The sequence below is a fragment of the Macaca mulatta genome, chromosome 14 (assembly GCF_049350105.2).
Source record: "Macaca mulatta isolate MMU2019108-1 chromosome 14, T2T-MMU8v2.0, whole genome shotgun sequence".
Lineage (NCBI taxonomy): Eukaryota > Metazoa > Chordata > Mammalia > Primates > Cercopithecidae > Macaca > Macaca mulatta.
In genome coordinates this window covers 125146794-125211124 of record NC_133419.1, presented here as the reverse complement: position 1 = coordinate 125211124, position 64331 = coordinate 125146794, and the positions used below count along the sequence as shown (strand labels likewise).

At 45.9% G+C, this 64331-nt stretch overlaps 4 protein-coding genes and 1 long non-coding RNA gene across 15 annotated transcripts; 3 read left to right on the top strand and 2 right to left on the bottom strand.

Moving 5' to 3' along the window:
• Window positions 1-4310: 4310 nt before the first annotated feature.
• MSANTD2 (Myb/SANT DNA binding domain containing 2) lies at window positions 4311-37539 on the top strand. 10 transcript variants are annotated; one of them, XR_013404362.1, is made up of 5 exons: window positions 4311-4844; window positions 25169-25258; window positions 29461-29560; window positions 31189-31249; window positions 36221-37539. XR_013404362.1 is itself a non-coding variant. In XM_001110466.5 (4 exons), exons 1-4 carry the CDS (start codon window positions 4335-4337, stop codon window positions 37071-37073), a joined length of 1524 nt encoding a protein of 507 aa, XP_001110466.3. In that variant the 5' UTR covers window positions 4311-4334; the 3' UTR covers window positions 37074-37539. The 10 variants fall into 10 exon arrangements, 8 of the variants coding, with proteins under 8 accessions (XP_001110466.3, XP_001110423.3, XP_077820705.1 ...); XR_013404361.1 differs by having other exon boundaries at window positions 29305-29560; XM_001110466.5 differs by lacking the exon at window positions 25169-25258.
• A 1346-nt stretch (window positions 37540-38885) lies between these two features.
• On the bottom strand, window positions 38886-40983 carry LOC114672431 (uncharacterized). Its single transcript, XR_003722819.2, has 3 exons — window positions 40767-40983; window positions 39482-39522; window positions 38886-39137 (listed from the first exon to the last, which is right to left on the bottom strand). It is a non-coding gene; the product is annotated as an uncharacterized LOC114672431 (long non-coding RNA).
• Window positions 40984-41949: 966 nt separating this feature from the next.
• On the top strand, window positions 41950-50944 carry ESAM (endothelial cell adhesion molecule). Its single transcript, NM_001257484.1, is given in 7 exon segments — window positions 41950-42139; window positions 45710-45888; window positions 47488-47689; window positions 47870-48025; window positions 49318-49440; window positions 49740-49866; window positions 50119-50944. Coding segments are annotated over 7 exon segments (1173 nt in total). The 5' UTR covers window positions 41950-42069; the 3' UTR covers window positions 50435-50944.
• Window positions 50945-51833: 889 nt separating this feature from the next.
• Window positions 51834-56523, top strand: VSIG2 (V-set and immunoglobulin domain containing 2). Its single transcript, XM_001110168.5, has 7 exons — window positions 51834-52012; window positions 52511-52668; window positions 53195-53402; window positions 54225-54383; window positions 55256-55375; window positions 55481-55625; window positions 56328-56523. Exons 1-7 carry the CDS (start codon window positions 51940-51942, stop codon window positions 56458-56460), a joined length of 996 nt encoding a protein of 331 aa, XP_001110168.2. The 5' UTR covers window positions 51834-51939; the 3' UTR covers window positions 56461-56523.
• Window positions 56524-56775: 252 nt separating this feature from the next.
• Window positions 56776-64053, bottom strand: NRGN (neurogranin). 2 transcript variants are annotated; one of them, XM_015115926.3, is made up of 4 exons: window positions 63897-64053; window positions 58263-58489; window positions 58003-58023; window positions 56776-57591 (listed from the first exon to the last, which is right to left on the bottom strand). In XM_015115926.3, exons 1-2 carry the CDS (start codon window positions 63909-63911, stop codon window positions 58268-58270), a joined length of 237 nt encoding a protein of 78 aa, XP_014971412.1. In that variant the 5' UTR covers window positions 63912-64053; the 3' UTR covers window positions 56776-57591; window positions 58003-58023; window positions 58263-58267.
• Window positions 64054-64331: the final 278 nt, after the last annotated feature.

Below are 64331 nucleotides of genomic sequence, written 5' to 3'. Positions count from 1 at the left end.
TTCTCAAATGATTTTTATTTACTTATATCATTTAGATCCACAATTAAAGGCGTACCACACTACTTCAAACACAGTAGGCATTCCATAAATTGACTGGGCTATGAAGTCTTGAGCAGGCACCTCACACATCCCCCAAAATCCAGCATCAGCCATGGTAAGCCAATACGACAAATACATGATCGTGGCTATTTGGCAGTGCCTATATAGTATGCAATAAATACTAATAACTTTTACAGTATTCGCTTAGTTTTTACTTTAGGATGTCGCTGGGAATTTCATTTTTGTTACAACTTTTTATCATTACATAGACTGATAGGTATGGGAATGAGGTGGGGAAGGGATAATACAGAAATAATGATTAGAAACAGAAGTTTGTGGGAAGGGAGACTTCTCAACCAATCCATTCTATTTAGGAAGTCTTCCCATATGATTCAGGGTTGATTTGAGAATCATCCAAAACTAGGCAATAGTGATGACAGCAATGTCCTGTCTGGAGTGTCTGCTGCAAAGACACCAGCTGCAGCCAGGCTGTGTGCTCCAGAGAACCAGCTGGAGCAGAGAACAGGCGGGAGCCCTGCCCCCTTCCAAGATGGCAGGGCAGGAGCCCCGCCCCCCCAGCACAGCTGCAGCCACCCAGCCACAGCTGCAGACCTGGGCATCCCTGTACTCTCAGAGACCTAGGAAGCTCCTGCCCCTGCAGGCTCCGAAGTGCCTGATCCCACTGCCTGGCCTCTCCCCACTCCCCATGCCCACTCGGATTTTGGAGCAAAGTTGAGGCCGAGCCCAGGTGCTGTTGCGACCTGGCCAGGTGTGCTTGTGCTTAGGGCAGTGCTGACATGCCAGCCCCCTACTGCCTCAGCCCCCTTTGGACTTTGGACACTGACAAGCATGGGAGGGAGGCTGAGGGCAGCTCAGTGTGGGCCTGCAGACACCCCTTAACACAAACAGCCTGGGTGCCATGGGTGCTGCGGACAGCAGGTTGACAGTGGCAGGAGGTAGTCTCCTGGGTAGAAAGGGGTAGGTCTCGATGAAGCCCCCACCTTCAAACCAGGGACGACCTGAAGCCTGGGGGCTGGGCTGCCAGTTCTGTGGACCAGAGTGAGAAGTTACCACACTTTTTCTGGGCCCACCTATGGCCACCAATGGATCAATCAGCATGCACTTTCTCCCCTCTGAAGCCCATAAACACCAAGGACTCAGCCAGACTCAGGCAGACAACAGGATGACCTGCTTGCAGATAGGAGCTACCCACTCCAGTTCTCCTCTCCACTGAGAGCTGCACTCATTGGGACAACCTGCCTGCAGAAAGGAGTCATCCACTTTGGGTCTTCTGAGAGCTGTACTGTCACTCAATAAAGCACCTCTTTGCCTTGCTCATCCTCCAATTGTCTGCATACCTCATTCTTCCTGGATGAGGGACAACAATTTGGGACCTGCTGAATGGTGGAAGTGAAAGAGCTGTAACATAAATAGGGCTGAAACACACATCTCATTTGCCATGTTGTGGATGACAAGGAGAGAAGAGAGGAGAGAAGAGCCGTGGCTCTTTGGGAAGCCCAGACCTAGGAACTCCCCAAGCCAGCGCTGTGACACCCTCTTTGGGACTCTGCAGTTCCTGGTGTCTCCAAGCTTCTGGGAGCCACCACATTCCCTGGTACCAGCAGTGGAAGCTGCTTGCGGTATGCCTGGTCCAGCTGCGGCCTCACAGGGAGCCAGTGCCCATGCTGGCTCCTGGAGCTGCCCAACCTGTCCTAGCTGATGTGCTATGTGCAGTGGCCAGACCCCACACTCGCTCACTCATGCACCCCTTGCTGTCTGTGCCTGGCTTACCCTTGGCAGGCATGGGATCCGGGCTGGTAGCATGAGCTGAGTGCAGCCTGCCAGGCTGAGTGGGCAGAAGGAGCCCAGTGGGCCCAAGCAAAACTTGGGCAAAGGCACCACCAGCCACAGAGATTTCTGGCTGGCAAAACGACATCCCAAGGATCCCATGATAATAGGAGGAGGGTTTTTTTTGGTTTTTTCCCCAGACTTGTGGGACAATGAGATAAGGTTAAAGTGGTAATTTAAAAACTCTTTGGAGGGCTGGGTGCAGTGGCTCATGCCTGTAATCCCAGCACTTTGGGAGGCTAAGATGGGGTATCACTTGAGTCCAGGAGTTCGAGACCAGCCTGGGCAACATGGTGAAAGCCCGTCTCCACAAAAAATACATAAATTAGCCAGGAGTGGTGGCACATACCTGTGGTCCCAGCCACTTGGAAGGCTGAGGTGGGAGGATCGCTTGAGCCTGGGAGCAGAGGTTGCAGTGAGCTGAGATCACACTACTGCACTCCAGCCTGGGTGACAGAGTGAGACCCTGTCTCACATACACACATACAACTCTTTGGAATCTCTGATTTAGTATATGATTTAGGCACAACTCTCCCTTTCATACACAGCAAATACCTTATGACATTAAAAATTTTATCACTGGGCTGAATGAGAGTTAATTTTGATAGATGTTTCAGATTCTATTACAGTCCTCACACAATGTCTACTGTGAACCAGGCACCGTTCTAAGGACTTTACCTATATTAACTCAGTTCTCTCTACAATGCTGTGACGTAATCCTCATTTTATAGATGAAGAAAACAAGGTACTGAGAGCTTGGTTAAGTAACTTTGCTAAGGTCACAGAACTGGAATTTGAAGCCAGGCAATCTGACTTTAGAGTCCATATTAACTGAGGTGCTAGATTGCATATTTCTTTGGAAAAAAGGGAAGAGGATATCATACATTCAGGAACTTCCTTAGGCTTCTTCTGTTAGCTTATAAAACTATGGTCGCATTTTCACATGACTTACGAAGACAATTATCTCCTCCTCTACTTTATCCCTATTGCTTAATCCTTTGGCTTTTTAGTAACACCCAATGGTAGTCATTCTCTCCAGTGAGTCTCAGAGTTAAAAAATTTAGCTGGTCTCAATGATACATCGGACTTTGGGGACTCGGGGGCTCAGGGGTAAGGGGGGGTAGTGAGGGACAAAAGACTACACATTGGGTACAGTGTACATTGCTCAGGTGCACCAAAATCTCAGAAATCACCACCAAAAACCTTATTCATGTAACCAAACACCACTTGTTATCCCCAAAAATCGATTGAAATAAAACAATAATTTAAAAAAGCACATAACCCCCCCAAAACGTAGCTGACCTCAGCTTAAAAAAACCATACATTTGTTATTTTTAAAAATATTGCATAGTTTATTCGCATTCATTGGTCAGCATCCTCAGTTATGTCTGCTTTGAAAGAAAAATCTGCTGAAGTTTTTAAGTTAATGATCCAGGATATACAATTAAGATTTTCAGCTTTGAAAAATATGGAAATACGGTACAGCTGTGTACTGGATGTGCCGTGCTACTGTTAAGTTTCAGTACTTTAAGGAACGTTCAGGACTGACTAATACACTAATTCATTCCCAGAGGTCACTGAGCTGTCATAATTGACAGTGTTCCTTGAGTATGAAAAACCGGGAAAACGATGCAACTTCCAAACGAGGGAGGATGGAGAATGGTATTGGAAAGTAACTTTTCTGCTGGGCTCAGGAGTTTTTACATGCTCAAGCTATAGACAACTGTACCAACACAATAAAGACTAATGTAATCTAACTATTCTACAAACGGTCACACCTACCCAGACTAACTGGAAAACTGTAGTTTATAACTGGAATTAAACAGTTGCTGTTCTTTAATTAATGAGATTGGGGTTCTTGAAAAGCTACAGCGTACGAACTCTACCCTGGTCCACATCTGCTTTTTAAAGCCCTCCCCAGAACCGCTCTCCCTTCAGCCTTGGTGCCTTCCCGGATATACCCTCCAGAAGCTTCCGTGGTCCCCATCCTGGACGCCAGCCTCTGCACCTAGAGGCCGGCTTAGAGGGAAGACGGGCAGAGGCGGGGGAGACAGGAAAGAGAGAAGCGGTCAATTCCTCCTTAACTCCGGGCCCCCTCGCGGGCCTCACCCCTCCTCCCGGGGGCTGAGATTGGAGAGGAAGTGGGAAGGCTCCAATCTGTTCCTCACTCCAGCGCCCTCATGCCCCCACCCTTCTCTTCAGCTCGGGGCTTCGGCGCGCCTCGTCCCCGCCTTTCGCCCCGGGAGAGGAGCGGGCGGCGTGGGAGGGCTCGCGGAGAAAGGCCCAGGGGCGTAGACGACCTCACTCCGGCAGCCACATCCTCAGCAGCAGGGACCCGGAGCCATCCGCCCGCGGGCGAGCCAGGCCCGAGGGCAGCCCCGGAGACCGCGGTGGCCGGATGCGCGGGCGCGTCACTTCCGGGCGGTGCAGCGGCGGCCGCTTGGAAGATGGCTGCGCCCTGTGGCTCGGAGCTGCCCGCCAACTCGCCGCTAAAAATCCCGAAGATGGAGGTGCTCTCCCCGGCTTCTCCTGGTGGCCTGAGCGACGGAAATCCATCGCTGTCCGACCCTTCCACGCCTCGGGGTGCCTCCCCGCTCGGGCCGGGCAGTGCGGCGGGCTCGGGGGCAGCGGCGTCCGGGGGTCTCGGGCTGGGGCTGGGGGGCCGCAGCGCCGCCTCGTCCTCGGTCTCCTTCTCCCCTGGTGGCGGCGGTGGCGGGGCTGCGGCAGCCGCCGCCGCCGCTTGCCGGGGCATGTCGTGGACGCCGGCCGAGACGAACGCGCTCATCGCAGTGTGGGGCAACGAGCGGCTGGTGGAGGCGCGGTACCAGCAGCTGGAGGGAGCCGGCACGGTGTTCGGCAGCAAGGCCCCCGGGCCAGCCATGTACGAGCGCGTGTCCCGGGCCCTGGCCGAGCTGGGCTACGAGCGGACCCCGTCCCAGTGCCGGGAGCGCATCAAGGTAACCGGCCGCCCGGCCTGGGGCAGCGAACCAGAGGCAGAGAGAAGGCGGGGAAGCGGGCCTCGGGGGCAGGGGCCGGTCTGAGGGCAGGGCTCCCCTCCGGGGCCCGGTGGGCGATTCGCATCTCCTCCGCCTTTTTCTTCTCTCCCTGGGAAGGGGGCTTTTTCCAGATGGCCGCCAGCCCGTAGGTTTCCTGAGTTTGAAGTTGGGCGTGCCTGCCGCCGCCCCTCTTTCTTGCCAATTGAGGATGTTCCTGCGCTCTGAAGTTGGTAGTTTCTCATTGTGCGCCGTGCGGCAGTCCCCGTGCCGCGGGCGCCTCTTGCCCCCACCGCCGGGGCCCCTCGCTTTGTTTCAGACGGAGGGGCTCCCAGGCAGAGGCTTACCGGCCGGGGCGGGATTGAGGAAGGGCAGAAGTGGGGGCATTGAGCCCCCAGTGTAGGAATATTTAATAAGTGGCCGTAGCGGAGCCATAGAAAAAGCGCCTTGGGACGACTGGCCTTTGTGTCAGTCGCTTTGCTTCTATCTTGAGCTACGAAGGACGAGTAAGACTAGAGATGCTTTGGAGAATTGGAAAGGCTTGATTGTAGCCAGATTGTGTATTGTTACCGTGGAGTTAGTAGACACCATCAAAGTTAGCTTGGCCAAGAGTTGGTCTGGAATTTGGATTGTCGATGCCTCCAGAGTTAAGATTGGCTTGAGGCCCTGCGGTTTCTTAGGAAGCTCCTTCAGGAAAGCCAGTTTTTCCCTGCTTCAGTTACTGTGCCGGATGTGGTGACAAGTAGAACTCTCAGTGTGCATCTGGCCATCCTTGTGTACCTGCATGTTTAAATGCAGAGGCTTAATTTGGGCTAGAAATCTTAGCCAGGTTAAGATTTTGCTACTACTACTGACTAGGCGTTCATATTTGTATTATTGGCAGATAAGGAGTTGTATTTTAGTTAAGCTCATTTCCTCATTGTAGTGGCTGCTAAAAAGATTGTGGTAGGATTCTCCCAGGTTTTACTGAACTGCTTATACTACTTAGTCCTATTATCTGTGCACTTCTTTTCTGATACAGCTGGCACTTTTTCTGGGAACTTCTTGAGGGGGGATAAAAGCCACCAAGAACAATCATAAATAAGAATGATCACACTAAAGAACAAGAATAAAGTCTAATAGGCGCAATTATGAGTTAGAGTAAGCTAAAGGAGGGAAATTGCACCAAAGTTCTCCAGGTCTTGGCTCCAGTAGTATTCCTTTAGGGATGTTGTTGCTTAGAAAACTTGGTCCAGAAACTAAGATATTTAAAACCTTCTATTGTTCAAGCAATTTGCCACGCATTAATTACTCCATTACTAATTTAAATTAGTGTATTTGATAACATGTATCTTTGGGACTTAAGTTCTCTCTTTTTTTTGACAAGGACATTAAAGTAGTAGCTAACAGGACAAGGCTACTCTTCTCTGAATCTCATTTGTTCTATTCAAAGTCATTAAGGTTAAATCTTAACTTTTATTTATGTATATTTAGAGACAGGATCTCCCTCTCTTGACCAAGCTGAAGTCCTCCTGGGCTCAGACTCTCCCTTTCTTGCCTAACCTGAAGAACTCCTGGGCTCGAACAATCCTCCCCAGTAGCAAGGACTACAGGCATGCCCCACCACACCTGGCTCCTTAAAATTTTTTTTTTTTTTTTTTTTTTTTTTTTTTTTTTTTTAGAGGCAGGGTCTTCTACGTTGCTCAGGCTGGTTTTAGTTCCATGGTCTCAAGCTGTCCTGCCTCAGTCTCCCAAAGCACTAGGATTACAGGCGTGAGCCACTGTGCCCAGCCAAGGTTTAATTTTGGGGAGAGTTTTTGTACTGTCTTGGTTAGCGTGTATCCATGACCTTTTCTTGAGTTAGAAGTGCACTTTAGGCATTTTAAACTGTTTTAGCTCAATTAATTTCTGTCTGTAGAAACTTCCCAATCACACAGAAAAAGTGTGTTGTGAAAACGTCACTGAATATAAATCTCTCCATAAAATTGTTTCTCAACCAGGGAGTATCTAATTGGGTTGTTTCATTGTCCAGTTATGAGAAGGATAACTTAAAGCAAGAAAAAGAGATTTATCTTACTTGAATAATTTTGAATAATTTTTAAAAGAGGATCGACTTACCTGTGTCCAGACAGGTAAAACCAAGTTGACCTCAAGCTCTTAGGATATTTTGAGAATGTGCTGATGAGTATGGGTTCTCTGATCCATTGTAGCTCTTAACAAGGAGGGCAGATAACTGTTTTGTGTTTTAAAGTGCTCTACTCTTTATGTGATTTCAATCAACCCAGACTTTTTCATTAGTAAGTTTTCATTAGTTGAGTTTTCCTGCCAGATTGATAAGCTAAGGACAGGTTCTGGTCTCTCTGATTCACTGCTGTACTAGCATATAGTAGACACTACATTTTTTGAATTTGTTTTAAGTTTATTTTTAATGGAGACAGGGCTTTGCTGTGTTGCCTAAGCTGGAGTGCAGTAGTGTGATCATAGCTCACTGCAGCCTTGAACTCCTGGACCTAAGTGATCTTCCCGCCTCAGCTTCCTGAGTAGCTAGGACTATAGGCGTTTACTACCACGCCCAGCTAATTTTTGAATTGTGTATTTTTATTTTTTTAGAAACAGGATCTCACTGTGTTGCCTAGACTGGTCTCAAACTGCTAGGATCAAGTGATCCTCCTGCCTTGGCCTCCCAAAGTGCTGGGATTATAGGCGATAGCCACCACACCCGGCCTTATTTAATTAATTCACCAAATGAAGTCTAGAAAGAGAATTTTGGAAAATATAAAAATCTGCAGCAGTATTATTCAATAATACTGCTGTTTAACGCAAAAACAGACTCTGGAACCCAGTCTGAAGAATACTGCATTTGAGGAGATTTCGTGTGAATGTAATTTTCAGCGCAGAAGCAAATGTGGTCACTGAAATCATATTCCTACACAATTATGAAGTGGATGTTCAAGTAACTCAAGATTATGCTCGTGAAAATAATACTACCTTAAAATCTCAGAGAATCTCACACCTCTGAAAACAAGTCATTAGATCCCAGTTTCAGAAATGCAGATTTAAAACAAGTAGTTCAAAAATCTTTCACTTTGTTGTGTTGATGAGTACTACAAAAGGAAACTTAGTAATACTTTTTGCTTTAGATTTTACAAAATAGAAACAAAGTAGTAAGATAAGGAAAAGGAAAAGGAGGAACTTCTTATGCAGACTGAAGTACAGGTGAACTCAATGTCAGAGGCTCACAGAGAAGGAATATGTGTGAATCAATTACATTTGTGGTCTAATATATTTGAAATTCCTGTCAAAAATTCAGTTATGAGCTGGGTACAGTAGCGCTTCCCTGTTGTCCCAGCTACTTTAGAGGGTGAGGTGGGAGGATCGCTTGAGCTTATGAATTTGAGGCTGCAGTGTGCCAGATCGTAGTACCTGTAAATAACCACTGTTCTCCAGCTTGGGCAACATAGTGAGACCTGGTCTCTTAAAAAAAAAGAATTCAACTGTGAAACCCAGTAAATAATTTCTTCTAACTTTAAAAGGAAGAGATATATAGCAACTTTAATTTTTCCATGCAAACCTTCCTTTAGTCATAATTTCTGATTAGCAGCCTTCCTCACACTATATAAAGGATCAGGAAGCTGAGTCTTATTGCACCCTTTTCTGACCACCTTCCTGAATCACCTTAAAGCATGTCACTTACCTTCTCTGAACTGTGCCCTGGTCCTCTTATCTATACAGTAAAAGTACTAAAATTATAAATAGTGAAATTGAATTAGTAATTTAACTCTTGGATTTTGAGACTAACATCCTACTTTTTAATACTGTCTGAATGAACATATTTCTAAGCACACAAGATTTTAATTTACAGTCAGATATAAACATTTGTTTATTGCTGCAAAGTTTGATTTTGATGTCTGTCATCTTATTGGTATTTGCTCTGTCGTTTGGGTAAAACGGATGTATTTGACACTGCCTTACTACATAGATTGTTTATCTTGAAGTTTTATTGCATTTTTGTTTCTTTGCAGCGGAAAATTTGTCTGCTAACAATTCCAGCCCAATTTTGAAGTCAGATACACAAATCTAGGTAGTTTTTTGTCTAGTGATTGCATGATTTTTCTCTTTTACTATAGGCCTTTTCTTCATATCTCCAGTCACCAAATACTTAAGTACTTACTATGTGGAGGGCTGTCTGCTAGGTGTTAGGATGAATAAAAGAACTGTAGCTTTAAAAATAAAAATAAATAAAGAAAAGAAGTATAATACACAATTCCTGTAGCCCAAGAGCATAAAATCCAGTTGAAGCTTGTATACATACATCAATGAGTCAAAACGCTGGACAAGACAACGCAAGGGATGGAATGCAAGGCGGTACTTGATTTAGTGTTATTTGCCTAAAGCAGACTATAAGCGTAATGACTTCAAAGGAGGGGGCAATCTCATCGCTGGCCATACTGTAGTAGTTGAAAGACCTCTCTAGACTTGGAATTCATGAAAGCATTCACTCTGAGCCAGATGCTACATTCACACTTCAGTCGGTTAATCTGATGCACTGCAAAACTCATTCTCAAGTCCCATATTTTTGGGTGTTCTCCAAAAATTTGCCTCTTGAATGTTGGCTTTATGTCTTTGAAACAGATGTGTACTTCTAGCTGTGCCTCAAGATGAAATGCAGGGTGATTGTATGTGACCTAAAAAATATGCCTTTTCTGAATCAGTGCTGGTCGCTCATCAGACAAATTTTAAAATGGTAAAAGAGGTCGGGCATGGTGGTTCATGCCTGTAATCCCAGTACTTTGGGAGGCTGAGGTGGGCAGATCATGTGAGCTCAGGAGTTGGAGACCAGCGTGGACAACATGGTGAAACCTGTCTCTACCAAAAATACAAAAAATTAGCCGGGTGTGGTGGCACACACTTGTAGTTATAACTCCTGAGGAGGCTGAAGTGGGAAGATCACTTGAGCTTGGGAGGTGGAGGTTGCAGAGCCAAGATTGCGCCACTGAACTTCAGCCTGGGTGACAGAGTGAGACCCTGTCTCAAAATACATAAATAATAAATAAAAGATAAAAGAGCCTTCTGCTCAGAAAACAAAATGATTAATTTTCTAGGGACATTGCTTAGATTTATTCATCAGTAATTGTCATCATCTTTGGAGCAAATTTTGTACTTTAACAGGAAAATCACCATATAATGTATTTGGTCTTTCATTTTAGCTCTGAAGCCTTGCAATTATTTATTTGTAAGAACCAACAGGGCAAAGATAACTAACTTGGAGCAAAAAGCTACCATTGTCCCTGATAAGCATTTTAATGACTCTGCCCATCTCTGAGGACTTCTTTTTGGTGTTTGCAGACAAGACATTTCTTCTACCTTCTCATTGAAAGATTTCTAAGAAATATGATAAGCTACTCAAATAGTTCGTAAGAAAGATTTAGATTTATTTTCTGTTATTTTTGATATATTTAGTCTCTGTTGTTACCCTCCCAATGTTATCTGAACTCTCGTGCCTTCCAGTTTGCTTATCTGCTTATGAATTTGACAGAGGCTTGATGTGTATCCTCAAAGAATAGACCATCTTTGACTACCAGTCATATGCTTATACTTAAACTTTCAGTTTTAGAAGGAAAGGAGCTAACAAGCACATGTTAAAACTGTGAATGAGTAGGATTCTGGGTTTATTTTCTGGCATTTTTGGAAATACAGTGAAGGGTGGAGTTAAATATTCTGGTTACTTCATTAAGAGGATATGTTAAAGGAAAAAATAATTTAGAAAGCATGTAGTACGAACAGTACTGTTCCATAAAATTTTGTAGTGATGGAAATATTCTCTGTCTACCTCAGTTCAGTATGATAGCCACTGGTCACAGGTGGCTGTTCAGCCCTTAAAATGTGAGGCATTGTGCCTGAGAAACATAATCTTAAATTATATTTAATTAATTCAATTTTAAATTATAAATAGGCATAATGTGACTAGTGGCTACCATATTGAACAGTGTCAGGTAAAAAGTTGTTATTCACAGTATTAAATTCATCTTTGTAAAAGGAGTCTTGTGGCCACCTACTCAAACCTCTAGGGGGAGCTCAAGGTTCCTTCTTGACCTTTCTGTCACTTTACCCCTGTGTAGGAGGAACCTTGATAAAAGTCAAGAAAAATGGCCTGCCATTCCAGGAGGTGCCAGCAGTAAAAGTCTTATAACTTCAACTCACTGGGGCAAACAGTGCGTATTTTAGGTTCCCTAGGTGAGCCCTGTCCAGTAGAATTGACTGTGACGGTGGAAGTGTTCTGAATTTGCACTGTCCAGTACGGCATTACTAGCCACAGGTGGCTACTGAGGACTTGAAATGTGGCTAGCGTGTGACTGCAAAATTGAATTTTAATTTTATCTAATTTACATTTAAATAGCCACCTGTGGCTAGTGACTGTTTTTTTGGCCAGAACAGCTTTTGAATAATGAGTATTCAAACTTTTTGCTTGTGTACTCCCAAAAGACTTTGAAATCCGTGTATCCTCTGGAAGATTTTTAAGCTGACATTAAAATTTTTTCATCATGTGTTTGGAAATCTATAGGAAGTTAGCAGGACATAGAAAATGTTAAGTCTGGTGTGAGATGACTATGATGAGAATTGGCGATAAAATGTACTGAATAGCAAACTGAATCTGAAAAATACACATTAAATCATTATTTGTGAGTTTTATCAACTGTCTCTTGAAAATTTTGGTGTTAAGGAAATACTCAAGTTACATTTAAAAGAAACAATATCACTAGCCTATATTGTTTTGGTTATTCTAAATTCAGGGGCCAGGATTGATAAACAATATAAATAAGAGGGGGAATGACAGGAATCCCTAAGGTTTCAAATTGCCTCCATCAGTTATTAAAGGAGGCTACCCCAGTTAAATACAGCTGCTTTAGAACTCAGTATCTTTTTGATATCTTTCTTGGCTGATGCAGCGGTGCTGGGCTCCTGAATTCCCTTGCCATTAGAAAGCCAGAGGAAAACAGGAGAAGGTTACAGGGGAAAGTGTGGGGCTTAACTCTTGGCTAAAGTTCAGGTATCTGGCAGGGGGTGGGGGGGCGGGATTTAGATATTTTGCTCATTCCCTGTCATCAGATTCAACTGACGGATTCATCACAAGGTTTCTTTAAATGCTAAGGTCTGAAATAAGTTCTTTATTTTTTTCATTATTCATCAACAGATATTTGAGTGCCTACTGCAGTAGGTCCGAGAATTACGGTAGTATACCATCACCTTCAAGATGTCCGTCTTCTAATAAAGGAGTCAGATTACTAAAGAATAAATTACAATATTGTGAGCAAGGTCTTGTGTGTCATGTTAATGTTATGCTCATGGTGCTATAGGAGCACACACATCCTAGGCTTTCAAAAGGTGGATCCTGAAGATGAAGGTGGACTCAAAGGTAGATGAATAGTTGGTGTAAAAGCTCAGAGGCAGCATAACCTAGAATAGTGCAAACTGCAAATATAGTGAGATATACTTACCAAAGAATGTAAAACTGGAAGTCTCCAAACAGTCATATACTTTCAAAAATCTTTAAGTGTTCAGCTGTTTAAAAAGTCATGCTTTTCAATTGAAGAATAATTTACCAGTATTGCATGGCACGTGGTGAAAGAGTGATGTAGGAGTCATAAATGATGCCTTGATGGTGTCATAACCACGTAGAATGGTGGAGCCAGTAGTTTTGGGATGACATTGTAGTGAACATACCAATTCCAGGTCATTTATATGTTGTGATGAGTAACAACTTTTTCATGGCGTTGAATTGCAGTTGAGTAAATATCCATTATATATCTCATTTCTTAATTTGTATGCTAGAAAGTAAACCCAAAGCAGTGCATCTTTTTTTGACCACAATTCTCAGGAAGAAGAAATGTATTTTATCCTGGGACCTGGTAGTCGCATAACATGTATGTATAACTGAAACAAATTTCACAAAACAGTGATTATAACCAACACTTACATAGTATTTTCTGTGTGCCATGCACTATTCTAAGTGCTTTGTAAATGTTAACTTAATCCACATAATGGCACTATACTTAACTACATGTAATGTACTCTGATATGTTCTGTTCTAGTTGAAGGCAGACACTCCAGCTGTAGAGCCTGTTTCATAACAGTATACACATGTGAATGCACCTAACACAATACCTGCCCTGGCAGGGCATCTTTCTCTGCCCCCATCCTCCCCACATCCTCCTCCTCCTCCCCAGTGCTTGTCAGCATTGGCTCCGCTTTTCACCCCAGTCCCTGTGGTACCTCCCATCTTTCCCTTTCCCCAGCCACAGCCTTGGCTGTCTCCAAAAACGCCCTCACCAAATGCTGGTGCAAAGAAAGTCTGGAAGGATGGGAGCCGCCATCCTTTTGACCAAGGTGGTCACAACTTGCTAAAATTAATTGTGCAACCCACTAATGGGCCATAAGCTACAGTTAAAAGAGGACTAGAAGATAATACAGTGAGATCAATATTTATTTTTTCATTCGTTGTGTTCTTTTAGACTTAAGATATTGAAACTCCAGAAACATTGATTTGCAACGGCTCCTGTCCTAGATATTCTGGTGAAATTATATTATGTAGTTTTAGATAGATGTAGTTTGAGCCTAGGGTTTGAGATAAAGGGTGAAGCGGGGGAGTGGGAAGTAGTAAGAAATGAGACTGGAGACTTAAATAAGAGGTCAGGTGATGTGCTAAAGTGCTTGGACTTTATTGTAATCATCAAAGGATTTTAAGCCAGGCAATGACATGGTTAGTCTTAAATTTTAAAACAGTCACTGACTGTAATGTGGAGAATCAAAAGGGTAAGACTGGAAGCACAAAGGTCGTTTAGAGGCTTCTTGCAGCAAGCTAGATGGAAAGTGAAATAAAGCAGTGGTAATGACGATGGAGACACAAGAATAAATTTCATATACATCAAAACCAAGGACGTGTTCGAAGAATCTGGGAATTTTAATTTCCAGAATTTGTTAGATCCTAACCTGTGAGACAGCTCAGTGTCTACTCCACCAACTTACACAGAGGATTCTTGGCTGCGGTCATCAAAGACCATAACAGTATTTCATAGCTGAGGTTTTTAGGCTTGATTTCTAAGAACCCAGGGAAAACCAACTACAATACCGAATGAAGACAGTCCTGTCCGTATGGCCTGTAGCATGTAGTCTCTACAGACTTCAGTTCTGCTTCCCAGTCTTCAGAAGTGATTATCCTGCTTCCCCCCACTTTTTCACAATATTACCGGAGAGTAAGAAGTAAAATTCAGATCCAGTATTTCAAATGTTAAGTGTCATGTAGATAGATACCTGGATTTGTGCTCCTAGTGTTACGTTAATATAGAACCAGCAGTTTTTTTCTGTGGAAAATTGTATCTGTGTAATGTTAAAACAAATGAAATAAAATAGGAAGAAAAAGTTTTGAGTTTCAAAAACCACAGACCAGTACTCTAAAGAACTTTTTAAAACAATTAACTGTTAGGATTGCAGTTATGACCAGATATTATTTAATTCTGTTTCTGATGTGGGGTTCCTCCACTGTGTTCTGTGTGCTGTTAATATTTACCATTGCGGAAGCTTCATTCAGTGTTGAAAATGAATGCTTAGTGGATCTGTGCCTTCTATGCATATGTTACAAATTATCTGGAGTTCATAATCAATGCAGAGTTCCCCTCCCCTCCGATTGTTCTAAATAATTGAAAGATGTCTGCTGTGGAAAAAGGCATGTGTTTAAATCTGTATAATTCTCAACTATTTTTAGTTGGGGAAAGTCCTTGAAAGCCAATGGAAATACTTCTTTTTTTTTTTTTCTTGGCACTAATCAAGTGAGTGTTACCTTTTCACTTAGTAGGATGTGTTGTTACTCTAGTAAAATACAAACCTGTGTTTATTCTCAGGTATTTTAGAAATAACAGCCATCATTTTATTTTATGTGTGTGTTCTTGGCTGTATTCATAAATTATATATTTTGGGCTATCAAATATTACTTCATTCAATATAAATAACAATAGTAGAAGTTGTTTACTTAGATATGCTTTCTAGTTGCATTTTCTCAGCCTATGTAAGACTACTTTGTTGTAATAGCTTTTGAAATTTACACTACTGTCTCTCTACTATCTTCAGATTACTTGATTCAAATAAACCAATTATGTTTGTAATTGATATTAATAAAACCAGAATAAAAGTTCATATGTACCCAAAACTGCTTTTATTATTTTTTTAATTTGCAAATATTTTTCTCTAAAGGGAAATAGCTGGTTTATAATTTAGAGAGAATAGGATAGGTCAAAAAGCACTTCAACCTAATACTTGGTATCTCCACTACCTGTATACCATCTTAAGGAATTTTCCATTCATTCATTCAACAAAAATGTATTGCACCCCATTTACATGTTAGGCATTGATTTGGGCTCTGGGAATACCTTGGTGAACAAAACTGACACAAAAAACCCTGCCTTCAAAGAGCTTACATTTTGGTAGAAAATAATGTGATATTTAAAATATGTAATTAAGCAATTAACACAGTTAGGGAAAAAGACCCTCAAATATGATATTCCTTGATAAATCCTTGAAGTTGAGCTCTATACCTCTCATCATGCTTATGAAAGAAGTTCATTTGCTATTGTTTTATTAAGAATGATTTACATGATTTGATATCATTCCTTTGTCTTGTGTATATCCAGTTGTCATTGAGGTTTGTACCACCAAGCAGCAAAGTGCTACATTGTTACTCATTCAACCATCAGTTCATGAGCATCTGCTATTGTGCCAGGCATTATGTGGAGCCCTAAAGAGTCAGTCTTAAGCAAAACCAGGAGAGATCCCTTCTCTGTTGTACAGTTTAGAAAACATGGCTAATAGTTGGGCCTTGAGCAATCAGAGTTGTGCCAATTTTAGAACAGTACAAATAATTACTTTTTTCCGTATATAAGTAATATAAGCACACTATAAAATTAAAAGGAAAAATCAGGAAAAAAATGCTAACTTCTTCACTGCAGTGTAACCATATATCCATGAAACCTTTTGTTATTTTCCAAGAAACAGTAGTGGTAAGTCTGATTTTAATTCCAGTAAATTTCTATGCACCAAAAAAGGAATGAAAGATCTACATGCTTTTTATTTTGTTTAACTCCAAGAGCATTTGTGGGTTATGCATATTTCTATTCATGCTGAATTTTGCCTGCCTTCTGCTTCTTGTAAACAGGTTGCCCAGTGAGTGAGGCCTCATCCTCACTCTGTATGGGTAATTAGGATTCCTTTTTCCCCATTGGTTTATATGTCAATGTGTTAGTCACCATATTCTTGCCAAGATTATAAATCTTTCAAAATGATTAATTAATTGGCTTTGTTTTTTCTCTTTTTTTTTTTTTTTTTTTGAGACAGGGTCTTGTTCTGTTGCCCAGGCTAGAGTGCAGCGGCACCATCATGGTTTACTGCAGCCTCAACCTCCCCAGGCTCACGTGATCCTTGCACCTCAGCCTCCTGGTAGCTGGGCCTACAGGCATGCAGCACCAAGCCCAGATAATTGTATTTTTTTGTAGAGATGGGTTTTTACCCTGTTGCCCGGGCTAGTCTCTTAACTCCTGGGCTCAGGCAGTCTGCCCACCTTGGCCTCTGAAAGTGCTGAGAGCCACTGCCCCCAGCACTAATTGGCTTTTATCTATAAAAGAAGAACTGAGAAAAAAGTCAAAGAAACTATGGCAGTATAGCCAGATGTTTGTGAAACTCAAATAATGTATGGGCAAAAAGATGTTTATTTACATAGGTACTCCTAGATATAAACTGCTTTTACCTATAGAGTTCACATGTTAATACAAACAGTTGTGTGAAATACTTTGAATAAAATGAAAAATCAAAAAAGTATTTGAGACCAGCCTGGTCAGTATGGTGAAACCCCGTATCTACTAAAAATACAAAAATTAGCAGGGCTTGGTGGTGTACGCCTATAGTCCCAGCTACTTGGGAGGCTGAGGTAGAACAATAGCTTGAACCCAGGAAGGGGAGGTTGCAGTTAGCCGAGATTGCGCCACTGCACTCCATCCAGCCTGGGCGACAGCAAGACTCCGTCTCCGAAACAAAAAAAACCTCAAGCTGGCATTCGTTTAATGATGCTTTAGATGATGTGGTGTAGCTGAAGCTTGCTTTTCTCGACATGGCTCTGACACTGATTGTTAGGGTAAGGGTTCTTTTGAGTATGTTACTCCTACGTGTTACTCCTACCCATGTTGCGCCTCGTGATACCACACTTTGCTGCACTACTTTACTTGAACTAACCTCAATTCATAAGGCCCCTTGGTCTCCATATGGTGTGACTGTATCATTTTTGTAATAATTATAATAATAATGCAAATATTTACTGAGTGCAAACAATTAAGCAGACACTCTTAAATGCTGTGTTTTCTCATTTAATACAGCAAATCTATGATGGAGGTAGTGTTACCAGCCCCACCATATAGATGAAGAAATTAAGGCACAGAGAGATTAATTTGTCACAAAGCTTGCAGGCAGTGACACTAGACTAAGCAGTGTTTCTCTGGAACCCATGCTCTTCTTAACCACTTGCTTATATCACCTCCTTCTGAATCAGCCCATGTTTATTAAATTTTGACAATTGAAGTCATGTTTTTGGCAACAATGTGATTATCAACAGTCATAAATACAGTACCAAAATCATATAGTAACACCTAGATGGACAGCATTATGCTGATATTTCTTGTCATTGAAATGAAAAGAATTTTTTAAATTCTTGGAGATAATTTATGGTTTCCTAAGATCAGAAACACAATGAGATTTGGAAGTCCTAAGGAAGAATTTAAAATAAGTATTGAAACCTAGTAAGTAAGACTTAATTGTAGAAGATTCATTCAGTCATTCGTTCAAGATCTCAGATAAATGATGGCATTTATTGGATGACCAACTCCTCCAAAAAGAAGTAAGTTTGAATTATACGAGCAGAAACACAATGTAGAATTACTTTTTGACAGTAAAAGCAGGTAAGGATGTGGCTTATCAAAGGAGGCTATGGAATGTCCACTACCTTATGCCTGCCATTGTTTACCTAATGTGTAAATGGTTTGTGTACTTCCTAGAGATAGATGATGGGGATGAGATGGACTGCTTTTTCATATATGATATACCAAACAAAACGTATCAGCATATTGAGAAAGCTAAAAGTAGAATGAAGAAATAAGAAAACAGAGAATGCCAGTTTGGTGTGGTGGTACATGCCTATAGTCCCACCTACTCAGGAGACTGAGGCAGGAGGATCACTTGAGCCCAGGAGCTTGAGGCTGTTGTGCATAATGATTGCCCCTGCAAATAGTCACTGCACTCCAGCCTGGGCAACACAGACCCCATATTAAAAAAAAGAAGAAAGAAAAGAAGAAAAGAAATCAGGATGCAGGGCAAATAGCAGTAACCTAGGTAAATATGTTTGCTTAAACTAAATATTAAAATGATCTATGAGCTTCCTGGCAACTGTGGCAAAAAGTAAATACAGTGCCTTGCCATAATTTTCAGTGTCTTCTGAAGAGAAGTATACCAGGTCTTAGTTTTGAAACCAAAGATGAACTTGCATTAAGGACACTGAAAGTGACTTCGGATAAGCTCTTAACCTTTCTCTGTCTTATTTTCTTGTCTGTAAAATAGGGGTGCACTATATATCTCTTAATATATATGTAATGTGATACCCAGATCCCTCTTCCAGGAATGAGATGCTAGTCGCCCCCTAGCTGTCTGGAATGCTGGTTGCTAGTGGCTTCTGGTTGATTTCTTCAGAATTTCACTCTGCCCAAGGGAACTGTCTCACACAATGAGGCCCCCACTCTCCGGTGGCAGCCTGAATCCAATAACTGGTCAGTGCTGAAATACAAAGGTCCAGCCTCCTTGCCTCAGTTCGGTATAACTCTGAAGGATAAGCTGAGTTCCATACCTCATTTTAGGATTAGCAGAGGCTGCTGTTGCAGCTCTGTCTACTTTAACTTCTTTCTGTGCCCAGCCCTGCTTCTCAGTCTCTCACATGCGTGGTTCCCAAGAGCCTTCCCCAGCAAACCTGCACAGTCTCCTCAGACTCTGTTTCCTGGGACACTCTCTGTTAACATTATTGTTAAGTGGGAATGATGATGTAAATTGCTTAGCCCAAATCTCAGCACACAGTTGGCACTCAGGAAATGGCAGCTATGATTTACCTTCATTACATGGCACGTTGAGCCACGTAAGGAAAATGTTTGGTTTTTGTAGAAGGTACAGAGATATTTTTTCATGTGGCTGTTTCTCTTAGCAATCTTCATAAAGCTAAGAATAGAATATAAAAATTCTACCAAATGAGCTATAAAAATAGTTATGATTGCCTGAATTTATTTCTAACAACTTCCTAAATAAGTTCAGGTCACCCAGGATAGTTGCTTATAATAAAACATGCTTATTTTCAGATTTTTCTTAGAAAGGATATGTGTCAGGATATGAAGATGTGTTCTTTTCGTACATTGATGACCTGTAGTTTACACTGTGTAAATGCAAAAATACATATATTTTTTGAATGTTTACATTTTCACAAGTAAATGAATCTGGATTTAATGTTTGTACCCAGAGGTCTTGAGGGAAGATTTCAGATAACCTTAGTTTTTGTATAATTTTATCTGCCTGTCAGGATTCTTTTTCTCATAACCAAATGTGTAAAATTTACTAACGGAAACATCTCTATTATAGGTTATCTTTACACTATAGATGGTAGTTTTTAGTAAGAAAATAACAACAGAACTGAGAGAATCACATGGTCAACAGATGAAAGGAATAAAGTGGCCAATGCTTCAGGGGAAGCCTGCTCTGCACAGTCTCCCTTTTAAACATTGGTCTCATGAATGGAAACACCTTCGTATTTGGGAAGCAATACGATGTTGTAATGGTAAAGCTGTGTGCGGATTTTTGAGGTGGCGGGGGGGTTTAATTTTTAGACATGGTTGTCCATGGAATAATTAGTTCGTAGTGGAGGTTGTTTGGGAGTACTTTAACAAAGGCTGGTTCTCCCCGGCTATGCCAGAAATATTTTAGATAATTTTCTTGAATGTGTTTTAGATATCACATGCTAATAAAAGTATCATTTTTAGTGTATCTGAATACCTCTTTGATGTAGTCCCCCAAGGTGTGAACTTAGAAAAAGATTCAAAGAGGTACTGACATAGCAACTTCAGAGGTGATGTAGGAGGTCAAATGAAAATAACCTCTAATCCCAGTCAGTTCTTTGCCAACAATTGATTTTTTTTTCCCCCTTTCAGGTGAGGAGGAAGTTCTAGACAAATAGTGTTATCTGCTATCTTTGGTGACTGTAGCTACCTGTTGCTGCTTATATACTGAAATAGTTCAGTATACCCTACTTTTTTGACCTGTATTGTTCTAAATAGAAAAGCACTTGAGAATTCCGTGTCTTGAAGGATTCTTGTACCCTAAAGAAGCCCTTATACATGAACATGCATGCTAGGTGTGACTTTCATCGAGATCATTGTATGAGTGTCCGTGAGAAGCACACATAGCACAGGGTCAGAAGCTTTATGGTTACATGAATTGAGTTCCTTGAGTCATGGAAGATGTTTGTTTTTAACAATTAGTATTGTCCTTCTTTAGGGTTTTTTTCTTAGTAATCTGAATGGGCATGACCCTCAGCTGCTAGCATGAAGGAATCTAGAAAACTTAGAACTTGATATTCATTGACAATCAAAATTTCCTGAATTTTATATTTTTTTAAAATGTTGTTTTTACTTTCTTTTATTTTTTATTTTTATTTTTATTTTTTGAGACAGAGTCTCACTCTGTCACTCAGGCTGGAGTGCAGTGGCACAGTCTTAGCTCACTGCAACCTCTCCCTCATGGGTTCAAGCAATTCTCATGCCTCAGCCTCCCGAGTAGCTGGGACTACAGGTTTGCATCACCACACTCAGCTAATTTTTGTATTTTTAGTAGAGACAGGGTTTCTCCTGTTGACCAGGCTGGTCTGGAACTCCTGGCCTCAAGTGATCTGCCTGCCTTGACCTCCCAAAGTGCTGGGATTATAGGCTTGAGCCACTGCACCTGGCCCTGAGTTATTAATATATATTCCAGGCAAGAATCTCTTCTCATGGAGGCAGTACTGACCAGTTATAAACACAAAGTGAGTGAGTCGTTGATAGCCAGATTCAGAATGAAGTGCAAGCCGATAGGATTCAATCCTGGACAGTTCCCCACAAAGACTGAGGCTCCAGAGAGGTAAGATCTGTTTGTGGCGGTCATTCTGTTTGACCCTATTAAAATCAGGAAACAATCGAGTCTTTCCCCCTTCCTGTCTTTGACAGAACTATCTTATATTCTTGAATATTTCACTTGCTTGTTTACTTTGTAAGGCATAAGAAAAAATTTAGACAGGGCTGCAGAGCTCCCTTTGGCATGTGGCCTGCCGGCCCAAAGAAAGCTGTAACAACAAGAATGATAGATATTTTTTAAAAAACCTTGCCCAGCTATTTTCAAAAGGTTTCAGGAGCCCTGCGCATCAAGATTCATTGATTTTATAATTTGTTTTAGTTAAGCAATGAATTTTCTGAAGTTCTTTGCTAAGAAAATGTTTATCCTCTTGCTAGTGATTTACTACTTTAAAATTAGGTTAATTTATGTATTGAATAAATACATACTTTGAATAAGCCTCATGTAATAGGCACTCTTCCAGGCTTGGGGAATAGAGACAACCAAGGTGGACAACATCCTTACCTCATGGAGCTTACAATCTAGTGAAATAACTTCTTAGGAAACATTAAAGTTTCTTAAGTGGCGTTTGATAATTTTCATATGCCAAACTCCTCTTAAAGGAATACTTATTTATCTTTGGGCCTTGGCTCCTCATTTGTTAAGTGAGGAAGATAAACTAGAAGATCTCTAAGGTTCTTTTCCATTCAGAACTTGTATTTTTTTTTATTTTTTATTTTTTTTAGAGAGAGGGGTCTCACTCTGTTGCCCAAGCTGGAGTGCAATGGCGTGATCATGGCTCAGTGCAGTCTCTACATGCTAAGCCCAAGGGATCTTCCTGCCTCAGCCTCCTCAGTAGCTGAGACTGCAGGTGCACACCACCACACCCAGACTAATTTTTTTTTTTTAAGTAGAGACAAAGTCTTGCTATATTGACCAGGCTGGTCTTGACTCCTGGCCTTGAAGCATCCTCCAGCCTTGGCCTCCCAGAGTGCTGGAATTATAGGCATGAGCCACTGAGTCCGGCTCTGTAATGTTTAGAAGATGGAGCGTGGTTTGTAATTAGAACCTTAGGCAATTCCACCCACCTTCAGTGGATCAGTGTATTAAAAGAAGTGTTATAAAGAGACATTTGCCAAAGACAGTGATATCAATAGGTGATGGAGAGTATCAAATGCTGCAGGGAAGTCAAATGAGTTAAGGACAAAGTTTGAGGACCATTCAGTTATTAAGAATACATTGGTCGGGTGCAATGGCTCACGCCTGTAATCCCAGCACTTTGGGAGGCCAAGACAGGTGGATCACTTGAGGTCAGGAGTTTGAGACCAACCTGGCCAATATAGTGAAACCTCATCTCTACTAAAAATATAAAAATTAGCCAAGCGTGGTGGTGGGTGCCTGTAATCCCAGCTACTCGGGAGGCTGAGGCAGGAGAATCATTTGAACCCAGGAGACAGAGGTTGCTGTGAGCCCAGATTGTACCACTGCACTCCAGCCTAGGTGACAGAGCGAGACTCTGTCTCAAAAAAAAAAAAAAAAATAGACATTGATGATCACAATAGGAACAGTTTTAATAGTCATACATTAGACTGTGATCCCCTTGGTTGACGACTGAATTATTGTAGACATTGCCTATTCCTGTGAGACCCTTTAGACATTAGGCGTGTTAAAGCAGGAAAACGTGAGAGCTTCACCGTAGAGACTACTGAGGAACATAGTCAAGACTTACTTTACTGTACTTGTTTCTGGATGTGTGTTTTTCTGTTTTAAGTTGTTACTTGAGGTAGTTTATCTGGCATCTATATTGATAATCAGATAATGAATGATCAAGTACTGTGTGATGCAGTTGGAACAGATAATCAGCATAACTAATGAATCATTTAATATTGCTTAATTATCACTTCAGAAAAAAAGATTTCTTGCCCAGCAGGTAGAAAGAAGTGCTGTATTTTTTTTTAGAAGAGTAAAGTAATATCCTTGTATGCTTTTACTTTTTTTTTTCTTTTTTCTTTTTTTTTTTTTTTTTTGAGACAGAGTCTCTCTCTTGGCACCCAGGCTGGAGTGCGGTGGTGCGACCTTGGCTCACTGCAACCTCCACCTCCCAGGTTCAAGTGATTCTCCTGCCTCAGCTTCCCAAGTAGCTGGGACTACAGGTGCCCAACACCAAGCCCGGCTGATTTTTGTCTTTTTAGTAGAGACGGGGGTTATACCATATTGGCCAGGCTGGTCTCAAACTCCTGACCTCAGGCGATCCGCCCGCCTTGGCCTCCCAAAGTGCTGGGATTACAGGCATGAGCCACCGTACCCAGCCTTTGTATGCTTTTACTGATAGAAATTATTTCTTTCAAGAAATGGGAATTTGGCTAATTTACCTCTTAAAGGAAATATTAGTGCTGCTTCATCTAAATGAACAGGAGAGTGAGTGAACTGACAATTGTACTTAAAATAGTTGTTCCAATCTTTAGAATCTCCTATAAAACCTTAAGATACAAGTTTACCTTATTTTAGGGTTTCAAACTAATATGTGTTCTATTTTATGGAGGAAAGAACTACGTAATGTGGAGCAGAGTTTTTTAACAAGAGGTTCTTGTATGGCTCTTTAGTGAGTCCACGTACCCCCTTGAAATTGTATGTGGCAGGTTGTGTATGTGTGCATGTTTCTGAGGAGCGGATCCATGACTCAAAAAGGTTAAGAACTTCTGCCCTGGAAAGGAAAAGCAAAAGATAGAATAAAGACATTTTGAAAAATAAAAACATTTTGTATTTGCCAAAACTTGCTCTGCAGCAGTAAGTCTGAAACAAGTTTGCTACGTTTTTCTTTTTGGTTTTACTTTGTTTAGGCTTTTTTGTTTGGTTGGTTTTAAAGGATTTAGGGGATTGGCAAGTCAGTTTGTCAGATATCAATGAACAGAAAACCTAAGAAAAAAGGTAGCAAAAGTTCTGCTGGCCCCAGATGGATTTTGCCTTAGGTAATTTCCTAATCATTAGTTACAGCTCTGTGTTAAAAGATGTATATAGAAATTTATGCTAGATTCTTAACATCTTTCTTACTGTGTGCAGAAATGTTTTTTTATTTATGTATGCTACGTAAGAAATTTTCTTTCCTACTTTTATGCTCACAGTAACAAAATATAGCTGAAGAAATTAATGTTTTTCTTAAAGATATTAAATGGTGTTGTTTTGTTTTGTTGCCTCAATTAACTAAGAGCAACTAGTTTTAACAGTTACAATAGCAGTAATGTTAAAGGAATAAGATCTTTTTCTCAAAGACCTTTGTTGCTTCAAAATACAAATCTGCTTTAGTCTGAGGTATCATTTTTAACAATTTTATAAGAATATCAGTCACTGGAAATTCACTCCCAGCGTAAATGTCCTCATCTCTTGTGGAGCATGATATGTGATTTTTAAGGCCTTGTTTGTGAATAAGCGTGCTCTTTAATCATTTGGGTAAAAGGAATCTGAAATTTATCATGTGTACTTGGCAGTGGATTAAGATAACTATGTAATCCATTTCTAGTGTGGCCAGCTTGACAACTACATTTGAAAATCTGTTTCACTGCTTGTTTTTTCTTGTAACATTGTTTCCTGCTATTATAACTAAGCTGTCCTCCCTGCAGATTGACTTTATTTTTCATCTGACATCTTAGACTGATCAAGCCAATGTTTTCTAAACAATACATTTATATAGCTGTTATGCCTTATTTCTGTTCCTCCACATTATATTGCTCCATTCCATGTATGGTCAGTTAGCTAGAACAGTGGTTTTGTCCTGGTGAATATTTTATGATTGTATGAAATGGGGCAAACTTTGAGAAAATTATTAAGCCAATACTGGAATTGGTTGGCATATGCCTTTATGATTTATTTAGTTTGTTTTCTACTTTGCCCTACCAGGGAAGAATTTAATTCTTCCCATTTCCTGAAAGTCAAAGGATTGGAGGACACTGAAGCAAAATAAACCTTAATCTCACCTCAAAAGGAGCTTAGATAATGTCAGGAAGGGCTTTGATGAAACCACTGTCCCTGCTTATAGATCTTATTTTCCAAGCCTTTCAATATTTTATTTGCCCTTTTCTGAACTCTACAATTTCCCTCTCTTGTAGCTGGTTCGATGCCCAGAACTGAACGCTGTGCTCCAGCTGTGGCCTCACCGGTGCTGAATAGAGAGGAAGAGCCACCTTCATAGCTTACATGTGATTCCTCTGCTTATCCAACCCAATACTGGATTTACTTACTTTGGCAAGATAGCTGCATTGTGCACTGTATTTAATGTTACGTGTACTGTAACCCTGGGTCTTTCTCTGCATTGCTGCCGTTAAACCCCCAATCCTGCCAATCTAAAACTCCTGCCTTTGTTTACCTTCCCCCTCCCCCATAGACTCCCCATACATTCATCCACAATGAATGTCATCTTTTTACTCTCTCATTTCCTTTTACTCTAATCTTAAACTTTGGCAAAACTTTCACTCTGTCCTATAAATTGTCAGTTGTCAGCCATCTTATTTTTCTCCCTGCTTTGGTAATGGGACATCTTTCAAGTCTTTTCTCTGGTTCTTTTCGCTTTGTAGTCATGAAGCACTTGGCACGGTGAATTCAGTAAGCATTCTCTTGCCATTGCTCCCAAATCAAATACCATGAACTCCTGGGTTGACCACCTATCAAGTTGTTACCTATGCTTTGGTTCTTCAGTCCAGGTTTTCCTGACTCCTCCTGACCTCTATCCCTACAGCTTCATTCAGGATACAGTATTCTCTCACAACTCTTCCTCCAGGGGGAGACAACAGCATCATGTCAGTTTACCGGGGAGATTTCCGACAGTAAGGAAAATTACAATCTCTAATTGTGAATAGAATCGTTTTTAATAATTTTAAGCACATTTCTGCCCCCACCCCAGACCTTAATTTTTAGAAACGATTAAGCTTAAGTTACTACAAATTTCTAGGATGAGTAAAATAAAGGAAGAAGGAAGGGAAGCAAGGTTTTTGTGTTGAATAGGACATGGTTCTCCCAAGAAAGACAAACTGAGGTTCTTGTTGGATTTGAGAGCTGTCTGAAATGGGAATTGAGGCTTCGTTTTTCTGAGCATTATTGTAATCTCAGCTCTAGAATAGGTTTTTAAGTTGGCTTATGTAGGACTGTTGACACACACAGTCTTAATTACATGCTTTAGCTAATTTAGAGTATGGAAAGTGTAACCTTTTTTGCTTTATTAGGGTGATAATTGGAAGGTCTCCACAGTTCCTTTTTATCCATCTCTAAACTCCCTTAAGTTTAACTAAATCCTGGTGCTTCTTATAGTACCAGTCAAGCCGAAGTTTAAGTTCTTACTCTTTTTTTTCTTAGTTGATTTAAATAGCCTCTCCTTGGATCTGTGGTCTTTACTGAACCCAGAAGTTACCTCCTAAGTGCATTTATATCTTGAGAGTGTTAAAATCAGCTGGGAAATCTTTTTTAACATGATTTCAATACATCAAATTCCTATCATGGTTTTAAAAGTTACCAAACATCTTTCCTTCAGGCCCCTGATAGATATTTTACATACCAGCATATTGCACTATTTAAGTGTATTATAAAAGTACACTACAAAGTAAGAGGTAGCAAGGTCTGTTAGTGTCTTTTGATAAATTGTAAAATGTATCACCTGACTTTTCTTCCATATCTGTAACCATTAGATACTGCTAGTTTCCTTATTCACAATTACATAAGCCAAGCTCAATTTGGTGGTTCCAAAGAGAGTAAGTCTTTTCTGTGGTTTCCTCCCATGTCTGTTGCCAGAGATTGGTGGCTTTGCTTATGCTCGTGTCACTTCCTGATAAGTGTGGCACCTTTCTTCAAAGGAATGTTAGTTTTATTCCCTGACTTCTGAAATAACCCTCAGCAACAGAGCCAACTGGGCTGTTGTGTGTGCTGAATGCTTTTCTCCAGGCAGTCAGTAAGTAGTGAGCAGTGGCATGGTTTCCTTCTCCATTTATGGCCTTGGAAGGGTGAAAGGGACATGGTTGGGACTCTCCATTTACGGTCCTTGGAGGAGTTGAAAAGAGTGGTTGGGGTGTTCTTGGAGGCAGAAACTAGACATTGTGAGATAAAAATAAATTGGCAAGGGATGTTTGGAATTCAAATTCCAATCCCTGCAAGGAGGGCAGAGGGCGCTGGGAAAGGGGGAGTGTGTAGAAAGTCAAATGAGCTCTGCTGCAGGCATTTGTCTCCTTCCATTGGAAGGTTTGCCCATGACACGTATTTGCCTATATTGTTCTAGAAAGTTTTGTCTTATGTGATTGTGACTGTCTTTTACAAAGAGGAAGAAGAAACACTTTAATAAAGAGTGTATTGTTGGAAACCTCAGTTCTCTAAGGCATCATTTGAGGCTCTGGAAGAGATCTCAAGAAAGGGAGAATGAGGCAGGTGCTTGTGCAGAGGGTAGGCCGGCTGGCTTTAGGGTGGGAGACTCTCAATTGTTGCTCTGTTTTTGTGTGACGAAGATCATCACACATGTTGTGCTTTTATTATTCCTTTTACCCATCTAGATTTCTGGCTTCAAGGGACAAATTTTTAAAGTATCTGACAGAGTATCTTATAGATTGTCAACTGTGAATTAAAGATACTGAACTTCCTGGCCAGGTGTGGTGGCTCATGCCTGTAATCCCAGCACTTTGGGAGGCCAAGGCGGGTGGATCACCTGAGGTCAGGAGTTCGAGACCAGCCTGACCAATATGGAGAAACCCCGTCTCTACTAAAAATACAAAATTAGCTGGGCATTGTGGCTCATGCCTGTAATCCCAGCTACTCGGGAGGCTGAGGCAGGAGAATCGCTTGAACCCAGAAGGTGGAGGTTGCGGTGAGCCGAGATGGCGCCATTGCACTCCAGCCTGGGCAACAAGAGCGAGATGCCGTCTCAAAAAATAAATAAATAAAGAGACTGAACTTCCTTGGAGGCTCTATAGAGATTACTAAGAGTTGTTTTAGTTTGGTGAAAATAATTAACATATTGGCTTATCGATTGCAATCTCACGTTTAGGAGAAATTTAGTCTGGCAGTGCCTATAAATTAAGTCTGAGGTGAACTACTTTTGAACAGTTGAGTTAGAAAGTATTTGGTAGCCACCAGGGAAAAGAGATCTTATTTCAAGAAAATTCTTAGTGAAACTCAGTAAATGAGAAGGGAGATTAGAAGGAACAAAGGGAGGCAGAGATGGGATAGAGACTGGTTGCAACTTAACTAAATTTGGAAGCTGGGATTAAGCCCTTGGTTTATCTTTTGAAATGCCATATAAGATAGCATTAGATGTACCATTAAACTCAAGAAACTGGGCTAATAATCAGAAATATGTGTTAGAAATAAAGACCATGGTAAAAATGGAAGGGTTATACAAGAGAATAAAATTATTCAGGTTTTATCTGTGGACTTGCATAATGATATTTATTTGCTGTGTGTCACATGGCAGAAAAGGAAGTGAAATTACACCCCTCTGCCCTGTCCTTCCCCCCAAAAAGAAATCACTGGCTTCATTTGTTGGTTTGTTTATCTGGCAGCTTGAGTTGGTAGAATGGACTAGTAGATTGTCTAGTTTTAGACGTAGGTCTTAGTGTACTGTTTCTTGATCATTGATGTTTGAGACCTGGAATTTGTAGCATTATTGATTTGACCTCTGTTTCAAATTTTAGCGGCTTCCACAAAGACTGAGTTAGTAAGGAATACAACTATGTAAGTAATACGTTTTACTAGCTAATTTGTTTAGGCAATTATTTTTACCCCGTATTCATTCCTTCTTAATCAAGAGTAAGTCAGGTATTCTTTGCTTTGGGAAATTCTTCTTTCTGTCCTCCCTTCCCTCACTTTTTCCAAATTCTGGGCACAATAGCAACTCTCTCTCTTCTGTGGCAGGTGTGCATCCTATTGGCTGGCTGGTATTTCTTGTTTTTTTTCCCCCCCCTTATTCTTTTTAAATGGGGGTGGGGGTATAAAAATATGTGTATGGGGTACATGCAATAATGTTGTAATGTTTCTTGTTGTTTAATGGATAATTAATTGCAAAATAATTGTTTTAATTATAACATGTTTGAGTAAATGCTAAATTAGTATTTTTTTTCTAATATAATAATGAATTTGAAATCTAGCATTCCTGTAACAATGTGTCTATGTTTGTCTGTCTGTGTCTGTCTAATAGTAATTAATATCTGTGGTCCGTACCTGGAAGAGGAAGTACAGCTTTAAAGGAATAACAAAAGACTTTGTGTCTTAGACCCTTCGCAGGTGTTACAGTCGGGTGAAAGAACATGGTGTTGGGAAAAGAAAGAGCAGTTACACATTTGAACAGTTGGAACAGGTGTTTGGTCAGGGAGGATGGGATGCTCAGCCCTGCCAGCCTGTACTTATTAACAGTAGTGGCTTGTACCAGGAGCTGGAGTCAGATGGCAGCACTATGGAGGACTATTCACAGGAGGACTGGGGAAACCACAGTCAGGATCTCCATGGCTATCCAACAGATCAGGAATTGGGTAAGAAAGCCAACATACATGATACTTACATTTGTGTGTATTTCTATACCTTTATGTATGTGCACCCGTACTTCTTATCTGTAAATATCTTCGGTACTGTTCCTTATAGTGGCCAGCACGAGGCATAAAGGGCATCTCTGCCTTATATGTCTTTTATGAATTTGCACGTCCCAGTCTATTTGGGGCAATATAGGCATCCTTGGTTTAGCCTTAAACTGCCAACTGGTGCTTGATGTTGTTCATTTGGCAAGTTATTTACCAGCAAGATTCCCAAAGACACAGAAGAATTTCTAATTCTCAGCTATACAAGTACCCTCCGTGACAGGTAACATCCTATGCAATTCTAAGTATCCTGTACCTTCTAGTTCTAAGATGACTGCTAAGATAATGACTCTTGGCCCAACTGCTGTAGATGTAGTTCTTAGGAATTCCTTCCTTTATCCCAAATATATTTTTCTTTTCTGTTTATGATTTGGAAAAGATCTTCTCCCAGACTTGAGCCTGAACAAAAATTGAGGGGAAGCCTCCATTTATCTTCAGTAGAGCTGATATTTGAACTGTGTGATCATATTCCTTCACACTTCTTAAGGGATCCCATTCCAGCAGTAGCTGGAATGATTTATACAGTCATAGGCATTAAAAATGGAAAATAAAATTCCTGGTCATGAAATGTAAATTTGTAAGGCCTAAGAGTGTATATGTAGTTGTGGGGTTTTTCTGTTTCTTTGCTCATTACATGCTCCAATTTTTATTTTCATAATTTGATTGCATAATTTGGAAGTACTGATCAATCAGCCATTATACATTAAGAGCAGGTTGTGTAATGAGTGCTCACTTAGAAGGGTATGTTCTTGCTCCCAGCCCTTGGTGCTCAGGCAACCCCCAAGGAAGTATAGGTCGGATTGGCAGTATAAACATGCTCCCTGAGCTTTAGATAAAAGTCCGTGGGCTCTGTTTTTTTACCAAATTCTTGATGATAGAAAAATGTTAATTCCAAAGAAAAAGGACTAAATGCTAATATGTTTCTTAGCAATGTTGTTTTAAAAATATTATAAAACTATAAGACTAACAGCGTATAAGAGATGGACTTAACGATTAGAAGAATAAAAGGGGTAGATGGTAAGCGATCACTACCGATTAATTTCAAAGGAGTAATAAGGTCTAAATTACTTTGGCATTCCATAACACTGGTTTTGCCGTAGAGAGTTAAGTCACTCAAACCTTTGGGAAAAAAGCAATATGCAGAATGTGTTGATCCTGATATTGGGGGAATAATTGCTTTATAAAACCTACATAGAAAATCTAAATAGAACAGAATTATTTTTATTCTTATCCTTTTAAAATCATGTCTGCAGTGAAATTAAGCTTTAAGCTCCTAGCTGGAAATCCACTGGTGACCTTGAAGAATTTTATACTTGTCGAGCTGGTTTCTGATCTTGCATATGAATGTATGCATCTCATTATATAAGAGCTATATTTATAAATCTGATATTGGACAGTGTTTGACACTAGAATAAAAGCCTGGTTTTGGAAAGTATGGGATGATCAGTAAACATAGCTACTTATCTACATACATGCATGCCACCACTTAGGAAAACATAACTTGTTTCAAAATATTTGCTTTTCAGATGAAATACCTGTCACAAAGAGAACATTAAAAATAAAACAAGAGTCTTCTGAAGAAGCACAGTAAGTAGATGCTTCACCTTTCCAGAAAGTGTGTCTGCCTAAGTTTAATGACCATTGGGAAGATCAGAAAATATTTAGACATGTTACGAAAGTTCCGGCCATTCACCAAGGAGGCATGTCTATTCATTCTTTAGATTTAATCAGGGACTCACTTAAAGCTATTAGAAAGCATCGCAAACATAGCATCACTGGTAATTCCAAGAACTGTGATGTCTATACATTCTTCTTTTTTTTTTTTTTTTTTTTTTTTTGTCTCGCTCGGTTACCCAGGCTGGAGCGCAGTGGTGCAATCTCTGCTCACTGCAAGCTCCACCTCCAGGGTTCACGCCATTCTCCTGCCTCAGCCTCCAGCGTAGCTGGGACTACGCAGCTATGTAGTTGGTGGATGCCCGCCAACACGCCCAGCTAATTTTTTGTATATTTAGTAGAGACGGGGTTTCAACGTGTTAGCCAGGATGGTTTCAATCTCCTGACCTGGTGATCCACCCGCCTCAGCCTCCCAAAGTGCTGGGATTACATGCGTGAGCCACCCACCGCACCCAGCCAGATGTCTATACATTCTTTCACGTCTTAGCTTAACTCTTCCAGTGATTAGCTAAAATGTTGATAATTTTGTATAGAAGAAGAAATAAATGTGTTACAGGAAAGCAGGCGTGTTTATGGTGTTTGACTGTGTGTGGATGTGGACATCTGGATGTTTAATTAAGGCACAAAGATGAGTCACAGGAACCTGAGTTTATCTGAGGTTAGGTGAAATGAGAGGCAGACCAGAGGGACACCTGAAGTATTTTGGGAATCAAAAAGAAAGCTCTTAGATGGCCTATTATACATTTGGAGAAGAAAGCAGTTGCTAGAGGAAAGTCTAAGAAAGTCCAGGGACAGGGGCCTCCCTGGTCCACACAACTTGATCTTCCCCGAGTTTAGCATTATCTTTTGTGCAAGGACATCGTAGTTCTTGGAATTACCAGTGACATTATATTTGTGGTTCTTTTTAATAGCTTTAAGTGAGTCCCTGATTAAATACAATTACTGAGGGGAATATACTGACAGAAAATTTATAGGGAAAGTAAGGAACACCTTTCATTTTCTTCACCTGTTAACCTTGGAGTATTGTTAGCACCCACTCATTCTTGGGTGCTTCATCCCACACATGTGATCTTGATGTCAGAGAGATGGCAGAGAAGAGGCAAAAAGGGCTGTGATAGGTGACAGGCAGCACAACAAGAAAGCACTAGTTGTTTTTTGTTTGTTTGTTTGTTTGTTTGAGACAGTCTTACTCCATCATCCAGGCTGGAGCGCAGTGGTGCAAATCTCAGCTCACTGCGAGCACCTGTAATTCCAGCCTGAGTAGCTGGGACTACAGGCGCGTCACCATGCCCGACTAATTTTCGTATTTTTAGTAGAGATGGGGTTTTGCCATGTTGGCCAGGTTGATCTCGAGCTCCTGACCTCAAGTAATCCACCTGCCTCGGCCTCCCAAAGTGTTGGGATTACAGGCGTGAGCCAGTTTCCGGCCACATTAGTTGTTTTTATTCAGCAAGCCACCACTATCACCTCCCCTTTGTAAATGCTCGTTTCTTTTTCAGAGTCTCTCTTTGGAATCAAAGAATTCCCGTTGTCATCTGATTCCATGTCTGAGAAGAGGGTGAGAGTTCAGGGATGAGGAGTATTTCCCCCAAATGGTAGCCATTATTTCATTTCTCAAAAAAGAAACTAATCGCCCACATCAGTAAGTTTAAGGCCATTTCTTATTGGGAAGTAGTTGTCTCTTAGGAGTGTGACATCAAAGTGTACCAAAGGAAGGGAAACTGATTGTTGTTGTAAAAAAAATAAGTTAGGCATGATGGCTCACGCGCCCGCCTTTAATCGCCGCACTTTGGGAGGCTGAGGTGGGTGGATCACTTGAGGTCAGGAGTTTGAGACCAGCTAGCCAACATGGTGAAACCCTGTCTCTAGTAAAAATACAAAAATTAGGCCTGGTGCGGTGGCTCATGCCGGTAATTGCAGCACTTTGGGAGGCTGGTGCAGGCGGATCATGAGGTCAGGAGTTCAAGACCAGCCTGGCCAACATAGTGAAACCCTGTCTCTAAAATACAAAAAATTAGCCAGGCGTGGTAGCAGTTGCCTGTAATCCCAGCTACTTGGGAGGCTGAGTCAAGAGAATTGCTTGAACCTGGGACATGGAGGTGCCAGATTCTGTCTCAAAAAAAAATTAGCTGAGCGTGGTGGCACACACCTATAATCCCAGCTACTGGTGAGGGTGAGGCACAAGAATCGCTTGAACCCAAGAGGCAAAGTTTGCAGTGAGCCGAGATGGTGCCACTGCACTCCAGCCTGGATAACAGAGTGAGACTCTGTCTCGAAAAAAAAGTGAGTTATTACAAGGCAAAGAGTGGTGGCTCATGCCTGTAATCCCAGCATCCTGGGCAGCCAAGACAGGAGGATTGCTTGAGCCCAGGAATTCAAAACCAGCCTGGGCAACATAGATAGACCCCCATCTCTACAAAAAATTTTAAAATTAGCTGGGTATAGTGGCATATGCCTGTAGTCCCAGCTACTCAGAAGGCTGAGGCGGGAGAATTACTTGAGTCTGGGAGGTCCGGGCTCCGGTGAGTCATGCATTCCAGCCTGGGTGACAGAGCAAGATCCTATCTCCAAAAAACAAAAAAAAGTTATAACAAAATCTATACTTTCAAACCCTTACTCTCCAAAAAAAGTCACTGGTTTTTCACTACAATGTCCTATCTCTTCCTTATAATCATTCAGGACCTTCACGGGAGGCCCAGTTGATATAACTAGGAATGAACTCAAATTTTATGGATTTCACTTCACCAGCCTCAAACCTCTTAAACTTTTCTGGTGATTGGAATGTGAAAAACCAGGAAATCTAACAGACAGTTCTCAGGAATTGTTTAAATAACAATGAGTAATTTAAAAGTTTAAATAACAATTATAAATGTTTAAATAACAGTTAATGAGTCTAGTTCTCATTGTGCTCCAGAGCTTTGAAATGCTGGTGTGAATCTTGAGTCCAAATCAGCTTCAGGCTCAGATCAGCAGGGCAGGAAACTGACAGGCTTTGCAGAAGTATCGAGCCTGGCTGCCTCTCCTCCAGGTTTTAGCTCTCGGGGTGAGAGATTCTGAACAAGGTCTGGGTAGGCCAAGAGTTTCTTTAAAACGGTTCTTTGCAGGGTCTGACTATAGCATTAGTGCCATGAGAATGCTGAATAAAATAACATGATTTGGGCATGGGATTGCTTTTTCTCCTTAGGTATAGGTGGGATTAGCTGAACCTAGCTAATCTCCTAGTCTGCTCATTTATTCAACACGTTTCTCAAGTGCCTATTATATGTCAGGCATTGGGATACTTCACTGAGCATAATAGACAAAAATCTCTGCTCTCCATCCCAACTCCTTAGCATAGTCCTCTGTAAGATCAATAAAACATTTCAAAGGAGGGCAGGGAAAGATGGTAGCTATGAAAGAGAATTTTCCTTTAAAGCATCGACTTATGCAGAAATATGATCTATGTCTTAGCCTCATAAGCACCACAACCAGACATCATAAAAGTGACCAAGTGCTTTTGTCTCCTCTGAGAAGGGGAATAATTCCCTGAGAATGTAGTGATTTCATCTAGATAGCCACTCCCATACTTGAAAGCTTTCAAGACAAACTAAAGGATAGACGGTAAATTCAGGGCAGTCTTAGCTCCAAGAAGCAGCTGATAACAAAATATTAATTCTTTGCCATCTTGCAAAGGAAGTCAAGGAGAGCGAGAGGACAGACTGAGAATGGCCATGTGAAGCCTCCCCAGAATGTTCCTAAAGCTCCTCCCCTAGAAGGTATGAGAATGTAACAGGAAAAGTCTCAAGGATCGAGCTCCTTCCAGAGCCTTTTTTCAAGAACCTGTTAGCACACACACACCCCTCTCTTGCCTGTGTGTGATTGTATGTAAGTGTGGTGGTTGAGTGTTTTTGTAGGTTAAACCTGTAATTGATGTGGAGGGTAATAGTTCCTTTCCAAGTTAATATTTAACAAACCAATCTTCGAGTATCAAAGTTTTGCTGTACTTGAGAAACAAACTTTATATAGCTTCATATATATACAAGTTACATGATTTAAGCAGCCTGTGAAATTTAAAAAAAAAAAAATCCAGCATTTTTGTCTTATTCTGTTAAGTATACTAGTCAAAATTGAAATAATTCTTTTGCTTCTCTTTATAAAGGGTTTTCTAGCACAGTCTCAATTTATTATCTTGAATGTTACTCTCTTGAAATCTAAGCCTAATGTGAGCCTTTTCCGTCTGAATTCCCAGATCTTAATTCTGTGCTAACCTGACTTCTTTTAATTTTGGGATTAGTAATGAATTTCAGACAAATAGAAAATGTCATTTTCAAAAGGTCATTAGTCATAATCAGTTGTATATTTTCCCACAGCACACACAAAGTCCATTATTGGACTTTCTGAATTTCCAGGTTAGAAATTAAGCTGTTAATTATTTTAAGTGATGCCAGATACTTTTCTTTTCTAAATACAGCATTTTTCACCTTATTTTGGTAAGTAGTTAGGTCCAAAGGCCATAATAGCCACTTTAAAATGTTATGATCCATAGATTTCTGAAATCCTAGAGTCTAAGGTATGGATTCTGATTATACAGTGAGGCTATAGAAGTCACGGAAAGCAGTTTATCATTAATTCTTAGAAACTTGCTAGGGGTGTGTTTCTTTCATTTTAATAGGTTGATTATCTAGACTTATACTGCCCAGTACAGTAGCTACTAGTCACATGTGGCTATTTAAATGTAATTTTAAACTAAATATGATTAAAAATGTAATACCTCAGCCACATTTTATGTTCTAGTGGCCACCACATTGAAGAGCAGATACAGAACATTTCCATCATCACAGACAGTTCTATCTGACACTGCTGTTCTAGATACTTAGGGAATTTGACTTTTATTTCTCTTTCCAGGAAGAGAGACATCATGCAGAATATTGTGCAGATTTTGGAATCGGTACAGTTGAAATGGGAACTTTTTCAGAGCTGGACAGACTTTTCAAGGCTCCATCTTTCTAATAAACTGGCCATTTTTGGAATTGGTTATAACACCCGTTGGAAAGAGGATATCCGTTACCATTATGCTGAGATCAGCTCCCAGGTGCCCCTTGGCAAGCGACTTCGGGAGTACTTCAACTCTGAGAAGCCTGAAGGACGGATCATTATGACCCGAGTGCAGAAAATGAACTGGAAAAATGTTTACTACAAATTTTTAGAGATCACTATTAGCGAAGCTAGGTGCTTGGAGCTGCACATGGAAATTGACTGGATACCCATTGCCCACTCCAAACCAACTGGTGGGAATGTTGTTCAATATTTATTGCCTGGGGGTATTCCTAAAAGCCCAGGCCTTTATGCCATTGGCTATGAAGAATGTATTGAGAGGCCCCTCTCACCACACATGGAGCAGCGTTCCCTGGACCCAGGAAAAGAGGGCCGGGTTGACCTGGAAACCCTTTCAGCACAAACCTCATTACAGGTGGAAATAGAACCCACCCGAATTACCTATTGCTACCTCGGAATTGCTGAGGTCAGGACTCTGCAGCAGTGCTTATTTTTACATTTCCAAGCAAATACCAAAACCTTCAGCAAAGATTGGGTTGGTATTAATGGGTTTTTGTCTCAGAACTGTATTGTGGATCCCGGAGTTTCTCCCAAATCCATCTACATCAAATTTGTAGAAGTAGAGAGGGATTTTCTTTCTGCAGGCTCTTTAGTTGAGTGCCTGGAAAAAGCCATTGGATACCCCTTAAAATTTAACAACTGAATGTCATCCTTCATAAGGATTTGGGCTCTTAGCTCCTTCTTCTCTACTCTCTTCCCATTACCTGGACCACCCCTCATCCAGATGCCACCATCAGACTCTTCATGGAAACCCTTTCTTCAGTTGGGCCAGTACGACTTCTAAGGAATCATAGTAGACTTGGGCCAGAAAAATAAGACCTCACCTGAAAATGCTCATTTTGAGCAAGCAAGATATATAGCGAACTTGCATGGTGGGTCAGCTATTTCTTTTTTAAAAACAGAAAAACAATTTTTAAATGGATTTTAGAGCCCTAATATAAACAAATGTAGGTACATTCCATATTGGACAAAACTTATACTTTGAGTTTCATATGAAATTGAAAAATTGTATTTTTTTCACAATGTTTCATTTTTACACATCTCTGTGTCTCTATATAAGTAATATTTACAACCCTGAATAAATAAGCAATAGATAATGGCAAGTTAAATCTTGATTCACAGTTAAAAAGACTGTTTTTCAATATCACCCTTAGCTACTATTGTATATAATTTAGTTTCATTTTTTTCACCAACCAAGTGTTTTGCTATTTCCAATCAGTGTTGCCTGCAAAGACCTTTGTTTCTGTGATGTACCAACTTTACAGTTGTGTTGCCATTTAAACCTTTTTAAAAAAAAAAAATTAAAGTAATTCCTGGCCCCTTGGCGTAGTAGTTGAGCTTTTTGTAGCAGAGTGTGGCCGCACTGGCAGTGGGGGCTGTGCTCTGACTTTACTGCTAAGAATGAAGAGAACAAACAGGGCAGGGTATCTTCACATCCTTTCATTCTCTATACCTCACTGACCAATGTCATTATTGTCAGAGTACCAAAGGTCACTGGACATCTCATTTTGTAATTCTTTTAAAAATGACTGGGATAATCCTTTTGACCCTAAGTACACGAATTTGTAAAAGACTCATTCATCATCTTTTACACTCCGTACTCAGGGGCAGCTCTCAAGGAGTACAACTGGAAAATTGATATAATCTTGCTGTCTCTCAAAAGGAAGGAAGATCTAGTAGAAATATCTTTTTTTTTTTTTTTAGATAGGGTCTTGCTCTGTCACCCAAGGTCTTGCTGTCACCTAGGGTGGAGTGCAGGAGTGCAATCATAGCTCACTGCAGCCTCAAACTCCGGGGCTCAGGTAATCCTCCTGCCTCAAAGCTTCCTGAGCAGCTGAGACTACATTCTCGAGTGCCACCACACCTGCAATGTTTTCACTTTTTTTTTCCTTTTTTTGGTAGAGACAGGGATTGTGCTATGTTTCCACCGAGCTAGTCTCAAACTTTTGTCCTCAAGCAATCCTCCCACCTTGGCTTCCCAAAGTGCTGGGATTACAGGTATGAGCCAGTGGGGCCAGCCCAAAAGTATTTTTTTAGGAGAGGGAATTGACAGGTATAAGTCCATTAGGAAGGTAGCTGTCACATTTAGATCTTTCAGATATTTCTAATGGGCCAATCACCACTCCACTTACAGGTTAGTACTCTGGGCTGAGAATCGCTTACTAACAGAGTAGTCAAGGATCACTTTGGTCTCATGGCAGGAACTTGTTGGATTGGTTATTTATCTTTATGATTTCCCAGCATCTCTCAGGTACTCTGCTTAAAGTGGGCTGCAAATCCAGGTAAGAACTCTCATTCTTCTCGTTTTTCTATACTACTGAAGATACAGTTGCATATTAACAAAAAGTGTTCTTTTCCTGCAGCCGGAATGTTCTCAGATCAGTGATTTTCTCATTCTGATGCCTGTTGGTTGATTGATGCTTATCTTTGTAATAACTAGAGAGCTTATAATCAATGAGATGGCTTTTGTTTCTGTTAAATATTTGAGTCTGGGGTTATGGAGTTGGGTACTAGTTCAGGGAGAATATAAATATCTTGAGAATGTTTTGAGTGTGGCACCTGTTCTCCCCAGGCAGCATCTATAGGCAGAGGCCTGAGGAAATCCTCCTGAGTTTGCTCTTCTTTGGAACTTAGAATTCTGATCCTAAAGGCTGAGGCAGTCTTGACCATCTTTTAGCCATAATCTCATAGTATTCAGTGCTAAATGCTGTAGGAACAAGCATTATTACCAGGAATACTTCATGGCATCTTTAAAATGTTGCCACTGACCAGCCCCAAAACTAACATTATGCTCTATGCATTTTTTTTTCTGCGTCTTCCCATTGTTGTTAGTTGCTTAGCTGGGGCAGAACACTTGGGGAACATTTCGCAAGGATGTTTTAGACCTACTGAACATTACCGAGAATGGGACATTGCTAGACCCACTACGAGCGGCATGGAGAAGATAGCAAAGGCTGGATCCAATAGATGTTTTCACCATTTGCTTTGGGATGGGTGGGGGGTAGAGGACAAAGATGAGCATTGGGAAATGGAGGTTTACCAAGAAAGTACCTTGCTGATACTGGATCTCCAGTCTCTTTGGCCAGAACAGTCTAGAAAAGAAGATAGCAGGATGTCAGATAACTATGAGCATTGCCAAAAATAAAAAATGTACTATTTAGACCTTAATGAAGCTTTATAACTGATTCAAGGGGGACAGAGAAAGTATATTCAAATGTAAAGGTAAATACTAGGAATTACTTTTGAAATCTAAGATGAGATGTGATTGGAAGAAACACTAATGACCTGCAAGTCTCTAACAGATGAAACTGTGAACTTAGCTCTTGCACACATGTTTATGTAAGCAGTTCCCAGGTCACACATAGATCATCTGTGTCATTTACACCAGGGTGGAGAGCAGTCCACCCTAAAATGAATCTTGGCCAAAACTTTCACAAAGTAATGGAGCTACTCTGCTAACTTCTACTACTTGACTGCGTCAGGGTCAGAGGAAAGAAATTGCTGAAATAGGAGACAGGAGATAGTGAGGACAATTCTCTAGGGTCAAAGAATCTTGAAAAGACTGCCCCTGTGTCGCATGGAGACATTCACTGACTACAAATCATTGGTTGCAGCTTTACTTCCCATGTCAGATGTAATTTGGGATTGGATTCTGAAGGAAAAGTTAGCTACAGGGAATGAATGTTGAGGCTACACCTTATGTAGCACTTGATCAGGATAAGCACAGCCTGTGTGATTAGATACTTGGTGTTTCTAGGTTAGAACCAAAAGACTTTGTACTTCCTCTCTTGGAAGGAGTTACTTATTTGGGGTGACTTGTCTGGAAACAAAGGAGGGGTGTTTACAAGAGATGGTTTGCAATGCAGACTAAAGCCAAGAAAAATTTGAGTGTGATGGAATAGGAAAACCAAACAACAGCCCCCAACCCCACCACACAATCTGCTTGGCCAAGTCCAAGTTTGTAGCTCCCTACACAAGAGTGTGAGACTGGCAGGTATCTCTTCCTGTTGTCTTTGCCTCCACTGAGCTGCCAAGTACTAGATTCCAGGGTTTGCATGAGCAATTTTGTGTTTGCATAGGCATTTCTCAAAGTCACTGCATGGCAGGTATTTGAAGAGGAGCCAGGCAGATCACACTAGGAAGAAGCAGCTGAGAGGGCGAATGGGGCACTGTATAGAAAAAGACCTTGTGTGAGGTGTGGGCCCAGGGACTACACTCTGTTAAAACAACAGAACTATGTACAGTAAATGGAATCCCGCAGGCCTGGCTGCTTTTCTTCCCAGACAGCCGCGGGCAGCGCCAGGAAATCGTTGTTATGCTTTCTGCCCTCACTGACCTTTGCTGGGTGGTTGAGCTGTGCTGGGATGTTTGAAGCATCTTTTTCTTTTTCTTTTTTTTTTTTTTGGCTGTTGGACAGAAAAGGAAGAACAGGTGCGTGCCTTTCTGTAAGGGAGCAGCGGCCGCCAGAGGGCGCAGAGGTGCCTTTTGACCGAATGGCGCGGGGAGGGGGGCGTTAAATTCAATTCACAACGAACAAGATCTAGTCTCGGGAATTAAAGGATCAGCGCGCGCCTGAGCCTTTCACTGCGGGAATGGGAGGCACTGAAGATTCGGGGTATAAAGAAGAAACGGAGGGACTGTCCTGTCTTCCTTCTCGCAGCCGCCCCTCCTCCCCAGTCAACATCAGGCCTGTACGCCGCTCATTTCAGGGGCTAAGCTGGGAGCAGCATGCACATTGCCTCAGTTTCCCGCTCAGCTCCTGGGACTACTTTGTGCCAACCTTCCCTGTTCGGAATATGAGGCACAGGCCGGGGTAATCCTCCAGCCTGGGTTGGGGTCTGCGGAACTCGCGGAGCGCTTTTTCCTGCCCGCAGGTGAAGATTCCCCGCGCGCCCTGGGCTCCCGCGCGGCCTCCGCCGTCGCCCTCGCTGCAGCGCTCCGGTGGCCGCTCAGCCCCCGCCTCCAGGAAAGCCACAGATTCCCGCGGTACAAAGGAGTCCGCGCGGCTGGCGCTCCGGCCTCTGCCTGCAACTGGAAAATGCTGCTCCCCTCTTCCTCCTTCAGGAAGGCCGCCCTGATTGGGCCGGGGATGCGGCACCCCCAAGCTTGGAGCGGGTTGTTGGAGCCAGAGCCCAGGAGCGTTTACATGTCAGGGGTTACGGGTGGTTCCGACTTCGGATAGTCCCCAAATTTCCCACCCTTCCTGGTCACCCTTCCTATCCCACCCCGGCGGAAGGGGAGGTTATGGCTCAGGATAGTTCTGGAGCCTCCTCTTCCCCCTCCACTCCCTGGCTGGCTCGTGGGGCATCACAGCTTACCTCACCCCTCCCTGCGTTCAGACCTGGAAGAGGCTGCAGGATCCCGCCGTCCGCGCGCTGGGGGCGCCCCCGGGCGGCGGACCCCGCGCGCCCCGCCCGGGAGGACAGCGACCTCTCCGCCCCCTCGAATGCCCCGCCCCGCTGTCGCCGTCGGTCCCCACCCCGCCACCAGCACACAGGCGCGCAGACTTGGGCTGGAGCCGCCCTGGGTGTCGGCGACCCGGCTCCCGCGCACGCTCCGGCCGCTGCGCAGCCTCGGCACCTGCGGGTCCGTGCGTCCCGCAGCTGGCGCCTCTGACTCGGTCCGGGCCAGGGAGGACCATGATTTCCCTCCCGGGGCCCCTGGTGACCAACTTGCTGCGGTTTCTGTTCCTGGGGCTGAGTGCCCTCGGTGAGTGAAACCCGGACCTGGAGGGGACTTGGGATGCGGGATGGGGTGAGTTCGACCCTGAGGGAGAACTTTGGCCACTGCTGCGGAACTGGGTCCCACGACTCGCCCTCCTCCCCTGACCTCCTAATCCCACTCCAGGGCATCGCTGGCTGGCGCTGACTTCTCACTTTGGCGGGTACAGCTCCCAGTTTGGGTGTGGGGGCGGATGGCTGGGGGAGGTAACGGCATCTCTCGAAAGACCTGGATACCTCTGGGGTGAATTATCGGAACCGTTGCTCACCCTGTCCACTCCCCACCCCCCACCCAGCAGAGCCGGATGAGCTGAGCCGCTAGATGAGACACTGGCTAAAGAGCTTAAGGACTTAACTCTAGCCCCCTCTCATCCCCGACCCCACATACAAGCTGATGAGGAAGATCCCCCGGGGAAATACCTCTGGTCCCCAGGCTTGACACACGCACTTTGTGTCAATTCCCCAGCGCAGATCCTCTCTCTTGCTCCCTCCTGCTTCCTGCCCTGGGAATCAAGGGAGGTGCCCCAAAAGGACGACCGTGAGGTCATTTGGGACACAGGAAATGGGGGAGGGGTTCAAACGCACAGAGAAACAGAATTGTGACCCCCCCCCCTCCTCCAGGCCCACCACCCCTATTGGTTCCCAGAGCCAAAGGGATGAGGGGAAATTGAGAGGAGGGTGGCCAAAGGTCAGGAAGGGAACCTCCTTGGAGCAAGGGTTTGGGAAGCGTTGGAGGCCTCCAGGGGCGCTGGCTTCAGCTGAAGCTGGGGTGGCTCAGAACTCCACCTGGGAGAGAAGGACCCGGCGGGACTAGGCCCTTTGAAGCTGTTTCACTTGCTATCCCTCAGCTTTCTTGCCATCCCCCTTCAAGGATCTCGAATGGGAGTGAAGGGTGGGTTCAGCTATATTGACTTTAACTCATTTCTCAGGTTGCAGGATGTCAGGACAAGTAAGGCCTGGAAAGCTGTAGAGTGAAATTCAGCCACAATGATGAGGACTGAGATGAGGATCACCAGTGTCCCCTTTAGCCTGTTCTGTGCTCCACAGTTGTTGGGGCATGCAATATTACAGTCCTTGGATAAAGTGGGTCTCAAGTACAGCCCCCCAGGCCACACCAAAGCCCGCAGTAGTCTTCTGTCCCTCCGGGCTTGGTGGGCCTGCTCCAGGATCCCTCAAACATCTCATCCCGGCCTTCCCAACTTCAACTTCAGCTCTGTTCCTTCTGCATTCCACCCCAACTCTATCCCCCTTCCTTGCGGGGGGTGGGGGCTGGAGGAATCTCTGAAGCGAGAGAGGACAGTTCAAGTTGGCTGCCTGAGTGTCCCAGGCTTCACCTGCTGCTCATCTGCAACCCTCTGTCCTACCCCAGCTTTGGGCCTCCGTTCGTCATACTGAAGACCTGGACTCAAAAGTTCCTATCGGCTCCCCTGGGGGTTGCCCAGTTCCCGCCAGCCACTCGAGGGTTAAATGGCACTGGTGACCGCGGGGCAACGGGCAGGCGCCCGGCTCCGCTCCTCTGGGCTCCCGAGGAGGCTCTCCGCCTCAGCACGCTCCTCCGCGGCTCAGCGCCGCTGCCCCTGGGGCGTGAGAAGCCCGCGGGGGGAGTTTCTCAGAGAAAGACGGAGACTAAAAATAGTTGCCCTGGGGAGCGGGCCCATTTCGCTCTCCTTAGGCCCCTGCCGGCTCCCTCACGCTGGCCTCGGAGAGGGCTGTGGGCCGAAAGGGTCCCCTTTTTGGGCTGTCCCAGTGTCCTCTCAGACCCAACCAGCCTCCTTTTCTCTCCCAGTGGCTCCGTGGACCCTGGGACCGAAGAAAAGGGACCAGTTGGGTGACTTCCGAGCCAGCAGACACCCAGGACAGAGCAGAAAAGCCTCAGGCCCTCTTCTGTTCCTAGTTTCTGACAGGGCGCAGGGCAAGAAGCACGTGCCCAGACCCCAGTGTGTCCGTTTACTATCTCTCTTCACTCTCCTCTACCTTCTGGCAAGTGGAATTATAAATGTGGGACCTGGGGAGGTCGCTGGTGGTCCACAAGGTGAAGGAAGCGCGCGCCCCTTTTGGGCCTCAGGCAGTTTCCTGGCGGAAACCGCTTCCGGCCGCTCGGTGCGCGTTGTAGGAAGGCTGGGGAAGAGCCGGCGGCACCTGCAGGCTCCAGGCGTGCCCGGCCTCGGCGGAATGGCAGCGGGCTGGGTCCCCAGGGGGCGTCCAGCTCCTTGAGGCGGGGACTGTTTCCTCCCGTAGAGCCTCCGGTCTAGTGGCCCCCCCTTCATTGTCTTCTGCCTTATCACTGGGTACAAATTTCCTGCCCAGACCACAGAGATCCTCCAGGAAATGAGAAGGGGGATGCTGCGAAGGCCAAGTAACAGAGGTGGGGGTTCTGTACGGCGCAGCCGGGAAGCGGTGGGGGTGGCTTGCATCCTGGCCGGATCGGCTCCCAGGCCTTAGAGGCCTTCAGCCTGGCTCTCCGAGGGTGAGGGTGGAGAGCGGGGCCTGGCTGCGGCCTCTTCCCGCGGCCTCTTCCCGCGGCCTTGGCCGCCTGCTCGCCACGCAGAGGTGGCGTCTTCTGCTCCGAGGCAGAGGGCCGAGGCCTGGAGGGAGTAGGGCCCGGGACTAGAGCAGCCAGCATCCTCAGGCCTGGCCGTGTGCAAGCCCAGGGTTATTCCCCAAAGGGCTTACCAGTTGACTGCTCTGTTGCCTCCCCAAAGGGCAAAGGATGAGTATTTCAGGACGCCATGGTGCAAACAATAGCCCCCTCCTCGAGACCAACACCCCGGTCCACCCCGAGTGCCGGACACACTCAGGAGAGGCTTTATACTTGTCCGGAGACCGTCGTTCGCGCTGCCCTTAATTCCTTGCCACCCGAGAGTTCTCTGCCCAGATCGCCCGACCCCAGAAGGGCTCCGAGGAGATTTCCGGGTTTCAGCTCTCCGTTTTCCAAGGGAAGCCCGCCTCTGGGATTGCGCGGGAGGGCGAGGAGCATCGCATTCACCGGGTCAGGCTTGGGCGCTGGGCCGTTCTGCTCTCTCCAGCTCCTGGCAAGTTCAGAAGGAGCCGCAGGGTTAACAGGTAACCAGGCGGCCTCCCAAACCCCTCCGCCCGTCGGGAACTCAGGAGTGAGGGACCCTGGCGGCCCTGAGCAGCATCGCTACTCTCCCTTGGCTCTCGCTCAGGAAAACTAGGGAAGCAAGTGGGCTACGTGGAAGGTACAACAGAAACAGTCGATCTGCCCTTTCTCCTGATATCTGCCCCTCCTCGCTGGAAATCTGCCCCCTTTCTTTGATGCTCAGAAATCTACGCCTCTGGATACGAATAAATGCATAGAAATGTGTCCCCATCCCCGCTACAACCGCAGAGGCTGGCGGTGAAATGATGAAATGGGAAGCAGGACACTGAACCAGTGGTCCCTGGGCACCCCTTGAGGCCTCCAGGGGCCGGACCCCGCAAGGTTCCTCTTTCCTGTTAGAGCGACTTTCCTCACTCTCTCGTGGAGCCGCGTCGGGCAGGGTGCGCGTGCGGAGCTGGGAGCGGGTCCTGGGCACTCACGCCTCGCTCTTGTCTCCAGCGCCCCCCTCGCGGGCCGAGCTGCAGCTGCACTTGCCCGCCAACCAGTTGCAGGCGGTGGAGGGAGGGGAAGTGGTGCTTCCAGCGTGGTACACCTTGCACGCGGAGGTGTCTTCAGCCCAGCCAGGGGAGGTGCCCTTTGTGATGTGGTTCTTCAAAGATAAAGAAAAGGAGGATCAGGTGAGGGAGGAACGCCTCTCAGCCAGCGGCAAGTTGCGCCCAGCGGGGGTTGTAAGCAAAGAGCTGGTAGGGGTGGGAGGGGTAGAGAGGGAATGGGGGCCGGGGAATGGGGGCCGGGGAAGGAGTTTCAGGGAAGAGCAGAAGTCTTCACCGGTTCAGTTTTTGTTCTGATATGGGAGACTTCCCAAGCAATTATCTTTTGCCGACTTTCCCTAAAAATCCAGCACACAAAATACTGTAAAAGTGGAGAGGCATTTTACTTGGTTATGGGGGTGGAGAGGAGGAGGGAAAAAATGGAAGTGGAGGACTGGGAAACGCTTAGGGGAGGTAACACACACGACTTGTAAAAGCATATTTCTGGCCTGGCGCGGTGGCTCACACCTGTAATCCCAGCACTTTGGGAGGCCGAGGTGAGCACATCACTTGAGGCCAAGAGTTCCAGAGCAGCCTGGCCAACATGGTGAAACCCCCGTCTCTGCTAAAAATACAAAAATTTTTCGGACATGGTGGCACCTGCCTGTAATCCCAGCTACTTGGGAGGCTGAGGCAGGAGAATCACTTGAATCCACAGGCAGAGGGTGCAGTGAACCAAAATCCAGCCACTGCACTTCAGCCTGGGCGACAGAGTGAGATTCTGTCTGAAAAAAAAAAAAAGAGCATATTTCTGCTTTCACATTCTCTGCTTTGAATACTGTCGAGTCACAGGCCACTTCTCTTTCCAAATGATTCTCATCTGTCACCTTGCCCCCCTTTATACCACCTCAAGAACCAAGAGACCATCTCCTCTCACAGTCTCCCGCCCATCTGTCTTGACACCAGGTTTACATCCAAATAAAGGTTTACCCAGAAGAGAACGAAACAATGTTCAGAACCCCTGAAAACTGTGTTCAAGGAAGTCATTTGGATTTTTTTGGGACAGGGGTCTCATTCTGTTGCCCAGGTTGGAGTGCAATGGTGCAGTCTTGGCTCACTATAGCCTCTACCGCTCCTGCTCAAATAATCCTTCCACCTCAGCCCCCTGAGGGACTGGGACTACAAGCGCACGTCACCATGCTAGGCTAATTTTTTTATTTTTTATAGAGACTGTTTCACCATATTGCCCAGGTTGGTCTTGAACTCTTGGACTCAAGCAATCCACCTGCCTCGGCCTCCCAAAGTGCTCACAGGCATGAGCCAATGTGCCCAGCCTCATTTGATACTTTTAAAATATATTTTTCATATTTTTTTTCTCGAAGATGTCTCCCCCCATTGTGTAAGTTTCAGGTCTTACAAACCTGGATCCACCCCAGCAGTCTGAGTTGCATGCATACATACCTCCTATTTACATTGTCCCTCCTCCCACTATTATGTCACCTTTCTAAACACCGCAATTGGGAGATGAGACAATGTACGGGAACCAAGAACTGTTCTGGTGAAGAGGACCCGGGGCAGTGAGAGGGGCTAGGGACAAAAGGTGAATGGGGAGCTGGTTCAGGTTAGAAGAATGGGTGCATGTGAGGGGCATGTGGAGAATGCCAGTTGGGGGAGGGAGATTGGCTGAGCCTGTAGGCACAGTATACACATGTAGTAATGGTAGGGATGTATTATGCCCCACACCAGGTGTTGTCCTACATCAATGGGGTCACAACAAGCAAACCTGGAGTATCCTTGGTCTACTCCATGCCCTCCCGGAACCTGTCCCTGCGACTGGAGGGTCTCCAGGAGAAAGACTCTGGCCCCTACAGCTGTTCCGTGAATGTGCAAGACAAAAACGGCCAAGCTAGTGGCCATAGCATCAAAACCTTAGAACTCAATGTGCTGGGTGAGTGAGAAGCACAGACTTCCGGACCCCTCCCCACCCACACTGGGAGGTCTGGTGAGTCTCTCTCCTAAAGGGTGAGAGTTGGAGGAGGGACAAATGAAGTGACAGAAGGGTGCAGGGCAGAGGGAGAGGATCTGTGGGTCTCCTGGTTGTGGTTTTAATCTGTCTCCCCCTGCCCAGTCCCTCCAGCTCCTCCATCCTGCCGTCTCCAGGGTGTGCCCCGTGTGGGGGCCAACGTGACCCTGAGTTGCCAGTCTCCAAGGAGTAAGCCCGCTGTCCAATACCAGTGGGATCGGCAGCTTCCATCCTTCCAGACTTTCTTTGCACCAGTGTTAGGTGAGGACACTTCTGGAAACAGTGGCTTCTGGAGACTGTGGCTGGGGAAGGGGAAAGATGGGAGGTACCACAGGGACTGGGGTGAAAAGGGGAGCCAATGCTGACAAGCACGGGGGAGGAGGAGGAGGGTGTGGGGAGGATGGGGGCAGAGAAAAATGCCCTGCCAGGGCAGGTATTGTGTTAGGTGCGTTCACTGTGTATACTGTCAAGAAAGGGGCTCTATAGCTGGAGTCTCTGTGTTCAAATTCCAGCTCTTCTAGTGACTAGCAGTGTGACTCAGTGCCTTCATTCCCAAATTTGTAAAATGCGGATTTTACACGCATCAGCTTGAACTCATTATTGTGACTTGAACACACCAGTTATAAAAAAGTATTTTAGGGATAACTGAAAGATTTTTAATATGAAGTATTCGATGATTTTAGATAGTTATTTTATTAATTTCCTAGGCATGGCAATGCTATTGTGGTTATATGGGACAGCGTACTTTTTTTTTGGAGATTTATGCTGAAGTGTTTACTTTAAAGTGTCTAAGTAAAAGAAAGAAATCAAATAAATATGGCAAAAAGTTAGCAACTGTTGGATCTAGGTTGTGGAAATATGGATTTTCATTTTGCCTCTGTTTCTACTTTTCACATGACCATTTTTATAACAGTAGCTTTTTCTTTTTTAAAAATAATCTTTATTACCTCACAAGTTTGTTGGGAAATTGTGGTAAGTGCATACACATAAAGAATCTAGAGTAGTCTTTGGCACAGGGTAAGCAGCCAATAAACATTCACTGTTATAATGATTAGTTCATATTGTCCTTTCAACACCATTAGGTAGGTCATATTGTCCCCATTTTACAGATGAAGAGATGGAGACCCTCAGATATCAACTACCTTGCTTAAAGTCAGTCACACGGCCTGTTCTGGAACCCATGTTTACCAGTTCCTACCCCAGTGTTCTCTCTCTCTCATCACGCTGTCTTGCCGAAATAAAAGTAAAATGGTGTTTTGGTTGCTCTTTGCATCACTTTCTCTGCGGCCTCCTGTCGGATATCCACTGGGGGCTCTGACTGAGGAGTGGGAATGGAGGTTATTGCGCTAGCCAGTCTGCAGCTAGGAGCCGAGCCCAGCTGTCACACCTCTCCCCCAGTCAGGGAATAGACAAGCCATGACTCCCAGAGGGTCAAAGGGGACATTCCAGAGGAGGGAAAAAAAAAAAAAAAAAATATATATATATATATATATATATATTTTTTTTTAATGGGAAAGAGGGTCTCTGGACTGATGGCTAAATTGTGTCCACAGATGTCATCCGTGGGTCTTTAAGTCTCACGAACCTTTCCTCTTCCATGGCTGGAGTCTATGTCTGCAAGGCCCACAATGAGGTGGGCACTGCCCAGTGTAATGTGACCCTGGAAGTGAGCACAGGTCAGTGAGGGGTAAGTGTGGTTAAGAAGAGTGGTCAATGGTGGGGGAGGGGTTGCAAGTGGGGAGGAGGCCTGTCTCCTGAGGCCTCTCATTGTAACAGGGCATGGAGCTTGCCCTGATCAAATGTTTGTACAAATGGTTGGTCAGTGACCAGTCATTTCCTGCTCAACAGCCACCCCTCTCCTTGACAGGGAAAAAGAGGGAATGTGTATGGTGGCAGAAGGGGTAGGGGCAGTGGGATTGGAGGGGGTGGGAACCCCTCAGCTGGGTGTCCCCCTCTAACACGATGCCTTTTCCAGGGCCTGGAGCTGCGGTGGTTGCTGGAGCTGTTGTGGGTACCCTGGTTGGACTGGGGTTGCTGGCTGGGCTGGTCCTTTTGTACCACCGCCGGGGCAAGGCCCTGGAGGAGCCAGCCAATGATATCAAGTAAGTGTCCCTGGTCTCTGCTGCAGTGGGGGCTCTCCCTGCTCTCCTCACAGAGTCTGGGAATTCAGGCCCCTCTCATCTATTGGAATGGGGTCAGTGGCTGAAACATCATTCCTATGGGCAGATTTTAAGGGAGAGGGAAAGGAGTATTGAAGTGTACAGGGAGAGGTGGCATATAAGACCAAGCATGTAGGAACGCTCTCCTCCTTCCCCCTCCCACTTCTGACCTCTTGTTATTTCTTTGATGACTAGGGAGGATGCCATTGCTCCCCGGACCCTGCCCTGGCCCAAGAGCTCAGACACAATCTCCAAGAATGGGACCCTTTCCTCTGTCACCTCCGCACGAGCCCTCCGGCCACCCCACGGCCCTCCCAGGCCTGGTGCATTGACCCCCACGCCCAGTCTCTCCAGCCAGGCCCTGCCCTCACCAAGACTGCCCACAACAGACGGGGCCAACCCTCAACCAATATCTCTCATCCCTGGTGGAGTTTCTTCCTCTGGCTTGAGCCGCATGGGTGCTGTGCCTGTGATGGTGCCCGCCCAGAGTCAAGCTGGCTCTCTGGTGTGATGACCCCGCCACTCATTAGCTAAAGGATTTGGGGTCTCTCTTTCCTATAGGGGTCACCTCTAGCACAGAGGCCTGAGTCATGGGAGAGTAATCACACTCCAGACCCTTAGTACTCTGCCCCCACCTCTCTTTACTGTGGGAAAACTGTCTCAGTAACACCTAAGTGTCCAGGAGATAGAAGAAGAGGAAGTGGATCTGGAATTGGGAGGAGCCTCCACCCACCCCTGACTCCTCCCTGTGAAGCCAGCTGCTGAAATTAACTCCTCACCAAGAGTGAGTGGCAGAGACTTCCAGTTACTGAGTCTCCCAGGCCCCGTTGATCTGTACCCCACCCCTATCTAACACCACCCTTTGCTCCCACTCCAGCTCCCTGTATTGATATAACCTGTCAGGCTGGCTTGGTTAGGTTTTACTGGGGCAGAGGATAGGGAATGTATTTTTTAAACTAACATGAAATATGTGTTGTTTTCATTTGCAAATTTCAATAAAGACACATAATGTATGTATGGGATAAGAAACAAGTTGCCTTTTCAAACTAAGAATTCTAGAAATTAAGCTTCAGGAGCACGCAAAGTGGACCCCTTCCCAAGCTGTGTACCCAGGAGGACTTCTCCCCACAGGCTCAGAGCAGCTCTTCTAGTGTTTAGAAGGGTCCTTGTTTGTCACGTGGAGAAGAGGAGACTCTGAGCTACTCTGAACAGCAGAGGGATGGAGCTGGTAGCTTTCTGCTGGAGCTTGAGTGCTCCCGGCTACGGGGTGCGTGTACCTCATCTGCATCCTCTTCAGGGACAGGGGAGAGGAAGCTCAGGAGGGCTCCTCTCCCACACCACGGAATTCTTAACAAAAACACTTCTTGTCCATCTGGAAGAGATCTCTGTTGTTACTGAGGGAGCGCTGGGCATAGTATGGGGTGCAGGTCTGTGTCCAAATTCTGCCATGTTTTTTCCTACCAAGGGTAGGGTCTCTTTTAGGTCTCAGTTTCTCTGCCCCTAAAATGGAGTGGCTGTGGAAATGGAGAGGTGCTCATTTCCACCCAGACTCCTACCTCAGTAAGTGGTGAAATGAAAAGCGGTGTGGACAGAAAGGGTCTGCGGCCTGGGGCTCACACTGATAGTGAGGCTCGGAGGTGGGGACCCCACTTGCCAGCTCTGGGGTAGCAGGACACCTTCCAAAGTCAGCTTTCCTCCCGGAGCTCCAGTGCTGAGCCCCTCTCTGCAGAAGGCCCAGCCCTTTTCCCAAGGCCTGACAGCTTCAGACTTTGGGGAGAAGAGGAAGGAAGGAGGGAGCAGGGATAGAGAGACTGCAGAATTGGGGCTGGAGGAGAGGAGGGAGGCCCACTTTTTTTTTTTTTTTTTTTAACCTGCGGTGCCGGCCTCTCCCCTGTTTGCTCTGAGATACCAGTCTCGCTCCTGCCCAGCCCGGGCGGCTACCCTTGGGTGCTCCCTTCCCTCCCCGACACCCAGACCGACCTTGATCGCCCACCTGGCAGGAGCAGGACAGGACAGATGGACGCGGCCATGGCCGAGCTCCCGGGGCCCTTTCTCTGCGGGGCCCTGCTAGGCTTGCTGTGCCTGAGTGGTGAGGAGGCGCCAGGCGGGACCACGGCGAGAACTGGGGGGCATAGGCCTGGCTTCCCGGGCTCCTTGGGACCCACTCTGTCCCCGCCAGGCCAGACGAGGCTGCCGTGGGCCTCAGGGGCCCTAAGGCGCCTGGGGTGAGGCCGGGGAGGGGGTGTCGAAGGCCCGGAGTGGGGAGGAGAGAGGCCCCCAGGCCGGCGGGCGAGTTCGGCCTCTCCGCCCGCACAGGCCTGAACCACCCCACCGCAGGGTTAGTGTTTTCCTTTCTCTGCTAAACACACACACCGTCTTACCTGGCCCGGTTCCGGCTCCTTTACCCACAAAGACCTGGCCCCTCCCGGAAACCTCAGGTTTTGGGAAGGGAGGGGTTGGATTGAGGGGAGAGCGTTGTGCTCTGCGGAGGGAGCCCCCAGCTTCCAATGTAGATGCCGGGGGGTGGGCCCGACCCTCCAGATCACTGGAATTTGGGTTCCTACCTCCCTCTGGTCCCCGGCCCCAGGGCTGGCCGTGGAGGTGAAAGTACCAACGGAGCCGCTGAGCACGCCCCTGGGGAAGACAGCCGAGCTGACCTGCACCTACAGCACGTCGGTGGGAGACAGCTTCGCCCTGGAGTGGAGCTTTGTGCAGCCTGGGAAGCCCATCTCTGAGTCCCATCCGGTGAGCTATGAGCAACTGCATGAAGCTGGGTTGGCCTGGAGGGACAGGAGCCCAGGAAGAGGGCATGGGGTAGGGAGGGGGCGTTTGGGGATCAGTATGCTTCGATGAAAAGGTAAGTGGGCTCTCCCAAGATCTTTTCAGAGCTGCAGTCTGCCTGACCCTATATCTTCCTTTCCTCTCCCATAGATCCTTTTTCCAACTCCCCTGCCTTAGTGTATCCATTGACACTAAGGTGTTGTGACTGATACCAAGATAATATGCTGCCTCTTCTGTCTCTCTCTTAGAGAGATGGGGGGGGGGAGAGAGATAGAGAGAGAAAGAGAGAGACCAATGGATCAGGTTCATTTAGCACCTAAAAGGGGGTGGTGTTTGGGAACAGAGAGACCTTTGAGGTTCCAGCTACAGGGTGTCAGCTCCCTGGCTAATGTAAGTCAGGGGCCTCTTATACCCACTTTGATGAGGAAGGACTGTAGAGTTGATGCTCGGCAGAAAAAGGCACATATGTGTGTCTTCTGCCTCTCCCCAGATCCTGTACTTCACCAATGGCCAACTATATCCAACTGGTTCTAAGTCAAAGCGGGTCAGCCTGCTTCAGAACCCCCCCACAGTGGGGGTGGCCACACTGAAACTGACTGACGTCCACCCATCAGATACAGGAACCTACCTCTGCCAAGTCAACAACCCACCAGATTTCTACACCAATGGGTTGGGGCTAATCAACCTTACTGTGCTGGGTAAGGCAGGCTGGGGATCCACGAGCCACATACTCTTTCACATACTTGGGGGGGTTTGCACTGGTCCTGCTAAATCTCCAGTTTCTGACTTTTGACCCCAGCACACAACTGCACTGGGGGCCCCAAGCGAAAATACTCTCTCTTCAAGTCTTCTAATCCAGATGGTCATACTCCAACTCCACCCTCCACTGAGAGCATCTCCTCCATCAGAGCCTAATAACAGAGGGTGGGAGAGAAAGCCCTTCCCATATGTGGGGATCTGAGTCTGCTCCCAGAAGCTCCATCATGGGGGAGCCTCTCATTGGGAGTTGGATTCTGTCCCTCCCAAGGTCAGTGGCAGAGAAGGGGAGTGGCCATCAAAGGAACAAGGGCCGATATTACTGAGCAGCAACTTTGTGCTTCTGTCTCAACCCAAACTAGAGCCTGTTCAGAGATGAGCAACCACAAAAACTATCAAAGAGGCTGGCAGTGTTTAGATGGAAAAGAGAAGGCCTAGGATGGGTGTATGACTGCTGGATTCAACTATCTGAAGGGCTGTCATGTGGAGGAGAGATTTTAATTTCTCTTTGTGGGCCCAAAGGGCAGGAACTGAAACCAATGGGTGGATATTATGTTAACACACATTTTGGCTCAACATGAGGAAGAGTTTTCTCTAACAATCAGAATTTCCAATAGTGGAAATCTCTCAGTTCCTGGGGATGCAGTGGTGTGTGGACACAAGAGGACCACTGTTTGATAGGGGTATTGAAGTAGAGAATGTAGCACCTAATGAAGTTGGGAGTGGGGTTGGAAGATTGCTGAGGAACTTTCTGGTTTTTGCAGTTCCCCCCAGTAATCCCTTATGCAGTCAGAGTGGACAAACCTCTGTGGGAGGCTCTACTGCACTGAGATGCAGCTCTTCCGAGGGGGCCCCTAAGCCAGTGTACAACTGGGTGCGTCTTGGATCTTTTCCTACACCTTCTCCTGGCAGCATGGTTCAAGGTAAGGGCCCAGGGCATCAGGAAGAGGGGACTGGAGACCTGGGCAAATCTGCCTCTTCCTTGGCTTCCTGTATTATTCCCTCCTGCCTGTCTTCCTGCACAGTGTGTGGCTGGGTGATCCTGGGAGTATTTCTCAAGCTGAATATGTTACTGATATCCTGGAAGAAAGTAGAGGGCAGGGAGCATTCTCTTGATGCCCACCCATCTGCCTTGGGGAGATTTCTTTTAGGTTTCCTAAGGGTCATGGATCACTTCCAAACTTCCTAGAGAGGAAACTGAGGCAGAGTAGCACAGACTGTCTTGAATCTTTTAACCAGTATCTTTGGAGGAGCCTCAGTTTCTCAGCTTCCTCTTCCTGGATTCAGTTGTTCTCTCCAGCCCCAGCAAACTCCTTTATCAATCCAGAAATGAATGAGCCACCCCCAGATCACCTCCTGGTATGTGCTTTGCCTTCTCAGGCAAAGGTAAACAGTTTAAAAAAGCATTTGTGTCCACTTAGAGCCACCCTACAGGATGCAGTTTCTAGCAATCAAGCCTTTTACCCCAAACCAGGAACCTGACATCAGCTAGTAAGCACCCCACCCTGACTCCATGGCCAGTTTCTGAATCCTTCATGAGTGTACAGTCCTCCTCCTCCCAAAAAGGCAGCTATGTAGGGTGGAAAGAACAGGTAAGTTGTAGCAGCTTTGGAATTCCTCTCTGGGTCTCCTCAGATACACTACTTCCTTTTTCTGAACTGGTTTCCCCACCAATAAAAAAAAAATTAGTTCCTCCCTGACAGGATTGTTGTAAGGATGACATGAAATGTGCTGTCCTCATAGAGGTGCTCACTGAGTTGAATGGGCCGCAGAACACTTCCTCTTCATCCTCTAGATGAGGTGTCTGGCCAGCTCATTCTCACCAACCTCTCCCTGACCTCCTCGGGCACCTACCGCTGTGTGGCCACCAACCAGATGGGCAGTGCATCCTGTGAGCTGACCCTCTCTGTGACCGGTAGGGATGCTGGGTGGAGGCCAGGCCAGCAGCCTTGTGTTGGGGAAGCTGTTGGCTGGTGGGCCGAGGAAAGCCTGCAACTCTGAAGGTCCTGTATCTCCTTAGAACCCTCCGAAGGCCGAGTGGCCGGAGCTCTGATTGGGGTGCTCCTGGTCGTGCTGTTGCTGTCAGTTGCTGCGTTCTGTCTGATCAGGTTCCACAAAGAGAGGGGGAAGAAGCCCAAGGAGACATATGGGGGTAGTGACCTTCGGTGAGCAGGAGGGCTGGGGGATGGTGCAAGGAGGGAGGAAGGGGCTTGGGTTAAAAGCAGGTGCCTGCAGTCCTCAAACTCCAACATCATTCAGTGTGTTTAGGGGTAGGAGGTATTGTTCAGCCCTGGGATTTGCTGGTGGCAGCAGTATAACCTGTGTATTTGAGGGTGCAGGCAAGCAGTACAGGGTGGAGTGGCTGGTAAAAGCTGTGGCAGGGAAGCTCAGTTTGCAGGACTGCCCTGCCCCTCCTCATATTTAACAAAGTTTACTTTTCTGTTCTGAACCACCTGGGAGTATTAGTGGCTTGTAGATGCCGGGAGCTGGATTTGTCCTGAGCAGTCAGCTGAGTTCAGTTCTTCTGTGGAGGAAATCAGGAAAGGGGAGGAGAAGCTGCCTCTGTCATCCACTTTAGTTGCCAGTCAGGGTCTAGGATAGAGATCAGAGCAATATTTCTCCAGGTGGAGTCCTCAGATTACCCGGACAGAAATCACTGGGAACTAGTTATACATTCAGATTCAGGCCACTCCTAGCCTTCCTAGAGTTGTGTGTTAGGGAGTGATGAGGCCCAGAAACTTCATTTTGACCAAAGTTCCGCAGATTATTCTCAAGCACAGTGAAATTTAAAAGTCCCCAGGTTAGAGGATGGCCGTCCTCTGCAGGAGGCTTCTACTGTTCACTAAGAACTTGCCTATACCCATCAGGGAGGATGCCATGGCTCCTGGGATCTCTGAGCACACTTCTATGAGGGCTGATTCTAGCAAGGGGTTCCTGGAAAGACCCTCGTCTGCCAGCACCGTGACAACCACCAAGTCCAAGCTCCCTATGATTGTGTGACTTCTCCCAATCCCTGGGAGGGCGGTGAGGGGGAATATCAATAATTAAAGTCTATGGGTACCATACTGTCTCCTTCTTTCTGCTGGTATGGCGAATTCCTCCAGGCGGCAAGAGTATTAACAGTAAGAGAAGGAATGGGCTTGAAGTCCGAGAAAAGGTAGGCAGGAAGTTTGGTTGGGTCAAAGGGGTAGGTTTCAACCTAGGTGCCTCTCCACTTCAACCCACCAGCTCCCGATTTTTGGTTTGGCCCAAGGAGACTTGTTCAAGTTCCAAGCGGAGGCCTTGTGCACCCAAACTCCCTCCCCCGGCACCCTCTGAACACTTGGACATTCCTCTTTATTGTTCACATTCCAACCCAGCACAGTCACATGCACACACGGAGATTAAAAACCTTTCGGCCACAGCCCCAGGAGCCCGGCGGGGGGAGGGGGGGGAAGGGCGGGGCCGACGGGGGCGGGGCGGGGCCGTGGAAGACTCCTCCTACCGAGCCTCCCAGGCGCTCGGCGTTTGCATAAACAAGAGAGCTGGAGAGGCTGCCCTCAACAGTGCGCTGGGGAAAGGGGAGGGAACGTGACAGGCAGGTGTGGGATAGGGACTTCTCTTCCGGTCAGAGCAAGGGGCGTCCGAAACCATAAAAACACTTTCCCTTCATCTCACCCCAGATCCAAAGTCCTGAGGCTAGGCTGGGGCGGGAGTGGCACGGAGATGTAGGGCGCCCCTTTTAGCTGCGCACAGAACGAAAGAACTTGTTTTTTCTTTAAGTGAGTGTACTTGGGTGACGCTTAGGGCGCCCTCCGCAGTGCGCGCAGGAAAGCGCACTGAGGCTGCGGAGGCAGAGCTGCATGCTGGGTGTGGGGAGAGGTGGGCGAGAAGCAAAAGAAGGAAGATTTGGGAACGCATGGTTTAGGGTGGGGTGGAGTGGAAGGGCAAATGGGGACCATACTAGACTGCAGAACTAACTAAAAGGGCACGGACTCAGCGACTCCGCGACGGAGCCTGCCTGGGTGAGGGAGTCTCTGGGACGCAGGGGGCTCCCGTAGCTGGCAGGTTGCTGGGCAGGAGGGGGTCACAAACACGGCAGGGAAGTCTCGTCGCTGCGAAGGGAACGCGGCATCCATCTCTCCTCGGGAACTGAGGACAGAAAAGGTCTGAGAACCTGCCCTCTCCCGCCACTTCTTCTTCCCCCTCCTTTCCCCCTTTCAGTACCAGGATTCTTTGGGCGGGGAGTGCCAGGGGGCCTCAGTCACCCAGAACCCCCCACCCCGAGTCAAAGCGCTGAAATGCGCCCCGCGGCAGGTACGTGTGCGAGCCGCGATGTATTTCTGCCCCCCGGCCGGGCTTGTGCAGCCAAATGGGATGGCTTTGCATATGTATGTCCCCGTCGCAGCCTCGGGGGTCTGGATGTATCAGAAAACCTGCAGGGGCAGGGTGCATTTTCCCCGGCTGGGAGGGGTGAGGACGGGCAGAGGAAAGGGCTAGGGATTCCATCCTTTTCTCCTACTCAGGCGTCCCACCCCGCCGCCTAGGGGCCGTGTTCATTACCTTTGAAAATGCTCAGTTCTTCTTCGGTCCAGGGCGGGGCAGAAAGGAGGATACAGAGGGAGAAACAGGTGAGCTCCTGGAATCCGCCCAACCCTCAGCCTCTAACCACCCACCCACCTCCCATCTCGGATTCCTATCCCCCAACCCTTGGCTCCCACCACGCCCCCTGCACCCCCAGCCCGCCCTTATTCTCCCCCTGCTCCTTCTGGGGAGGGCTGGGAAGGGCAGCTGTCAGCCTGCCGGCGCGCCGCCCGCCTCACCTGGCCTAGTCTCCGCTGGGGCCGCCGCCCGCGCCTCCCCGGGCCACCCCAGCTCCGCCAGGCCCCCCAGGGCCCGGGCCCTTCCGGCCGCGCTCTCCGCTCTTTATCTTCTTCCGAGCCATGTGGCCCCGAAAACTCGCCTGGATTTTGGCGGCGGCCGCGTTGGCGCCGGGGTCGTCCAGCGGGATGTCTAGAATGTCGTCGTCCGGCTTGGAGCAGGCGTTCTCCTGGGGGCGGAGCAGGAGGGTTCTTGTGGGGTCACTGTGTCTTGATCCGCGGGAGTGGGGTAGGAAGAGCCCTGAGGGACTGGGACTATAGCGATACGGGGGTGGGAGGTGCGGGGTGTCGAGCCTGGAGCAGGGCTATGGCAGGGACACGCACTGGGGCATGGGCAGCGACAGGCGAAGAAGGTTCAGGGCCAGGTGGACAGTCATGTCTCAATTCAGGAAAGAGAAGTGCAGGCAGGACTGGGTGTGGAAGAGCCAGGCCCATCACCAGCACCGAGTTAGGGGTCTGCAGAGCTGATTGGAGGCTGGTTTGGAGCAGCAAGGAAAACAGCGGCAGGCACTCCTGGAGTGGCCGCCTGTCCCCCTGCTCTCAGAGGGTAACTCCAGCTCAGAAGGACCCAGTCTGAGTCCAGGGTTTTCCATGGAGAGGGTGGAGAAGCCTCAGTCCGCCAGCCCTCTCCCCAGTAGAAATGCAGGAATCTCACAGCTGGAATTGGGGAGAAGTTGGGGATACTAGTCAGTGAGTCAGCCTCCCCCGACCTAAGACAAGAGGCCCAGAGATTGTTTTCCCATTGACTCTTCATTTTCCACTGCCCAAGGATGAACTCAGACACAGGAGATAGGCGATGATTTGGATGAAGTGATAGAGAAAAGTCTTCACTCCAAGGAAAAAAAAAAAAAGAAAAGGAAAGGAAAGGAAAGGAAAAGACCAGCAGGAGCAAGAAGCCCTCCCCAGGGTGTGCTTATGACGAAGAAAGGAATTATGGTGATAACTACCACTTAAGCACTTATCTTGTTCCAGGTGCAATAACAGTGTTTTACAGGCATTATTTTATTTAGTCCCTCAAAATAAAGCTATTACGTACCCTTTTATGATTACCCCTAATAAAACTAATGATTAGACTGTTTAAAAACCTACCTGGGTCATAAAGACAGTTACCAGTGGACCCAAGATTCAAACCTTTGTATTTCAGAGTCAGAATATATTTTTACCCCTACTTTTTAGGACAAGCAAATGCAGCCCAGTCAACCAACCAAGGTCTACCATTTGCTATAGGTGTGTGGCCTTCGGCAAGTTATCTCATCTTTTCCTATCTCAGCACCTTCCTCTAAAATATCAGGATAATATTATCTACCTCTATGGGTTGTGGGGAAGAATAAACAGCATGATATGCATAAAGTCTCTTGCACAACCTAGCTGCTCAATAAATGGTAGCTCTTATGATTGTCTTAAAAATAACATTAAGTTAATGTGAAATAGTTGTTTTTGCAGGCCAAAAGTGGTCATATAATAACAATTTCATATGGTTCAACCTACTAATAATTAGGCCCACCTCTATGCTTCAAACTAGGTTTCTGTTTCTCTGATAGCCTGCCCTGGTTGAAAGTAGAAGGGGATGGGGGATTGATGGTATAGATTGCAGAAAAAAGGCTATGGAATGGAGAGGAATTCAGCCTCTGAGCCCCTTTGTTGCTTAACATTACTTGCAGTATTAGCGTGGGTCAGGATGGGGATGGTTACTATGAAGTTAGAAGGACATTTCTCCTTTGATCTGGCTCTCTGGCTTCTAGGAATTTGCCTCCTTCTTTTTTTCTTTTTTTTTTTTTCATGAAGTCTTCCACTGCTTTGACTATCTTTTTCTTCTAGGACATGAGATGACCAAGGTTTCACATAATAATGGTAATTCAGTTCTGCACATTCGCTCTCCCTGCCATCATCCATCCAGTTCATAGAAGTGGACAGGATATGAGCAAGGCTTCAGTGATCACTGTCCTAGCCAGATTCTGCCCCAGGGGCACAAGCCTTAAACTCCAGATGCCCAAGCCCCGGCTTAAAAATGGCTCCCCTCACCATGTTTCCCAAGGTTAGCCTCATTTCCTCGGCTTCACATTCTTCCATTTGTGCTCAAGATGCCCACAGTCGATTTAAACACAGGTAAAAGGAGTTACATTTTGGTAGAAAAGCCAAAGAAAACAAAAGTTACAAAAAGGCAGGTATGGTTGTGGAGGGGCCCAACACAGGTCTAGAGTGCTCAGAAAAGACTCCTTTGGAATGTTTTATTCTTAGAGCTCAAGTCTTTCTTGGGATATCCTCAGGGAACAGTAAGGCTTCTTCTCAAAAGAGGGTGACAACCATAAAAAAGAATTCCTGACCTACCTCTCCTCCTTGGCCTCGCAGCTGTGGAGGAGTGGGAAGGTTGAGTGGAAGAAGGGATATCTGCCTCCAACCACGCTAGACCCGACCTGCTGTCACCACCCGCCCCAGCTGGATCCAGAATGGAAACCTGGAATAGCAGGCAAAGCCACCCCCGACACACCATGTTCCTCCCCAGAACCAGCTCCCTCTCCTTCAGCTGAATTGTCAGGACACAGCTGCCAGGTTGCCAGTCCACAGGTGGAAGTGGAAGGGGATTAAAAGGACCTGGGAAGAGGTTCACTGGTCATGGTGTCTGGCTAGTGCCTTCCGAAGCTACGGTTGTTGGTGTGTGCCTGAGAGTTCCATAGAAACTAGGGACTTCTGGGAGGGAGAAGGAGGTGGAAGGGGCCCTGGTCAGCAAAGCAGGAGCCAAGGCTTCTAGTCCCAACTGGGCACATCGCTTCATTTCTGAGAGTCTCATTTTCTTCAGCCACAACTAATGAAAAAAGTCTCCTTCAGCTCCCAAATCCAAATAGCTTTAAGGATTTCCCCTGCTTGCTGCTTGTTATATGTCAGGCCCTGTACTAAGTGCTTTGCACATATTACCTCATTTAATCCCCATTTTGAGAAGTCAGGAAACAGCCTCTGAGACATTTTGTAACTTACCTAAGGTCACTCAGTTGACAAATAGTGAAGGGATGGATTCAGTAGCCTCTGCTGTTAGCCATTGCCTCAGGGCAGGTAATTATTTCTATGAATTCAGCAGGGCCAAGCCAACTAGACTAAGCAAAAGAAATGAGTAGGATCAAAAAAAAATGTTTCTTTCATGTGCTTTTTCATGCGCAGTGAATGCAGGGAAAGTCATATATATATGGCTATGTAAATCAGCAACTGCAATAGTTGAATCAACAGGAATAAAAAACCATTCCTCTGTCTCTTAAAAAAAAATAGGCAGATCTGTTTTCTTCTTCCTCATTTCTATTTGAGCCTCTGTACCAAGGAGAAATGAGAATAAGACAGGACTAGATTCTTCCCAAACACCAGGTGATGCAGTCAGTGAGGAGAGCTCCAGAATCCAAGAGGAAGAGGGACCTGCCTCTAGCCCCCAAGAGGTATGCTGTTCTTCCTACACATCGCAGCTCCCTCCCAGCACTGAGTCCCGCCCTCCACAGAAAGGGGAAGAAAATGCCCCCCCCACAGCCCTGCCCTTCCCCAACCCTCCATCCATCACCCTTTCTTCTTCCTGTCCTCCTGCACAGTCTGATATTGGTGCTCTCTCTTGCTCAGCCCTAAGCCCTGCAGATCTCTAGGACAGGGCATGACTTGGGAAGGCTCCTTTGCACAGGGTGCACTGGAGGAGGTGCCCCAGGCCCTCGGCCATGGAGATAATTGTGTATCTGCTTCTTCTTTACCTTTTGGGTGGGTAGCCTTTCCTTGTTTAAGGGACACTGACTCGAACCATGTCTACTAATCCTTCAGTATGGTTCCCTGGGCACTCAAGAGCAATAGTTCCAGGAAGGGACCCCCACATCCTACTCTAATTACTACTGCAGACACAGAGGAGACCAATTCCATTCCTTCCCTGGCCTCCTGGATTCTTTGTTTACTCACCTCTTTCCAATGACCATGTCTCCCACTTCCCCTTTCCCAGCAACACTCCCCTCTCATCCTCACCTCTCCCCTCCCCCCAGCTCATTTCCCAGAACCCACCATCCATTTATCTTCTCTACTTTAGACAACACTGCTGGAGGAGGGGCTTTTCCTCAGTGGAGCCCAGGAACCTCCATGAGGAGCCCCTTTCTCCCTTCACAACCAAAAAATTGCTTCCTGTAGAATAACAAGCAGAGGGAAAAGGCTGGAAGGAGATATGTTATCGGGGTGTTCTTCAGGGGGTGGGACTGTAAGTGACTGACATGTTTCTTTTTCATACTTTTCTCTAGTTTTTACATTTTCTATTATGAGCAGATTACTTTTATACTCAGTAAATATTTAGAGGCGAGGTTAAAGCACAGCTCTTCGAAGAACACAGGGCTACGTTTGAATCCTGCCTCCACGCTTAGGAGTCATGCTTCCTTGGAAAAATCTAACTTTCTAAACCTCAGTCGGCATGTCTGTGAAATAATACCTACCTCACAGGGTTGTTGCGATGATTAAATATAAAGTGCTGACTGCAGGGCAGGCATTCACAAACTGGCGACTATTATTGAAACTAATAGGAGTTAAAATCGCAGCAACCACCACTTGCCCCTAAGTTTTCTCTGCCTCTTTGTACCCAGACATGGGAAAGTCTCACCTATTATAGTACTGGGCTATCCTTTCCTTCCAAAGCTCACTTTTTTTCCTTTACTGTGCCATAAGGTGGCAAAGTCAGTAACCTCGTGTATCATTAGCTGGTTGACTGAATGACTGAAAATACAAGGACTTTGGAATAGTCTTTCTCCAAGTGCAGAGGCAAAAAACAAATACGCAAACAAATACATTTCATATACGTATGACCACTGTACTCTTCCAGTGAGGCAGGAGCCAGGGCCTGTGCCAGGCGCTTTCATACCTAGTCACCTTAACAGCAACCCTCTCGGGCGCTGGGCACTTGCAGTACCCCGGTTTCCGCGTGGGCGCTGACAAATTGCAGACACTTCCTTCCCTCGCCAGCAGGGCTCTCTCGCGGTCACTTCACCCAGCCCCTTCCGAGCGAGAAGGCCTTGGGGGCCGGGACAACCCCTCCCTAGAACCACCCTGACTAGGCTCTTTGCAGCCAGCATCACTACCGAGCTAACCAATATGGACCAGCCCGCGCTGCACAGGGAGCTTAGGCGATCGTTGGAGGGTCGTGAGAATCAGCCTGTCCGCCCACCGACGGCGGCGGCAGAGGATGGGGAACGGATTGGGGGCCAAATGACAGGAGAAAGGAGTCGCCGCAGTGTCTCCAGGCGATGGTTTCCAGCGTCCCACTGGGGAGGAAGTTCCTCCTGTCACCTAACCTGCAGTTCCCCTGTTGCAGAGCCCTGCCGAGCTCCCAGTCCAGCCCAGGCTGCCTGGCGGATGGGCGCTCAGACGCCCCCGCGAGTTGAGGAGCATTTTTCCTACGGCTTCCAAGTCGGGCGGGCGCCTTCCACCATCCACCACCCACGTCTCGGCAAGGACCCCTTTTCTTTTTGCTCCTAGGTCTTCTGCATCCACTTCCATTCCTCACTCGCCCTTCAGGGCTTTCTCAGGCGTCTCTCGCAGCAGACCCCGCCAAGTGCCCCTCCCCCGGGCCCTCTAACTTACGGTGCAGCAGTCCATGCTGGTGTCGGGGGTCCTCGGCGGGGACCAAGGCTGGCGCAGGGCGGGGGTGGGGTCTGTGTGGTGCCGGGTGGGGGCTCTGGGGCAGTCGGCAGCCAGCCGACCCGCGCCGAACCTGCAGCTCAGCTCTCGGGTCCGGTCTCCCGCGCTCGGCTCCGCTCGCGAATGTAACCTGAGCCCCGCGGCCGGGAAGCCAATCAGGAGCAGCCTCTGGCAGGGTGGGCGGGGAGAAGTGGAGGGAGGACCACGCCCTCTCGCGGCTGTCTCCGCCGCGCTCCCGCTCCTGCCCCAGCCCCTCCGCCTACACGCTTGTATCCAAGCCTCCTACACACTCCATCCTCCCGGGCGCAATCCCCTGGCTTGCTAGGCGGCAGACTGCCAGGCAGATGTACGCCGGAGTAGGCAGAAGGAGGACCCCGA

Coding starts and splice junctions, on each gene's coding strand:
- MSANTD2 (XM_001110423.5), top strand. CDS start 4,335: ATGGCTGCGCCCTGTGGCTCGGAGCTGCCCGCCAACTCGCCGCTAAAA. Junction 4,845..29,304: donor AGTGCCGGGAGCGCATCAAG/GTAACCGGCCGC, acceptor TTTGTGTCTTAG/ACCCTTCGCAGGTGTTACAG. Junction 29,561..31,188: donor TCCAACAGATCAGGAATTGG/GTAAGAAAGCCA, acceptor TTTGCTTTTCAG/ATGAAATACCTGTCACAAAG.
- VSIG2 (XM_001110168.5), top strand. CDS start 51,940: ATGGACGCGGCCATGGCCGAGCTCCCGGGGCCCTTTCTCTGCGGGGCC. Junction 52,013..52,510: donor AGGCTTGCTGTGCCTGAGTG/GTGAGGAGGCGC, acceptor CCCCGGCCCCAG/GGCTGGCCGTGGAGGTGAAA. Junction 54,384..55,255: donor TCCTGGCAGCATGGTTCAAG/GTAAGGGCCCAG, acceptor TTCATCCTCTAG/ATGAGGTGTCTGGCCAGCTC.